We start from the raw sequence: 58,423 nt of genomic DNA on the forward strand, positions 1-58,423 counted from the left end.
CAGCTTTTCAAAAGGTCTTCTTACTTCCACTCTCCATTTTGGCAGAGAAATATGAAGACACTAATAGTAGAAGTAGACAGACAGCCTGGTTTTGAAACGGCAGGTTTATTAAAAATGTTCTCTATCACAAACATTGGAAACATACTCAGCAGATTTTATTGTAACTGAAAGATTCAGTAGATAGTGGAATGGGAGTACCTGTCAATGTAGATTAACCACTGAATTGTGAGAAATAACAGGCCAGTTTCCACAGCAAACTCCTCACAAAACCCCAATATTACACAGCATCATTGGGTTCCAGTTTGTGTTCAGTCTGCCCTTAGGACGAAGTGTATGGTTCAAGAGCTTGAGCTTTGGGTTTATACATATTTACAGTAGAACAGCCTACAGATTACAGGAGGAGACACATTAGCACCAGTGCTTATGGATTAGGGCTCACATCGCCTCTGCCACTGCATGTGCATGGTACTGACTCTACTAAAGAGTTAGGTTAAAAAAAGGTTAATAAATCTGGCACTTGGAAGGCAAACTGTGCTCTGCAGTGATCTAGGAATTCTTTGCATTATGTATCACACTTGAATGCCTGTCTCCGAAGGCTGCCCATCAGAATTGCCTTAATACACTTTGTTGCAAAAATGCATGCTTTGCTTCACCTTTGCTTGAAGTGTTATTTAGTAATATTTGTAACCCCTTGAGATCAGGAAATCAGTGTGATTTTCTTACTGCTGTTCTATAACTAAGCACAAACTCTATATTTAGCAAATATTAGACAAAATTAGTATATTTAGCAGTTTTGGTGAAACATTTTCACATAGCAAAAAATCTACATAAATACAGTGTTCAGAATTACTGAAATTCACAAAAAAAAAGGCTTTGGTTAGAAAATCAAAAAGGGTCAAATAAAAAAAACTTAAAAAAAAGAAGCCAAAGGAGTGTCAAATGCTATATTGGAGTCAGATGAGTGCAGAACGAAACAGTAGTTGTCCATTAGTTAATTTTTCAGTATTAAAATCTTCCACCTAAAGAAGTCCGTGTCTCTTGCAAGCTGTGTGCCTTTCCTGACGTTCACAGCTGGTCTCCTAGCTCCAGTACAAGCAGGGTGGCAATAATTCCACATTTTCCTGTTCAAGGCAAGGAGTCCCTCTTCCAGCTGTGAGGTAGAGATTGGGCATCAGGTCCCTGGGGTATGAGATACCACTGAGTGTAGCAGTTACACATTTGTTTCTAGTTCATTTATTTCAATAGTGCAGTGGTCTTTACTGTTGGATTTCTTAGTATGATTCTCCACTGGACTTTCTTCTTGCTCCACTTGTACAGGTATGTGGTGCTGAAACCCTTTTACTGTTTCTGGTCCACGAGATTCATTCATGGTCTTCACACAGCCATTTCTCTGGTAAGCCACAATCTGATGGATGTTAATAGGCTTAGTTTCACAGATCAGTGGCACCTATGTGAAAAGCATTAAGATTTGGAATACTGCCACTATTTGCTGTATACAACAGCAACAGGAACTTTTACTTTGAAAGCCTGTGGTCTGCTTGACATTCACCAGGATTATCTAGGGCCTACAAAGACTTCCAGGACCTCTTTCTCATATACGCTAAAGCATCTTTGCACCATCTGGATAAAGTGAAGGTGTCTCTAAGTATGTAAAACTACAAATTCTATCACAACTCTAATTTGACTTACACCCATGGTGCTAACGTCTTGCATCAGTAAAGCAATATTAGTAGGGTAAATAAAGACTAGAATTTCAGGGCTAAGTTTGAAAGATAGGGACTCTCAATAACCAGTATGCTTGAGCTTTGGGCAGTGCTTGTTCTTGAGGGCAATTACATAGCCCAGTAAGTATTTGTTTTCTTCTGCCTTTCATCTAACCCAATAAACTAACACCTGTCTTTTCAGTTTGCACTATTTCAAAAGAAATAGAGGATTTCATTAACTGATTCATAAGTTAAATATTGAAGTGTCCTTTAAATCAAACCAGAAGTTCTGATGGGGAAAATAAGACGTAAATACTGGCAGAGAAAAGAGGTGGGCTTGCAGCTGAGAAAATTTGGCCTTTGGGTATACATTACTAACACCACAAATTATGTAGCCAAAACGTGTGGCAGACTAATGATATATTTTAATACAATTATAGAGCACGATGCAAAGAAAAATCTCATCACAGATGACTAAGTAATCCCTTAGGAGGGATTTTATATTCTTGAAACATCTCTTCTTGAGTTCTGACCGAGTTCTAAATACAGCAATGAAATGTCAGGAGGCCTGTGTTATGCAGGAACTCAAGCTTCACTTCTGGCTTTTTAACGGATGACATACCTTACCATCAGGTTGTATGTTTAGGCTTTTGTAGCTAGCTATATGTGTAGCCCATATATTCAGGCCTAATCCTGTCATCAGTAATTACTGCAGGTGCTAAGTACCTCGAAGGATACGGCCTGTCTTTCTATATAAAACTTAAAAGAGCAGGAATTTTAAATGCATTTTGCAGGAAGGCATGAGAATGGGATTTACCAGAAAGACAAAAATGGGAGAAATAATAATAGAAATAAAACTTTGCTATTAATACCATTGCTCTTTGTAGAATACTATAAATGATGCACAGAAATGAAACACGCCCTCTGAAAATCAGTCCTGATAAAGAAACTTTTCTGCATAAACTATTCTGTCTTTGTGGAAGAAAGGTAGTGAGAGTCTGCCATGAGCTGAAATGGTTGGAGATTAGCACCTCCAAGAATGATAGACTCATGGAATTAGGAATCTCCTTTGTCAAGGATTTGAAGGAAGAGCGTGAGAAGTAGTTCCTGGTGTAAGGAAAGACTGAATGATGCATGACAAGGGGGAAAGAAAAAAAACATAGGAGTGGAGGGAGACAGGGGCAGAATACAGAGGTATGAGTGGTGTATGGAATAAGATATAGAGAGGGAAAAGCAAAGATGTAAGGAGGGACATATACTAAATATAGAAGGCATGAAGATGCCTGAGAATGAAGTCAAGAATAGAGCAATGTGCTTGTGATAGTCCAGAAAGGAAATTATTCCAACAGTGGCTTCAGACAGAAGCTTGAAACAGGGTAGTTTCTTTTGTTGTGGGCTTATTGATTATGCATATACACACTCATAGATACCTTTACCTCCCCCTACACACAAATACTCAAGGACATTTGTGACCCTGCTCTGTTGCTGGTCACATTTTTAGAAGAAGGATGACTTACTGGCCAGTCAGGACTTGGGTACCGAGTGCAAGACTCACAGTTCCAGCAACTCAAGCATTTGCAGGACAGTGCAGCTGCTTTTCCTGCTCCTATCCACAGTGTGTCAGACAGCTCGCTGGCAAGATTTGAATTTGAGTAGGTTTTTGCATGCCCTCATGGAAAAGGACTCCTCCACCCCATCTGGCTAAACAGCACATTGCCCAATTCTGTCCTCCCTCTGAAACACCTTTTATAAACAAGATGAAACAAATTTGGGAGGCTGAGAGCTCACGGATTCTTTGCCGTAATACGGCACACGCTGGCACACCCTGGGATATGGCATTGTTACCTCATCACCGTCCTTGATAAACTCCTTCCGGCAGATGTGGGCCATGATCCCAGCAGCCAGCGCGTCTCCCAGGACATTGATCATTGTTCTAAACCTGTCTCTGGAAAATGAAATAGTAATGGTAGGTTGTTGGCTCTTTGGGTACGTTCCTATGCCTTCATCACTACAGTAATTATAACTGAGGGTGAGGGTTGTTTTTTTTTTAGCTAACAAGTTTAGAAATGGTGGTAAGGAGTTTGACACAGGGCAGCCACTAGTTACTGAGCAGCTCAGTTGGGTTTTCCAGCCTTTTCTGAGCTTAGTGTGCTGTGCTGCCACATACTTTAATTTGTGACTGAGCTAACCAGAGCAGCTACCCTATACATGCAAGCTGATTCAGCACTAAAAAGGTTTAACACAGCAGATCAAGTCTGCATTTATGTCCGAGTTTTCATGTTAAGGTCCAGTATTATGGTCTTATTTGGGGTCTGGTGCTGCAAATGTCTTAATTCAATAAAAGTAAAGGGCAGCCAGTACAACCAATAACTTACATTAGTTATCAAGGTCCCAATCTCAGCAACCAACGTGCTATTTAACAAGATTATTGCATTGGTAGAATGTGCAGAATAAAATCAAAATTATTCAGAAGATTGCGAAATAACTACACTTACAGGCACTGACCATATTTAAATCATATTCATTTCTGAAAAAGCTGTGGTTGCTATGGCTACCAGTGGCTCTTAAAGATTCTTCCATTTCAGTTATCATCTTTTCCAGTTTAAAATTGTATGCTTGACAGTACTTTGTATATATACAGTTTCACTATTCTTCATTTATTAATTTATGGGATCGTTTATTCCCTGTTTATATCTTCTACCCACTGTCTGAAAAATAAATCTATTAAAATACACACTGTAAATACACAAAAGTAAGCAGTTGTCATAGACGAGTATTACACTTGAAACAGCTTGGAATCTATTAGTTAAAATTGATGAGATTTCAAATAGATGATATAGCTTTTAAGTCTGAAATATATCACGTCTTTTCCAAGAAAAACCTACACATCTGAAAACTGTATCATATTAGTAACTTAATTTATAAATTTGGGTTATAAAATGGAGGTTCAGGAATCTCCAGATGTTTGGCTTATTAAAGTCAGTGACGGTCCAATATCAACACTGCCCAGATTTCTGATCCTGTATCTTAATATAGAAAAGAATTGAAACTGTGTGCAGATTTTTTTTCAGATACTTAAGGCATGTACTCCGTGCATGCAAATGTTTATGTAGTTATTTGCCTAATTAACATGAAAGTTCCTGCCTGAAAGGTTACTTGCGTGCGCAATTACCCAAATTGTACATGCAATTGCAAGTAACTTCAGCAATAAAATTCCAAAGCCTGCACCTAGATGTGGTTGTTGACTCCAGGACCCAGTCCTAACACTTGTTTGCCGAATCCATTTTTAAAAATTCCTGCTGCTCTGATTTTGGGTTTTGCCTTAAGGAAAATTCCCACAAGAATATGTTAAGCAGGGAAAATGCTGTTACAGCACATACTGATAGATGTTCCCATTACACATGGAATTTTTTTTTTCTTGGTTGATCATCAAAGTTTGATTCTTGGAAAGATATTCTGGGCTATTAATTTTGGATTGTGCAAAGAGTCAGCTATGGTAGAGAAGAAGCTGTACTAGCAGAGCTCAAGAGTTTGTACTCCCTTTTGGGTTGTGATTAGCATCTCTTCTGAAGACAGGATTTTTCTGAGGAAACAGTGCACCACACTGAAACTCTTAAGAAAGCAGATTGCCTGGCACGTTGTTTGACCAGTTCTAGTCCACATTTCTGTGTGTGTGGAGTAGTTTGCACTACGCATGAGTAGAACCACACTGCACATCACTGACATTTCACCAGTAAGAGGCCGACCTGCTGCTAGTGGCATTTCTTTCAGTGCAAACACGTGCATCAGGTGTTGCAGTTGTATTTCAGCTTTAGATGATATTATTAAAGATGTAAAACTTTTACCTCGTGTTTAATAAATTAGCTGAGAAATGTTTTTATTTTCTTCTTTATGTCTCTAGGTACTAGCTAAAGGTATGAAGTTCACATACATGTTATGGCTACCTAAATGAGTTGTAATACCTGCAGTGCATTGTAATGGGTATTTCAGTCTCGTGAGATCATCTAACCAGCCTTCTTTAAGCATTCTTCATACTCCAGTGCTTCCAAAACTAATATTGAAAATATTCATCATGTCAACCATGTTGACACTTTGCATCTGCAGGCTCTTGAAACTACCAAGTGCCGAAATACAGAAATATACTTTTTGTGTTAAAAGTCCTCTGCAAAAGACAGAAAATTGGGTCTGTTCCTTGCTCACGTTTTAATACCACCTGGAATTATAGCCTGAAAAAGTTTTTTGCCTGTTGTTTTGAAAAGTTTTGTAAGACAAAAAGTAGCTTAATTCCCATATATGCTGGAAGACTTACTGGAAAAACAATGAAATGTTGATGTTGCAAGAACTGGGCAAAAACTGAGCAATATAGAGGGAAAAGGCTTTTGTGATACAACTTAAAATGCTTTGATTTTGTTGTGCTTCATTAACTACTGAGCTTCAGTGACTAGCCTTAGAAAGGCTGCTTTATCAAAATCTGAACTGCCATTCCCAAGTTTAGGTGCCCACAGCAGGTATTATTTATCCTTCTCAGAAGAATATTCCTGGTATTCCTAAAATAAAATATGTCTTAAAATATGCATACAACACAACACTCATGACTCCTATCATCACCAATAATAATAATAATAATCATCATCATCTATTACACTGAACAGGAAAGCAAATAATTTCTTCTCACAATTCTTTGTACAAAATAATATTAGTGGCTTAAAATTGAATAAAATAGGATATATAACAGAATGGACTTATACCACATTTTTACCCAGAACCTTGATGTAATGAAACTCCACTGTATTAATGGAGATATATTTTATATAGATTAAATAAAAATTAATTTGGACTCTTTCCTTGTGGTTGCATACATTACTTACGTAGTTAATTGAAATGCCAATGAGCTAGGGACCAGTATTTTACGATTCACCTTCCTAGACTATTCAAAATATTTTGATTGATTTATGGACATTTATGTAAAAGTTAAGAGTTTAAATAAACCACTTCTTATGAATTTTTAAAGTGGCTCTTCTCATGGGTGACACGAATCTCTTTTATTCTGAGCATGTTAAGTTTTAGCTTCTGCGTCTGCTGTTAAATCCTCAGTGATTAGTGATGCAGCAAAGAAACCTCTCTACAGAATGGCTGCGCTTGCAAAACCTCCATGTAGGAGGCTACAAATTGCTGCTTCCGATTTAACACTGAAATCGGAAACAGCAGAATTGTATCAGGATCTGTGATAAAAAGATAAAAAATTCATCCTAATGCAGTGCATTGCAAGTATTACATTCAGGTTGACTATGTCATGGTTTACACTGAAATCGGAAACAGCAGAATTGTATCAGGATCTGTGATAAAAAGATAAAAAATTCATCCTAATGCAGTGCATTGCAAGTATTACATTCAGGTTGACTATGTCATGGTTCTAGTTAGAGTAGTAGTAGTTATATACACCTGTGATCTGACTTCAGGTCGTTACTTAGGTCTATTTCTTCATCCTCGTTCCCTGTGACTGTGAAGAACAATTGATCATTGTCCTTTTCAGGACAATCTTCTCTGTACCAGAAACTGCTGTGGTAACCTCTTTCATCCTGCTCTGGTTTTAGACTAAATGAAGACTGCTTCTTCAGCCTTTCCATGTAGGTCATATTGTCCAATTCTCATCTATACTCTCCCATTTGTTTATGTCTTTTTTAAATATAATGCCTGCTTCGGCAGAGTATTTAATCAATAGCACCATTTAAAGCAAAATAATTACTTCCCATGCCTTTTATATATATTTGCATTACTTCACCCCTGGAGACCATTTGCCTTTTTAGCAATGTTGCCATACTGGAAACCTCAAAACTTAAAGTCACTTACAGTGCCCAGTCGACGGCAATTATCAATGTGATGTCATCTGTTGGGAGCCCAACCGAGGTCAGAACAATGACCATTGTCACCAAGCCAGCTTGCGGGATACCTGCAGCACCTATGCTTGCAGCTGTTGCTGTGATACTTTAACAAAGAAAGAAAGGAATAAGCTTTACCAGTGATGGGTTGCTCTGCAAGAAACCGTGTTTCTACAGGAGCTTTCCTAAACCATAATCCTTCTCACACACGCCTCACAGAAGTGTCAGTGTTTTGTGGACAGAAGCCAGGTCAGAGAACAAGAACAAGCCAAACTGTCTGCCCAGTGCTAAATTCTCACCCTCTACCTTTGCAGCCTTGGCGCTGGTGGGTCAGTTTGATGTTATCTCTTAAAATTACAAGTGCAGAGAAAGGGGGGCAGCCAGGCTGTGGGCTTCTCTGAGTTACGTCAGCTTCTCATGGGCCAGGGCACCACTCAGCACTGTGTGCCAGGAATCTGCCAGCACTCCTCATTGCTGCTTCACCCTTGGCAGCAGAGCCCCCAGCAGACATCTCTGAGTCATCATCGGCAGTTCCTGTGCCAGGCAAATCCATGGCTGGCTGCAACGAGGGCCTTTAATGTCAATCCATCACAAAGAAGCTAGGCCAAGGGTAAAGAGGCTGGGCCAAGGGTGAAGTCCTTGCATAGCACATAGCTTTGCATGCTTGGATCTAAATATGAAGCAAGCATGAATGGGACTGTACCTCTTCGGTTTCTGGAAAGTATTTTTACTTGACCTTCACACCAATTTTTCAGCCAGGCAAGCAGAAATGAATGTGAGACCAGGGCAGGAGTGGACCTGGCAGGCTTAACATTTTTTTCATAATGCTATTTTTAGAGGAGGGATTTAGTTCCTTTTTCCAGGAGCAAAAGTGACCGGATATGTTCATTTCCACCCATCTGGCCACTTCCAAGAGCCAGGCCATCCAGAAGAAAGACAAAAAACGAATGTAAAAGGATGACATAAAGCATATACACTGATAATCCACTGCATTCATCAATCTAGAATTTCAGAGCTTTTTGCAAGCAGTTAAGTCTCATCAACCTCCTATGATGGAAAATGAAGGTAACAGTATTCACCCATATGGAAATTGAGACACACAGATATCCCATATCTTTCTCACAGCTGTACAGTGTACCAGTAGAGCAGCATCAATATTCATAACTAGAGCCCTTTCCTGCAATAAAAAAATACATTTGCATGTGGGTGTGATGGGGAACAAGAAAGATTTAAAACTACGTTTTCAAAAGTTAGCTTTTATAGCATCCTAGTAGCATTCTAATAGGCAGAGTATAGATAGAAAGGAAAGGGCAGAAGCTCAGTAGTTGAATAAGAGATAAATATAATGAACATTAAAAGGTTCTCCAGTTAGTGCTCTAAACTGGCTTACTGATTGGGTCTGCTTCTGCCTCCTAAAACACTTCAGGCCACAAGGTTTCATAACTTAACTGGGAGCAAGTACAGGAATGTTTAACTAAGATTGTACAGGCAAGATCATCTGCTATTCCACTGATTTTTTACCTTAGTGTAGATGTTTCTTCCTGTAATATGCTCAGTTGATGGGAATTGGATCTTTACTCTCTTTTCTGCTACATCTAGGTTTCCATAATCACATTGACATAAACTGTCAAGCTGGATTTTACAGATTACGAGCAAAGTAGACTGATTATGTTTCTAACATTTTTTCCCATCTGGCAAAAATATCCTGGAACTTGGAAATATTTGAATTTCAGATCTCCAGATCCTAAAGTATAAAGATCTGGGGCAGTTTTATCCCATAGAATAGAGTTAGAATTCGGCTTCAGATATTCAAGGTACGGAATACACTGTGATTTCCTATTTATCCCCTTCTTTTGTAAATCAGTCTTCTTATTTCTTTTCCTTTATTGGATTTTTCCAATCTTCATTTGTATTTTCCTTCTACTGTCTTTGCTTCTGTCTGGCTCTTATGTACTAGCACTTAATATGGGGAGTGAAAATAAAGAGATAAAATAGGGTTCTGCTGAGAGAAAGTTAGAACTTACCTACTATCCATTTACCACTACCCTCTTTCTCCTTAATTTTTTCAAGTTACCATTCTCTACTTCAAGATGTATGTAATGTCTGCCCATGCTCTGGACCACATTCTAAAAACGCCCCAAATTCAAAATCACAAAAGACTAAATTTTAGCATAGGGTCATTCCAATAATTTTCAGAGAGAGAGAGCCTGAAGCATGAGCTTACAAGGGCACAATTTATTTCTTCTGCTTCCAGTCTAACCAGATCTTGCCAGAAGCCCATTAGCAAACCCCAGCTGTCATCTGCAGGTTAGTTTCAGGACTCTCCTCCTCTTGTCATGAAGGTTTTCAAGCCCAGCAGAAGATGGGCAAGGCCCAGCAGTGTAAATGGGACAGTGATGAGGTCACTGGGTGGGTAGGTAAGCAGACCTCAAATATATTGCACAAGGCTCTGACTATGAGGAATGTTTTTCTAATCATTTGTTCCCTGCTGGAAACCTGCAGGTTTCAGTCCCTGAGGCATACTTTGGCAGCCACTGGAGTAATTCTGGCAGCAATTGTTCAGCTGGCTTTTCTAGTCTTTTGGATCCATTACAGACCTTTCAAGGATGGAGTATGCAGCAAGAGCACTCTACCCACTGAGAGCATGGTTGTTTATGAAGTTTTCTGCTTTAATAAGCAGCAGAAAATATCTGAGTCATATGACACCTTGATGAAAACCTGCCCTGATAGTAGCATCTATCCTTCCCCATTCCCCTGCTCCTCCAAAGTCTGACAAAGAGCTTCCTAAAACACACACTATTCCCTGTTAACTGATATAGGACTTCTAGTTTTGCCTTTTTTTAACCATTTCCTCTCATGTAAAGATGCAAGACGGAGTTAAAGTTGAACACAATTATGACATTTAAAGTAGTCTTAAACACCAATAATAATAGTAAAATATTCCAATCCTAGTAAATGATCAATGGGTTGCCTAAAAGTAAAAATTAGACAGTTATTCTCAAACAGAAATATGTTTCCCGGTGTCCAGATGCTCCTATTGAATGGTACCAGTACAATTTCCCTTTGTACAGTCCCTGATCTCCACATTACTTAAAAATAACCATCCTATGAGGAATGAATCCTTTGATAATAGCAAAAATGACTTTTGTTTTGAACATTGCTACATACAAGAATGTTACGAGTGTCAGACTCAACAAGACAAACAAACTGCAGCATGTGGAATTTGAGGTTTATACCTTATAGTAATAATCTGCCCAAAGTCCAGCTCATAGTTGTTTACTTGCGCAATAAAGATGGCAGCCACTGCCTCATAGAGTGCTGTCCCATCCATGTTGATGGTGGCTCCCACAGGCAGCACAAACCTTGCAATCCTCCTGTCCACATGGTTATTCTCCAACAAGCACTTGAAAGTGATAGGCAGTGTGGCTGAGCTGCAAAACAGCAGACAGAAGCACACATTGAATTATTTTTATTTCCGGGGCATAGAAGGAATTGCAGCAAACCTCCTCCAGGCAGGATAAATTTTGCACTAACCATGTGAGCGCTGCTTCTCATTCCTTGGTCTGCATGTGTAACTCACTCCTTTGCTTGAGGGGGAATAAAGACAGTTACGTGTATAAATGGTAGAGTTAGTGCAAATTTTGCTTCCCCAAAATTAAAAATTACTTTCTCTCTTTCCCTCCTTCTTAAGTGAAGCATCAGAAATCCCGCAGAGGCAGTGTTGTACACTCAGATGCAAGACAGGGGAAACACCCTGTGCAGCAGAACACTGTTGTGCACTCATGGTTTCTAAAAAAGGTTCCTTCTAGGCCTTCTGAAACAGAAAGCCATTTTTAAACAGCAAGAGTAACCGTAAACCAAGGAAAGGTATAAAGTAAGAAGGGCTCTTAACTCACTGTAAGGAAATGCTATATGAATGCCCTTAGGGGGCAGTTCTCACTGCATATTGACAGCATTTAGACGACCAGCTTAGGTAATGAATTACAATGGTAGCGAGAGCTTACAAGAGATTGGAATGCTGCTTGGGTTAAACTCTAAAACATCCCAGTGGGCAACAGCTCTGACCAAGAAACTACTGCTCCTTTTGCCACAGAATCATTAATGCATACATAAGCAATTTCTTATTTCTGCAAGGGGTTAGGCAAAGATCTTATCAACAGCATGCCTGAAAAGAAAAGCTACAGACCAAGCTCCTGTACTCAGGAATATACAATCTCATTTTCTCTCTGGGACAGATCTGACCGCGTCCCTTGTGTAAACATATAACAATCACATAATTGCAGGTCATATAATAATGCGTACGTATGTAAATGAGATATAAACATGTATATGTGTGGAATGGTATGGAATAGAGTGGAATGGTATAAGACTATTTGACAGGTATTCATTTTAAAATTAGCTTGACCCCTTCCATACTTTAAACCTTGATTTCATACTCTCTAAAAAAAATCCCTGATTTTTTGTTTTCATTAACTGAGACAATTAATTAAATATTATCTGGTCATAAATGTCCTCATTTTCAATAAGATGCATGCATTTTTAAATAGCAAAACACCTAAACATGTTTTTCTTTATATTTTATCAGCCTGTTTGTAACATTCTGCATTTTACCATACAGTGTCATATTCACTAATATGTCACGAGTAATCAAACTTCATTCAAGTGAGTGAGGGGGTATTGTTTATGGCACATCAGTTTGTATGGAAAATAAGTAATACCGCTGAAGAAAATATACAAATGGCAAAATATTATCCTTGTTATGATACTCATTTTAATATACTGCTCAGTATCTGGGATTATTTAAATAGATGTAAAATAGCAAACTCCTTCAAAATTATTCCAAAGTCGCCTCTTTAAAGAGATAAGTAATTATAGGGGAAATATTGGTATCATGATACTACGGTCTTTAATGTTCTTTTCTATTGTGATCTACATGCCCTGAATCATGAAAATAGGCATCTTTCCACTAGTTTGGGCAGTTCAGATTGCTCAGTTGCTGTGTGTTGTGAGCCTCACATCAGCGATGTGGTTCTGATATCTAAATCTTATAATGACCATTATCTGTTCTTAATGGAAGATAACACATTTGATCCACAAATTCTTTTTCAGTCATTACATGTGACCTACAAAATCACAGAGAGATTTTGAAAGCTCTGAAATCATAACCCCAAGTTTGCAGGAATGCACTAGTAAAATGTTTCCATGAGTAGGAGTTGTCATTTTGTATTTGTACAAGCTGTTGTTTGAGGAAGTAACAGTGTTTGGAAAGGAAAAGCAGCTTCCTGCAATAGAAAAACAAAAGAAAAAAGACAAGTCTATGCTTTCATTATGACATCTCTATTTTCTATAACCTTATGAAGTCTGACTGGTGAATGATTTACTACAGTCTGGCAGTCACTGCCACGAAAATCTGGACAAAAGTAATTCTTTAAATATGCAAATAAAATGAAAGGTCAGGGAAGCAATGGAAATCTGAGTACCTCAAGTAACTGGGGTATATCCAACTTTTTCATTCTGTCAGTTCTAATATTTAATTAATATCTATTTTGAAAAACAAATATAGCAAAGCATAACCCCCCAAAATACACATCAGAAGTCATTTCACTCTTGGGCATGCCTATAATTTTTCACAAATTCATTTGTGAATGACTGAAATTGTCTATGTCTTGTTTACCATAAAGCATTCATAAAATAAAAAGGGGAGGCTGGGGCTCCCAGATTGGGAACTGAAACCCCTGGTGTAGCTGTAACTGGGAGCAGACCACCACAGGAACAATTCTAGATGTTCTTAATCATGGACACAGCCAGGAAGCAATTACTAAACTTACTATTCATTGTCTCCGTTCCCTGCAGCAACTTCTGTTGTGGAGGGTTACTTGTTTTTAAAGACAGTCTTTCTTTGGTCATTTGGCTTTTTTGTAACAAAACCCTGTCTAATTCCTTTGTGGGAAGAAGAGGAAAAAAAGGCAATCTTACAAGTCCTTTTACACCTTGCCCACATTTTGACATACCAGAATTTTAAACCTAAATGTCTTCCTGTTCTGAGGGCAGAGAGCTGAGATGTGAAATATACAAATTTTAACTGACTGACATCTTCTCATTTGGTTGAGTTGTGACAAAGATTGTGAAAAACAATCCCATAATACCAATGGTACAACCAGCAAAATATGTATCTATTTCCACTGTTGTAAACAGAATGTATGACACCGGTTTTGCAAGAATTCAACTTTTAAACTTGTGCCTTATCTCATAGAGACTCAGCTGCTTCTTTCATTTGAATTTCGTGCTGTTAGAAGTAAAATTTCTAGGGCACATAACTAGACATTGGGTTTGTTGCTTATTAAATATTATAATAAAAAAGAAAACGGGCAGAATATAAGTGCAATGATGATGAAAAACATTGTGCAAGATTTTGAAAGGAAGCAAATTTTCAGGTCAGAGTTTCTAGCACCTTCCTAGCACAGGTAACTACTACATACAGTCTCACTCAAATTTATGACACCACATCTTAGAGCTAGTAGACTATCTGTCCTAACTATTCCTATTGAAAGGCTTTCCAGAATTCACTTTTCAGATGAGAAATTTAATTTATGACCTAGATGTACTCTTTTCAATTTACATTAAATTTGCTTTCACGTGCTTTATGCATTTCTCCTTGCACAAATCAGTCCAACTGTTACAACACTTATTGTTAGAAATCAGTTTTGTCCCCTCTCAGCCAGGATTGACTCAGTTAGACTTTTAAAGTATTCTCTTACGAGATTGCTACGTTACATCCCTGATTACCCTTTCAGCACCTGTTTCAATCTGAATGAACTTTTCCTGAATACAGGTGACAAAAGTTATGTGGAGTATCCAAGGAGAGGTTGTCTTGTTCAATGATGGTTCATTTTTGCTCATAATGTATCATCTGGCACATATCAGAAAATATGTGTCTTTGGCTGTTGGTGTCTTACAAGTGGCAAAGTAAAAAAAAAATGTTCCTACTGTCATTTTTTAGTTATATTAATACATAATTTCAATGGCTGAAGAAAAAACATTCTCAAATAAATACTTTAATTTGTCTTTCCAGTTAAACTAGGTGAAGTTTGTTTTCTTGAAAGCTGCTTTATCTAACGTTAAACAGTGGAGCAGTAACACGAAAGCCTGACATGTAACATTTATTAGGAGGAAAGAATACTCTAAAGCACTGATCTTATCTGTTAAGTCTTTTAAAAACTGTCTGAAAGCTTTCAGCTAAGAGAAGAGGTATCTTCTCCCAGCACTAACTCTAACAATTAAAAATACAGTTTTAGAGTCTTATCTCAATTTTGGGATCAAACGCTGCAGCTGCAGAGAATGAGCATAAGCTAAGGCTGGATCAGGCCAAGCTCTTACTAGTGTGAGCCACAAAGACAGCTAGTCACCGTGGAAGAACAGCTGTTCAGCCTGCTCTGTTTATCTTATCATTTAAATGCATTTTGATATTTGCTCCAAAATATCAACAAACTGATCTCATCTCCTTTTTGCTAAATCTGCCTTTAATTTACACTGTGCAATAGCCAAGATCTTAGTGTTTCATAAGCAGCAAAAGCCTTGAAAAACTCATGTTTTATCGTTTGTCTTCAGAGAAGATGAAAATTGCTTCTTTTGATGGGATGTACCACTGAGAAGATGCTGCTTTAATTCACTAATGATATGGAAAGATGACCTAGAAAACTAAAATTCCCTCATGCTATTGGAATGAGGAAAGCTAAAATCAAGAAGAATTTTGCCTGTAGGCCAAATACTGCTTTTTCAATACAGTAAGAGGTGACAAGACCAGGGACGATGTGAGGGGAAGAAAGCTGCAAGTCAGAAATCCACCTTGCCTTGCTCTGAACACCACAGAGCAACGCAAGGTGGGCAGTGACTGCATGTACTGTACAATCCTTACTGATGTAGTAAAGAGGAGCTGTGTACGTCGCTATGGATGCCCGTTGCCAAAGCCAGACTGTACTGGGGCCAAGGGTTTGGCTTCAGGGTCTGGCTGGCCAGGTGACTGGTGCGGGGACTTGGTGCTAGTTGTAGGCATTGAGTTCATTGTATCCTAAATGGCGCACCAAAGGAATAAGAGATGTCCGTCTTCTCTGTCCCTCCCTCTCCAGTAATGTCTGTGCAAACCAAAATATTGCTGTGATTGGGATTTCTGGAGAAATGTAAGGGAATTGAGAACGGGTGCAGAACTTTTCACTAACAGGAAATGTGTTGAAATAACGTTCAGATTCAATAAAATCGTTGTAATGAAATGACTGTTTAGTGGCTTTCAGGTTCCCCTGTGTTACATTCTTGGGTTTTGTACATGGTATTGTTTTTGATTCTTGCAGTTTGACTTTTAGCTTAAAAAGATAGCTTTTCACAGGTGCAGACTAGCTGGAATGAACATCAGGACACTGATCTGTGGTTTTCTTTCTATCTTTAGATGTAAACATGAACTGACGCAGAAACATCTGCAAGAAACACATCAGCATGCTTAAAACCAACTCTTTGTTCTCCTCTAAGATGATCTGAAAATCCAATACCCACATTATGAGCGTTACATAATGCCCCTGTGGCAAGCATTATTTAACCAAATACAGATGTGTTGACTGTCAGGAGAAGCATCTCTCCTGTCCAGCCCCAATCATTTGTGCATGTTCTTTTGGCAACAGCTCAGTTATGTGCAATATCCATTCCTTTCAGTGTAACGAAGGTGAAAAGTTCAGCTATCTCTAGACAAGGCACTGCTATTTGAGCAGAAAAACATGAAAAACCATGTTGAGCCTGTGTTGGATTTGCAAAATATACACGCTGGTAAGAAGGGGCAAACAGAGCTAAATCCATCAAACATGTCCAAGCCCCAAATCCAGACGTTCAGAGACTTTTCTCAGGACTCACCTTAACTTTGGCGGCACATTAGCTTCTGACAATAAAGATACTCAGTCTCTTCTGGTAGCAAGTCCTGCTGGGGATTCTTGACAAGCTGTGCTGCCAGCTGGTGCCAGAGCTCTGTTGCCACACTACACCCTCTCTGGGCCTATAAATATGTAATTATTCCTTGCACAGTGGAAGGGGAGAGAGTGCTATCTTGAGGTACTCGATATGCCCAGGGAAAGGGGCTCTCTCCTGGGAGTTAGAGCCCAGAAGAGTCGAAGTCAGTGCAGGTTTAAGGGAAAGCGGAATTGCCTGTGTATTCTCTCACATCAACTTGGGGTAAGGAAAAGGGGCTGGAGAAAACCTCAAGCGAGTATTGGTTTACCTTGAAGAGACTCAGCAGAGAGACACCTCTCTCTCATCAGTTCTGTAGGTTGAGATTTTTGCTTTATAGCTATGCCTGATGCCTGCCTAGGTCTCCTTACCACGCTGGATTTTGAGGCTTTTTCCGAGAAGCCCAACTCTCCCCATGATGAGTTGAGTTCCTAGATGAACCATGGGCATACTACGTGGTTGAAAGTTGCCAAAAAGCTTTGCAATGATGAGCAATGTGATATGCAGGTCTTCTAAAAGAGCTAGCTCACATTTGCTAGAGAGCATGCATCTTCTTCCCTTATGCTTCTACAAGTAATTTAAAGAAAAAAACCAACAGATCTAAAAATTCTCAAACCAACCAATGTTGGACTTTCTACACCTAGTAATATAACTTAGGCACTCATGTAGAACAGGGGAATCAAACCCCTGCATCCCTTTGTAGATCTAGTTGTGTGTTTTGGTGACTACATATCATGTCTTAATTTTGCTTTATTACTGTGATTGATGAGATTGGCATCAGAACATTTCTAACCTCAAAATATAACACAAGCAGCCTGGACCTGAATATATTATGAACTGCAAAGAGGGCACTTTGTGATTGTAAAGTGGCTTGATATTGTCAGAGCTAGAGACAGAGTAAGGAGATGAGATCCAATGAAGAAACAATGAACTCCCTTGATAGGAATGGGAGATCACTATTTAAAAAAGCACAAGCCCTGAAAGTTTCCAGGCCAGTAAAGGGCTAGTAAATTGGTTAGAAAAATCAAAATGAAATGCTGATGTAAAGTAAGGAAAATTAAGAAAGGTAATGTGTTTTTGAAAATGGTGGAATACGTGCTGATCTTTTAAGTCTTGATTAAACTGCCTTTGATAAAGGGATCTATACTGGTGAAAAAAAATTGTTATTTTTGTTGCATATTAACAGAAAAGAAGAGAAAAGGACAAACTCTTCTGTAGATGTTACAGATAAAATGAGGGACAAAATTTTGTCTTTTTTTTTTCTTAAAAAGAAAAAAATTCAGATGAGATTTTTAAGAAAAATTCTCTTTTTCTAGAAAAAGAAAATTAATGGAATGGAACAGATTAAAAAACCTGAGTTGTCATCAATACAGTTCTTCAGAGACACAATCTTTAGAGGAGCAGTGCAGATAGTCAAGTGTGTCAAATGTGAACCTGACAAGTCTTTTCCAACACTAACATCTTTGAGTGCAACATTAGCATCTTACTTGAATCTGGGGATGTGACGACATCTCAAGCTACAAAATTTTATGTTCTCATAAAAAAGCTTGCCTTAATTATTTAAGTCTCGTTAGAGTTCAAAACACCACCCAGCACGTAATTTTTTCTTTACTTTGTATTTCACAGTATGTTGCTCTTTGTAGGTCATTTTGGAGCAAACTGTTATATATGAAAACACCTTGTAAAATGAAACATAGTGGAAAGCCAATACCTTCAAACTGTATGGAAATAATCAGTCCCTCCCCTCCTTTCTTTCAATTCCTATACATTCCTTCTTCTCTGCACACTCCTGCCCTAACCACTGTACATATATTCATGAGAGACAGACACCTGCATCTGACCTTCCTGCCCCAAATTACCTTGTCAGACCTCACTAGAAGTATAATGAGCCTAATCAGGCCAATGGGCTGGGCATAAAAGTTTTAGCCTTCTTTTAGACTTTCTTTTAGACTTCTCTTTTTTATTGCCCCTTCAGTAAAACAGAGATTATTTCTCTTTTAGCATTGACGTTAATTACCACATTGCAAAGTAATGTTTTGTAACAAAAAAAAAGTTTTGCAGAAGATTATAGCAAAAATGAATGACATCAACTAATCTGAGTTCAGGGAAGTTATGTTGTTACTTCTCCATGTATTTATTTACTTAGATAATTCACAGAAGAGTTCCAGATTTCTGCAAGACTCACACAATTATTTATCCGTGATGATGCCCTATGGAAAGCCACATGCGCTGATTACATAATGGCCCTTATTAGACTATTAAAAAGAAGTTATTTAAATCAATATTTATTTGACTGCTTTCCCAGAACTTTTTATCTGTATGTCATTCCCGCCTTTTCCTTCTGTAATCCTACCAATTAAAAATGAACTTAATTTCTAAGTGGGTCACTCCATTGTAGGAGAGATTACATGAATTATTCCTCAAGGAGTTTGGGAAATTGTGGAGAAAAGTAAGATTAGAGGCAAAAGGTATAAGAAGCTGGTACAATACTATTGCCTGAAATGATACATTAGTAATCAGAGCTCAATTTATTATAGAAATTATTATAAAATGGAAGAAAGAATCAGTATTTAAGTATAACTAGATGAAGTACTCCTCAGTCATTATTGTTAATTAGAATAAATACTTTGGGGTTAACAAAACCTTTTCATTTTTCATTATTATATAAACAGACATTCCCAATTTATCATTGATTTTTATAGAATCTTAGAATGGTTTAGGTTGGAAAGGGCCTTGAAGATCATCGAGTTCCAACCCCCCTGCCATAGGCAGGGACACCTCCCACTAGACCAGGTTGCCCAAGGCCACGTCCAGCCTGGCCTTGAACACCTCCAGGGATGGGGCCTCAACAACCTCTCTGGGCAACCTGTTCCAGTGAATTTTCTACTAATTACTAATTTTAAGTCTCAATTAGGTAGATGAAGGTAGCTGTCACTAGCTGTTGTAATTTCAAAATCTGGATAAGAATTTAGTATTTTTCAGTCTCTCTGTAAAGTAACAGTAATAACTTTAAAAAGCAAAAAGCAAAAATGAGATAAAATTAAGGTATCTTTTCCTTTCTTTAGCCCTCTTCCTACCTGCTCTCTTTACTTCCGAGTAACAAGCCTCCAGCCACAGCTGCCATGAAACTGTGTTTTCATTATATTGGCTACAGGGAAATTTTATTTTAGTTGTCTTTCTTGTCTACACTCCATGCAAGTAAATTTCAGCCCTCTCAAGCACTTCTCATGCACCAGTTTAGCCATGTTGGGAGTCATTTTCATAACCAGTTCACGAGCTGTTTCCCATTTTCACTGTACCTTTGTTCAGCTATGGTTAAACTCATTGTACTTCCTCCCTAAAAGGATGCAAAACATATTATTCCTTGAGCAGAACAGCTAAATAATTTCCCAGTGCTGGACAATAGCTTGCAACCACAGCCTCTTTGTAATGTACCAAGAAATAAAGACTAAGATGAGTAGAAAGCGTAAAATGTTTCCATATGACTGAACTAGGAGGTTCTCCACTAATACCAAAAATGAAGTCTGGACAAAGTGTGTGCCCCTTATATATATTAACTTTGTAGAAGCACAATGTTTGTTTTTATGGAAAAATACCCTTATTTCCTTTCTAGTCCTCTAAGAAAAAACATTTTTGTCCAATATTTCTTAAACTGAGGAAAAACTATGTGACAAACATTATTGTAAAAAGGCTCCCACACATAACTTCCAAATGTTGAGAGACACATCTTTTACAAATATACCAGTGAATTTGACTCAGGCCATTGTTCAGATACAAATATATCTGCTCCGGTACCGTGCTGTTCCCAAGAGAAAGCTGTAGTAAGGATCTAGCAAGTATTTTGTTCCGTCTAGAAACTGCGTAATACCTGGAGGACGTGGCCAGAGCAATGAGCAAGGCTTGAAGAATCCCTCTGATGAAGACAATGGGATTCTTCTTGGTGATAAAGAAGTACATCATTGGCAGAATAAACAGCCCATGCACCACCAGGCCGCAAACCACCGTAATGGCATAGAAACCCAGTTTCTTCCCAATGGCTGAAGGGTCATCCATTTCTAAGATTTTACCAGCAATTAGGAACACGATTCCAAATGGAAAATACCTGAACAAAAAGAAAGACAGTCATTGTTAGGAGACAGCTCACTTCCACCAAGCAGTATGAGATGGGAAATCCTTGTACTTCCAGTAGCAGTGCAGTAACAGCAGCCTGTCTGGAAGCGGCACAGCTGGGTTCAGATGTTTTATCAGATTAAGCCCCTCTCTCTCTCACTGGGAATGTGCCCCAAGCGGTGGGTTAAACAATCTTTTGTGTGGGGTACTCCCGAGGACAGCTGAAATTATGGTGCTGGTCAGGAATGACTTTAAAATGTTTTGGCTCAGAAGGCAGTTCTGACTTTTTAGGTCAAGTCAGGTCATTTACTGGGGAGAGGGAGAGTGAATCCTAAGCTCTGCTCATGTGCTTATGCTTGTGTAACTCTTCATGGATTTTATTTGGAAGCTGTTCAGTAAATGTTTATTTTGCCTTTGGAAGACATAAGAGAAATACCAATATGCATTAGACATGCTCTTGGACTGCCTGGGAGTTTGATTCGGGGTAGATAGGAGGAAGAATGCATAGTTTCTGGACCCTCTCTGGACTGGATGTAGGATAGGTTCTTTATCAAAACTGTTGTGCTTCTGTGCATGGCTAGATACAAAGCCATAGGTGCCGAAAGATTAAATAAATACCTAAAAGTAGATCTGGGGGACATCCAGCAATCTTCCACTTGCAGCTGTGCCACACAATAATAGAATCATTTAGGTTGGGAAAAACCTTTAAGATCATCGAGTTCAACCGTTCACCTAGCGCTGCCAAGTTGACCACTAAACCACGTCCCTCAGCACCACATCTACCCATCTTTTAAATACCTCCAGGGATGGTGTCTCCACCAATTCCATGGGCAGCCTGTTCCAATGCTCAATAACCCTTTCGCGGAAGAAATTTTTCCTAATATCCAATCTAACCTCCCCTCCCTCTGGTGCAACTTGAGGCCATTTCCTCTTGTCCTATCACTTGTCACTTGGGAGAAGAGACCAATACACCAACATTGCTACAATCTCCTTTCAGGTAGTTGTAGAGAGTGATAAAGTCTCCCCTCAGCCTCCTTTACTCGAGGCTAAACAACCCCAGTTCCCTCAGCCGCTCCTCATAAGACTTGTTCTCTAGACCCTTCACCAGCTTCATTGCTGTTCTTGAGGCTCCAGCACTTCAATGTCTTTCTTGTAGTGAGGGTCCCAAAACTGAACACAGTATTTGAGATGCGGCCTTACCAGTACTAAGTACAGGGGAACAATCACTTCCCTAGTCCTGCTGGCCATGCTGTTTCTGATACAAGCCATTTTCAGAGACTTACCACTTCCCTCTCATCCTTCCAGAAATTACTACCCCCTTGGACCCATCCAACCAAGTGATTATTCCCTGACCCAGCTCACTCAGACTAGACCATGTAGATGAAAACAAAGGCTGAGTGCTAGTAGCGGAATACCCCCACATTGGGCCGAGCCATGCTTGGGGACCTTCTGAAGGGTGGGGAAGATGCTAAGCTGATGTTTTTTCTTGTTGGCAGCCACCTACTATTCCTCTGATCTTTGGGGCAGGTGGGTTGGCAGGTGTAGGTGACTCTCAGTGTAATTTAGGATTGCTCTGAAGGTGTTCCTAAGTAACATAGCCTAGGATGGTTCATTGAGGGCCATTCTGCTGACTGGAGACATCCTGAGTGCCAAGCACCCTGGATATATCATCTCCACTGTGCTGTTCAATGCAGGGAGAGCCAAGCTAGCAGCAACCACGTTAACGACAGTAGTCACACCAGCACAAGAGCCCAGCCCTTCTCCTGAGCAAGCTGAAGCCAGGCTAGTATTTCTAGCAGAACAGCGCTGTCGGGGATTGAAGTACCAGCTCGAGGATCTCATCATGCTCCTTCCTTGTGTGGGCTGGAAGTATTATAATCCCTCTTGGCAAGACCAAAGATTGGCAGTACCCCTACTGCATACAGCACACAACCACCCAGCTATACCATGTTTTGTTATTTAGGAGTAATATATAGGGTGCCTCGGTCAAAGTGACAGTAGAAGCCAGGGACAGGATGTGTGCTTATGTATCTTCCTTCAAATGCTGAGGCCCCGCAAAGCTAAGGATCATTCACTCTCATTTATTTCCCCGGAAATAAGTATATGACATTTCTGTGCATCCTCTTCCGTTGAAATTTTCTTACTCTTTTTAAAAAATATTTATGTTCTTACTAAATCAGTTACTTACCAAACAGCAACTGCCACTATCTTCATGACAGATTCATTTAAACACTGGCAAAAGCTGACCAAAGGAACGCCACTGTTCCCCATTCTTCCCAACATTATACCTGCAAAAAAGGCATTCAGGTTCAATTTCTCAGGTGCCTTCATGCAAAGCCCCAGCACTTTCTCTCCCTGCTGTAATTCAAAGAGAACTAAGCGGGAGATGAGTGGAAGAACATAGATCTTTGTGCTGTATAAACAGGTGTGGTATCTGAAAATCTCACCTTACAGACACAAACACAACGAGAGTGTGGGGGAGCCAGGCCACAGCCCTGTGCTTTGACTCCATACAGGGCACTCTCCCCTAACTGGGTGTTTTTCCATTTGCAGTTCCCTGAAAGTTTTCCAGTGGTGGTATAGACTTTTATGTTGTATATTCACCTCCCCTAGGAGCAAGCCGGTTTCCTTAACTATCTTTTATAAAGCCCTGAGATGGATTTACCTGCTCTGAGGGATCCATGGAAGACAAACCAAAAAACATTTTCCTTATGAAAGAAGTTGCCTCTGCCTGCAGTCTGCCTTATCGCTGTGCTCTGCGTACAACTGGGCAGCATCCATGAGATGCTCCTGGGGCAAAGTCAGTATTGAGGTTTGTTCTGGTAGCAGGGAGTTAATATGGGGGATCTCCATCATATTTTTAGTAGATATCTGTCTACATAATAGCAACCAACCTTCGTAATCAGTCAGGCTTTGCAAACTTGGGGGAGATAAGGAAATGCAAGTTCCTGTGAAGAAAAGCCAAATTGCTACACAGACTAACTAGCAAAGAAGGAAGCGAAGAAAACCCATTTATGTGCACCCAGCGCTCAGAAAGGAAAAGAATAAACCTCTGGGATGTGTCATCTAACCATGTATTCTCCAGACAGTGTTCATTTCCAATAATACTTATAAATAGACATAATCTTCCTATTTTATTAGCTTTCTGCAATCACTCCCTGAAAGGATTATAAGTGATCGTGTTAATTGCTCAAGGAAGCACTTCAAAAGATAGCTGCACCAAGTGAGACTGCCTTTGTAGGGAGTTTCATGAGGAAGCAGGGAGCTATGAGTGGGGTATGTGCTGCCAGTTGCTCTGGATATGCAGTGTCCTTGCTTTGAGCGGGAGCCTGCGCTCTGTCCCTTGGAGCCCACATCTGGGCCTGCAAGCCAGGTCTCAGGCAGCACCACTTCCAGGGAAATCCCCTCCTGAGGCAGGGAGAGAGGCTCTCAGCTGTTTTATCCAGGGATTTCACAATGACAGTGCCTTCAAGATGTGGGTTTGTAAGCCTGTTGATATTCATCTAAGCTATAACTTTTAGGTCAGAAAACAACACTCTTCTATTAAGCATGTTGCTCATCATTAAACATAGTTCAGCTCTTCTAGCCTGGTCAGTGCCAGTTTTACAGCAGTCTTGGCTTCTAATTCTGGATAATGCCAAAAAGAAGAAATCTTGGGGTTTGGGTTGGTTTGGTTTTTGGTTGTTTTTTTTTTTTTTCTTTTCATTTTTCAGGCATAACTGAACTTTCCCTTTAAAACACTGTCCTACCTAGGCATGTGCATGTGGCTCTTGGTGGGGACAGACAGGGCAGTGGGCAGGACTAGGACCTTCTGTCTGCAGCCCTGGTGTATCAAGTTCCATTTCACTGCAAACATTTTCCTTGTAGAGAATAAATAATGCATGCTCCACCAAGTAAAAAAGATCACATGTCTCAACGCTTAGCCACTTGTGATAATCTCTAACAGAAATTTCTGCACACTGTGTGAGAAGAGATAATACAGCTAGTCACAGCTGAGCCCAGCATCAAGGCTTTTCACATGTCTTGACCTCACACTCTGCCTGTCAGATGTTGCCCATTTTAATGCATGCCTGGCAAAGAATAGTCATTCATGCATAGGATTTATTCCTGGAGTGAGGTTACTAAGCAATTCAGCTCCCACTTCAGGAAAAGGAAAAGACAGTTAGCTCAACTCTAAATTCTTGTCTCTTTATGCTATTCTGATGCTGTTCAAGGATCTTAAAGAAGCTGTAATAAGAACTTATACCCACCCTAGTGCTCTTTTTCTATGCCAAAGTGGTGTAAAAAGATGCTTCTGCAAATAAGACTCAGTCAAAGGGAGCAAAACTGTTACAAAGCACCAAGGCCCATATACCTTTTTTTGCAATAAATGAAAACTTTGGAAGGATGCTCTTCTTTCACAGAGATTCAAGCCACATGTCTTCTGTTTCATTGCTTCCATTTTGGGGGGGGTGCAGAAAGCTGAAGACAGTGATAAATGCTTGGCTGCAACCTTTGTTCAAAATGACAGTCTGAAATAGTCACCGGTAGATGACAAGTTTTGAGGGTTTAGTGTCTCAGGTTTGTTCACAGCGAATGCAGTCACAGCTGACCCAGCAGCTGGGGCTATGCGGTACATGGCAGTACTGGCAGTACATTTTCTGTACATTAGCCAGGAAGAAACCAGCTCCCATCTTCCATTTCTTGAGCCCCAGGCCAGCAGACTTAGGGGCATGGTAAAAGTAATACATTCAGTTCTGGGGAAACAATGAATGATCTTCTGTACTCAGAAGTACAAAATTGCCCTTGATCCTAATAAGCACATGTAATTGATTCATTCATATCCAATACTTTTTGGCTGGAATAGTGTTTTCTGTGACATTGTACTTTGGGAATTTACTATAAAATACTACAAACTGGGGCAAAGTCAATTTCCAGCAGTGTTGCATGTGGAATACCACCCTCTGGAGAAACTAGAAGAGAGAGACAAATCTGCTAATTCCAGACTTGATATTTGACCCCTTGTTCTGGTATGAACTGTAATATACTCAATACTGTCAAAGATGTTTTATGGAAATACCTCTACTCATCAGATTAACTTCCAAGAATAAATTTAGATAAGGAAAATTTAATCAACATTTTCTCATAAAAATAATCATAACTTTATGATTAACTAGGGTATGTTTGTTGAAATTCCCCCTTCCAAATCCACAAACATAATATAACACACATGGCACCAATGAGTTCCTCCAGCAAGTGAACCTGAATAAGTTAGCCAGACAAAAGCTCTTAGTGATAAGGTACTAAATGTTATATTGCTTATCAGCATTACAAGACAGCAAAAATAAAATCAAGAAGTTTCAATCAAAGAGAAGATCTACGGATTTAAAACTGATAAAACAATATATCTTTGTAGCTCACTTATTTGAGAAGGACATGGACCTGCCGGAGCGTGTCCAGAGGAGAGCCACAGGGATGATCTGAGGGCTAGAGCACCTCCCCTATGAGGAGAGGCTGAAAGATCTCCACTTGAAAGTTGGGGCTGTTCAGCCCAGAGAAGAGAAGGCTCCGGGAAGATCTTATTGCGGCCTTCCAGTACCTAAAGGGGGCTTACAGGAGAGCTGGGGAAGGACTTTTTACTAGGGTGTGTAGCGATAGGACAAGGGGGAATGGCTTTAAACAGGAGAAGGGCAGGTTCAGATTGAACATTAGGAAGAAGTTTTTCACTTTGAGAGTGGTAAGGCACTGGAACAGGTTGCCCAGAGAGGTTGTTGAGGTCCCATCCCTGGAGGTGTTCAAGGCCAGGCTGGATGTGGCCTTGGGCAACCTGGTCTAGTGGGAGGTGTCCCTGCCTATGGCAGGGGGGTTGGAACTCGATGATCTTCAAGGCCCTTTCCAACCTAAACCATTCTATGATTCTATGATCGCTGAGGCTCATTATCTGAATTGTGTTCTTACATAGATAAGTGACAGTTATATTCTACACTAATAATGTGGTAATATGTGACTAAGATTGGGCAAGAACAACAGACTGAGCAGATTCCAGGGCTAAAGTAATTTTCTGCTAAGAGGGGGTAACTTTAGCCAAGGAATTGGTCTGAGAGCAGGTTTTTCTTGGACTGCCGCCTGCAGGGGTGAAACATCCAGCCACAGGAGTGGGGGGTGTCTCAGCCTGATGCCCCCCGAACCAAGAGCTGTGTGGGAAGTTCTGTGTTCCTGTAACACAACACCTAGAGCTCTGGGCATTAGAATCATACTAACTTCTTGGGATTTGGAAAAAAATTCTGCTACAGATTTGTTTATTTCAGAATTTCTTGAAACATTCTCTGGGATTTCTGCTACGGGCCAGAGAGTGAAACAGATTATTGGCAGGGTCTGACCTGGTATAGTAATTCCTACCTCCTCTGAGCACACTGTATTAGTGTTCCTTACGATCAGGAAAAAATGGTTCATAAGTAAAAGCTCAAAATAATCCAGAAAAAAATAAATCAAAAAGAATGTAAGTGCATGCACAGAAAACAGAATTGCATGAAACAAAAGTCATCAAGGATTTTGAAGATTTATCTTCCAAATGTTGGAAGAACACCTCTGTAACAGTCTTGCCTTTTCCCCACAAGGTTTAGACCGAAGCAGTTAAAAAAGGTAAATCAAGAAACCAAACAATCCAGCCTCTGTCTTTTTCTTTTAAATGAATACTTATTACAAACCAAACATGTATGATACCTACCCATTGTGGCAGAGAATATTACAATCCCTAGCACATTCATGCCATCACTAGTGCCTGGTTCTGACTTGTAAATCACTTCAGGAGGAGGAGTGATATCCAAGGCAAAATTCTGGACATTGGATCCATTCTCATCCTGGACTCCATATATTATAATGCGACGAGTGGTGCTTTCAGATGATGCTTTGTTAGATTTAATGATGGGAATACTCTTGGTGCGATACTGAAAGAAAACAAAATAGTTTTTATTATAATATCCCAGTAGGAATTAATAGTTTAATGAGACCTCCTAGGTGCTCTGTTTCAACAAGGCTGCATGTTAAAGGGACAAGCATGAAAAGAAGAACGACAGCTCCTGTCCCTATGCTGCTAAAATCTGTAAAAACAGTTGAATTTTTGGAAAAGCATAACAAAATCAGAGTTTCCTATAATCAGCCCCTTGTGCAGCAAACACACCATCTCCTGATAGAGCTATTTTCCTGTAAGACATAATCAGGAATGACTGCCTAGAGGTTCTGAGTGCCTTTCTCTTTACCTCACCAGAGGTAAGATTCCCATGAAATATTCTCCCAGGTGAAATAAATATAGTGAGGTCTCTTACTCAGAACTTTTAGATGAGTTTTTCTGGCCAAATTCAAATCTGAGTAATTAGATTCTTCCCAAATACATTATTTTGTTGCTTTAATTGGACATGGTATTCTGTTCTTCCTTTGTGTGGTGTTACTGTGTGCTCTGAAAGAGATCCCACCTACTCTGTGACTGCAGTCCCATGGTAAGAGAAACCATGCTCTAGGCATACTGGCATAAATTGTTCTGCTTCCCTATAGCACCCTTCTCAAGGTCCTCAAAGATCTGGCCTCAGGTGGAGGTGGAGCTGACATATGTGTGCATGTCTACTCTCAAGTCACACTGTGCATTTTATGCTTGTTAGTTTTGCCTTCAGATAGGAAGGCTGCTGAGGCTAATGGAAAGAGACTCATCAATTCCTAAATGCTGAAGGTACTAACAACATCTGAAATAATATGCAATGTCTGTATCTGGATTCTGTTTTACGAAGATACATATTTTATATGATGCTGGTTCATTTCTTTCATCAGTGGTAAAAGGAATATAGCCACTTACCTGCTTGAATGTGGCCTCAACAAGATTGGCTGGAAACATGTTCCTAAAAATGAACAAATAAAAGAATAATTTCTGTGGAACTGAAGACAACTTCTGTTTACTGTGTCTTGGGTCTCCCACGATAAATCAGTTACCCTCCTAGAGAGCAAGGGCTGGAAAGGTGCAGAAGACTGACACTTTCCCACTCGTGCCATACAGCTGTACCTGACTGAGTAAGGCTCAAGAGACAGTTCCTCAGAATTAAAGTTTTGGGACTTGCTTCTAAATACCTGGAGTGAGAAACAGGAGCTCTACTTTTCAGTTTCTGGCTCTGCCACATTCTCCATGTTGTTACTGGGGCAATATAATTGCTATCATTCCCTTCCCCATGTTCTAAGTGGGGACAAGAATATTCCTTTATTCCATATTTTGTCTTTCCTACTTAGATAATGAGCTGTTCAAGACAAAGTCAGTGTTCAGGGACATATTCCTGAGATTCCTGCGTGCTGTAATCTGCTTCAGGGTTTCGAAGTCATTAGATGACTCATAAGATGTAGTACCTCCTGTTACATTTTCATCACTAAAATTGTAAGTGATGGAGACTTTGCAGTGTTTTCGTCAAGAACCACTTTCTTTTCAAAAAAAGGATCCAATTCCTGATTAAAATAATTGAGATTAGAGCTGCACAGTCTTTGCTAAATTTTATTTTAAGAGGGTTCCCGAGGCTGCAGAATAAGTCTGAAGTGAGGCCAACAGCTTCATCTTTGCTCACAAGTGAGTTACAGAGGAAGGCAATGACCATACGCTGTGAGATCTGCAGTGAGACCAATAGAATTTTAATTCCAAAAGGGACTCTTGTTGTCATCTTTTCTGACTTTCTGCTAATTTGTAACTTCTGTTTGAGCTAGATTACTACATTGCAGAAAAACATTCAATCCTAATTTGAAATGGAGAGCACACCCTCTACAGGCTTCAAAGAGGAATCATAGTATAATTGGGCAAAAAAGCTAAAAGTTCATCTATTTCCATGCAGCATTTGGGAATCAAGACTTTTGTGATGATTCTTATAGGATCATTTTCAGAACTGATTTATTTTCAGCTCAAAGTTCTGAACCTGTGGGCAGAAGACAGTGACAGCCTATGACCCAGTTTGATGCTTTCATATACATAAATTTATGCAAGGAGAAACTCCTGAATTCTCTAACAAAAAGACTTTTTATTCAAAGTCCAGCTCAAGCTGTGAGACAGGACAGCACCTAGGCATATGTGAAAAGCCCATTCTTATTCCAAAGAGAATTGCTAGAGAGAGAGAGATATATATATACACAGTTAAGTGCATGCTGAAGTTAGATGTTTTCCCGAGCTGCTTTCCTCTTTGCAGCGGCAGCATATGCCTGCTCCTAATGGAGTTGCAGCAAGAGCATGCTGTGCAGCACTGGCTTAGAGAAAACAATTTTCTTGCTCTTTTAAGTGTTCATAACGTGACATTATGGTCACACTTAAGGTTATGACGTAGAATGTGTTTCAGTAGCATCAGGGACTGAAAGTGATTGCTGCAAAGAGATAATTAATTATCCTTTCAGGGTAAAGCAGAGGGAGAAGAATTTTAATTAAAGGGTAGTAGTACTGTCTAATGATTGGAACAGAAGATTGAAAAGGAGGGGGTTTTGTTGGCCTGCTGTGTGAGAGCAGACAAGCCATATAAAGGCATCATTGGTGATTTTGGATTGGCTGTTGCTTTAGGGAAAACTAGTGTTATGCAGACATGTTACTACCAGGCAAGATACAAGGTTGGTGTGCAGCACTCTTGTTAACTTTCTTTAACTGTCCTGGCCTTTCCTCACCTTGGTGCAGGTGAGCCAGTTCAGATTACCTACCCCTTGCAGCCTGATCTGCTACCTGGCATTCCTGTGGGATAACAGTGTACGCTAGCTGTGCTGTACACTGCAACACCTCCTTCCATTTTACCAATCCTGCTTAAGAGCCCCAGGTGTGATGATGGCTGTGCACTACAGGGATGTGATAGCAGAGGAGAGCAGCTTTGGCCATATAAGGCAATTATCATGTCAGCAAGGTTTAGTTAAATTAATGCATTCTCTTTGTACACCCTTTCATTTAATTGGAGTGATTTAGCTTAAGACACTTAAGACACTGTGTAGCGGTGTTCTTAGCAATGAACAACACTCACTACACCATTGTAAGCAGCGAGGTACAGCTGAGTGCTGTGCTGCCATCAACAGAGCTTTCACCCCAGCAACAACAGCACAAAGCAGCGTGTTATCTCTGCAAATCGTCCATAAAGCTGATGATTCTCTGGTTCAAATGTCGAATCTGTAGCCAAAGCGAGACACAGACAACAGCTGGCTGTGCATCACTTTCCTATCAGATGCAGACACAACTGCTTGAGCCCTGGAGACTTGGCTGACGTGGGGAACTGACTGAAGAACAGCTGGATAGAGCTGGACCTAGGAAAAATGGAGCGGATCTTTATAGGATGGGGAAGCACTGGAGAGAAAAGATGGTTACTGCCTTATTATGCCTCACAAGGGAATTCTGCTTCCATATTGTTAAAGACTTCATTAATATTAAGTTGTCTTTGTTTTGTGGCTTGAGATGATCAGTTGAAAGGTGCTACAGGAGTGAGTGCACAGTGTCACTGTGATGATTGTGCTCTGAGCTGCTGAGCGAATGTGAACTATTCTGGAAGCACAGATCCACACTGAGGATTCCTGCACAGCTCTGAATATGCATGTCATGCGTGAGCCGTAGCTTTACAAAAAAATGTGAATTTAATTGCTAATGATTTCCAATTTCTCCCTTAATTTTGTAGTTCTAATTAGTAGAATTAAGAAAAAATTAAGACAGCTCAAGAAAGGAAACATCATGTGGTTAGTAGCTAGATTAAATGTTAGACAAATTTGTGGAGGATTAAAGCATTTTGTTTCTTTATCGTTCTTTATCCTGCAGGAATTACAACTACCCACTTAATACTGGATGCTGGAATTCTCCCAATATTTTTTAATGTATTATGCACTGTGATCCAGTCTTTGAGACTAGCCTTACCAAAGTTACACAATTTATCTAGTGAAGGGCTGACCTGAATGTGTTTGCCAGAGCTTCGGCTTATTTTTTATTTTAAGCTGGTTTACTTGGATTGAAAAAATCCAGTATTAGCCAAAATTTTGATTTGTTAATTAAAAACATTCAAGAGAGCAACTCGTGGATAAGAACTCCAATGGAGTAAAAACAAATAATGAGAAAAAAGTACCAAACTGTTACCTCAAGCTGGGGGATGATTTGGAGTGTTTGTTGGTTCAGTCGGGCCTCTTCAGAAACACTTGATGAATTCTCCCTTTAGGGGTATGTTTTTGTGCATGTTGATATTTCCAGCCATGAGCTGGATGTTTGGCAGGGATCTCCTGGGAATGTTTCAGAACAAGAGACTGAAGCGAGACTGGTAGTGGGGGATCTGATGTTTTACCATGGAATTGTGATGAGGAGGGCTGGTGGGATCCACACCACTGCTAGCCAGCCTGGCTGCCTCAGGGCCACCCTCCTGTGGGTCTCTGTCCCACCAAACCTGAGCATTAGGGAATGCTAGCTGGGGTCGGAGCTTCAGTCTAGCACAAAATCCAGACACTTGCATTTGCCCAAATATATTACCAAATTAATGGCAGGGTGTTGCAGCCTGTCAATCTCTCCTTGTGCTGCCCACCTATCTTCCAGGCATCCAGCCTGCAATCAGATTGGCCCCTGCAGATCTCTACTACCTTTACTGCAATTCTGGACAAGATAAAGATCTACCCACATGGCTCTGGTATCAGGATCATATAGTGAGGCTGTTTTTGTCTTCTCAGAACAGCCACTGTGTTATCACTGACATATATTGAATTAAAGACACCGTCAGTACTTATGAAGTAATAATTCAAGCTGAGCTACTCATTGCTGTCACCACCTATAAATGCTGTTGTATTTATTCAATTAAGAGAGCTAAGCAGATAAAATACTTCTAAATTTCCAGCATTATTTTAGATTGCTTAGAAGATACAGGACACAAAATAACAGTGCGGGAAACAAAGTGATCTGGGATTAATTGCTCTAGTACAAGCAATATTGTCTCTAACCTCAGTGGCACAATTCAGCATTCCTGCCAAAAATAATTTCACATAATAATAGGGAATTAAATACAGTGAATAACATTGATTGAGGCTGGTGTGGAACACAGATAAATTTAGGACTAAGACAAAGACATGATTGTAAAACAGAAACTGAGACATATGGTTTCTGGTTACATAAAAAATTAAGAGCTAAATGCTGTCTGCCCTGAGGAAGAACATTTCCCAGAGCATCTCCTGCTTCAGGAATTCTGCCAGACAGAGCAGGAGTGTTCAATACAGGCTAAAAGAGTGAATGTGCGTGAAACTTCAATATCAGCTCAGTGAACCTTCTACAGCCCATAAGCTATTGAGCCACAGCTGGCACAGCATGCCTGGCCTGCATTTGCTGTGACAGCAGCAGATACGCACAGGTGACCTACTAAACACCTTCTTTGACTACATCTGGCTGGCTCATTCTACTAGCAAATTCTGAAGTCCTTCCCTAATTCTGTATGGGATAAGAGGTTTCAGATGCAAGGAGGTATCGAGTTAGAAATGTGTATGTATGACTACGGCAACATGTGTTCTGCACTTTGGTAGCCATGGAATTTGAAGAAAATCCTGAAGACCTGTATCAAGTATAGGCAGCACCTGGTCTACAAAGCAGCTCTGAGGATGCAGCTTCCCTTTACATGTAGGACTACTGAGCACCTTACCACTGCCAGAAGTAGAAGGTCCTCTTTCCTTTTCCATTGTCTCCCAGACATAAACCTACCAATTAATACTATTTGTCCATTTTTGCTCCCCCAGTATTCTGCTGCTTCAGGAACTGAACTGTGTTAGGAAACCATTTCTCAGCTCAGGCCGTGCCTTGGCACGGCCCCCAGGACATGGGAGCCCTTTTGCTCTCTTCAGAAGGTTGTTGACTCTGAGAACTACAGTAGTCATACAAATATCAGCACTGTTAAACTGTTTTATTGCTCATGCTGAATTAGCTGAATTGTCCCCAGAACATTAGCCTACAGTTTGATGGCTGCTGGATAACTTCTATTAGACACAATAGGCCAAATTCTGGTTGCAGTTTTACTACTGAACATCTGAGATACTCGGAATGAGTCCTGAGTACAACATCTGCTGATTCAAAGCATTCAGCTTTTGCAGATCTTTTTAATGAGAAATTAGGTCAGCTGCTCTAGTGTAAGAGCAGCCACAGGTACGACAGATGTCGTTTCCCCGACTCAGAACACCCATTCCCTCTGGTGCACTCTGTGCTCTGCAGCAGCAATCTGGTTTTGCTCTCAGACTTTGATGTTATCAGTACCTAATCCCTGCCACACCAGACAGCCTTTGGCTGCAATCTCCCACGCTGTGGAATTAAAGCCACCAGACTGGTTTTTGCTACACACACATCCTCGTAATATTTTATTGGCCTATATTTGCACTGGGCATAAAACAGCTTTGGACACTTTGCTCTCAAATTTGAACTAGCATAGCTGAATTTGCAAGAACATTGTTTTAAGACTGGGTAGTTGACAGTATTCTAATACTTGAGTGTTTGAGATCTTACCCTGTCACTCTATACAGCAAGGGTACAGAGAGAGTAAAATTCAAGTCTGAGTAGCTTGACATGACAACTGTAAAGTTTCCAGGTTGTATGGCTGTATACAAGAATGAACACCACTGTGGTTCCAATTTGCTATAGGCTGATGTCCGTCTCAATGACATTATCTTAATCATATAAATTCGTTTGCTTTTGCTGTCCTCTGCGTGATTTCATCATCAGCTGTGTAGACTCCTGACTACTGTTACTGTACCACAGTACTGTACCACAGAGCCACAAATCCTGTCCTTAGTCGTATGGGGACACATCTGAAATACCTTCCTGTGGTGTCAGTGGGGTCCTGCAGGGGTTTGTACTCCTGAAAGTACGGGCAAAATTTAATTCAGCAAGACTGAACAGAAGACCTATCTCAGGGCCCACGGGAGGATGCATCTTGCACATCAGTAGTCACCTCCAGTGCCTCATCCCATCTCATCTCATTTCTTAGTATCAATCTTACTACCTCCTGCTAAAGGTATCAAAGAAGACTTTTGCAGAATTAATGAGGCATTTAAATCCTCATTATTGTGACAAAAGATGCAATAGAATGCAAAAATCACTAATCGGGTCTAAGCCATTTTGTCTTGCTTGTCTTTTTTGCAAATCAGAGCAGAACTCATATTGTGGAATCATCATGCCAAACACGTGGACTTTTTATCTGTCCTGAGGGTGACACTTTGCATGACCTTTCAGTTCCAGTAAGGGATCTGGAGGGTGAAATTCCTTACCCTGCTTCTTCTGAAAGAAAATGTCCCGACACAGCCCCAACAGGGCTGTGGCTTTCTTAGAAAATCATTCTTTGGAGTGCAAGTACAAGTACCTCACATCTTTAGGAATCTTGAAAAGGATGGGTCATATCAAAGGTAACATGACAGGCACAATGCATTTCCACAATGGTTCCAGGTTCCAGCAAGGCAAAGTCATTTCATAAAAAGTGTACGTTTACATTGGAACATGTCCAGGCCAACTGTCAGGAGGACAGACAACTTATTCCTCTTTAGGGTTGAGGCTTTCCTAATGCAGTTTTAACCCCTGGCCCCCATGCACCTCCCTCTCTGTGACTAAGGCCTCCTGACCAGAGAGCAGAAACTGCTTCGTAGTCCATCTCTCCGCTGTTTGTTTCATCATGGAATTATCTTTCTTCCATGTTGGTTTCCTTTTATGCCGAACAGGAATCATACATTTAGAGGCTTCAGAGTCCTTTGTAAGTACTTGAGGTTCAGGCTTCTGTGCAGCTTGAACTGCTTAAAAATTAACCAGAAGTGAACATCTGGTCACATACAGTGCAGAACGGTGCTGGCACCAGGCTGGTTTTGTGAGATAAAAGAAAACAGGCAATGTGAAATAAGTGAAAAATGGTAGTTTGCCATAGGGGACAGATAAATATTTCTATCATAGTACACAGTGACTTTTGACAAGGAATATGAATGTAGGGCAAAGTTATTAAAAAAAGTTCTTTCATAGTTTAAACGCTGTGCCATTTAATGCACTATTAAATATGTTATTGCATGTATATACAATTCAGTCTTCAGCTGTAAACTTTTTAAAGCATGATTTCTGGTTTTGCATAGCCTGGACTTTTTCCAAATTACAGCAGATACTGGGTTTCTCCTGCCGTATTTTCAAGAAACACAATTTTTATAAAATAGAATATAGCCCTTAGCTTGAAAAGAAGGAAGGGAAATGATTTTAAAGAGTGCTCAGGATTCCCATGAAAACATAAATCCTCTCCAGTGTTTATATCCTCTTCTAACTATTAATGGTATAAAACCCCCCTCTCTCTCAGTTAAGCCAGATTGAGTTTCCCGGCACCTGCTATTAAATTGCATGCAATCCTGAATATTCAGTAGTAAAATGCTCTGACTTAGCCTTCCAGTAAACTTCAGAAATGTACAAATTTGTGTGTTATGGTTTAAGGCTGTATTCACTGAATTGTTTTATCTGGAGCTTTTGAACTGAGTAAGCTTGCGATGTCATGCTGTCTGGCTAGACTTGAGAAAGAGTAAAAATGTATGTAAACCCTGCACTTGCTGATGCCCAGATTTGCACACACAGTCAGCCTTATATAAAACAGGAGGGTGAACCCCCAGTTTGGCTGAGATTTGTTTCCTCTTGTGAACGTTTATGGTGTTTGCTTGTTTGTTCTTATCAGCCAAATTTTGTTTCCCTTGGTGACAAATGCAAGTAGCATGATTTAACTTGCGATAAGATTTACCCTTCCAAATCAAAGGTATTTTGATAATGGCAACAGAATGTAGTGGAAATATAACTGCTAATGTAAACAGTGTGGTCCTGAGTCATATATCTTGTTTCACAACTGTTCGTCCCCAAATTATAGACATTTTCTATTCTGCTTGTCAGGTGAATATACATTGTAGAATTAAACAAACCTATTATTTAAATAGAATATGTCCCTTTTTGTCCTTTTGAATAAAACACTCAAAGTCTGAATTATGTTAAAAGAATTGATATCTTGCCTTTCTTCATTTCTTAACTCACAAAAGTCTACTAAAAATTAACTCTTTTATTTTTTGGGACATAGTACAGGGTTAATTTCAATAATTGACACAGGAAAAAGAAGGTAAAGATGTATGTTGATTCATTGCTATTATTTCCATTGAGGTGCCCCAAAAGCCACATTCCTAGAACAAGACTCCCACTAGGTCTTGTATAAACTGGGATTATTTCTTCTGGCGCCACAGATTTTTCTGAACAATCCTCAGCGAGGTCATTTTTTTTCCATATATCTTGGTTCTCTAGCTGTAAGAAGGGAAAATGGTCCTTGCCTACCTCACAGAAGTATTGTACATCATAAGAATAAACCATTAAAATTCATAAAATATCAGATGCTTTGGTGCATTAAAGAGAACAAGATGATCCTTAGCCTGAGGATTTATAGTTTTAAATATGGAAGAAAATACACTTTCATGAGTCTTGCAGTGCTTAGACCAGAAACCTTGAATATAATTAAGGCAGATTTGTACATCTATCTCAATGTAGTAATAAAGTGGCAGCTAAAGAGAAAAGCATCTTTAGAACAGCAGCTACTGCACAGCATCAGACTCACAGCTGCCTTCTGAATTACTTGTCCTTAGCCCAGATCCCGGCACACTGCTGATAGAGAGGGGCAAGTTATGCAAGGGGAGAGTCCTGCACAGGTACAAAGGTGAACTACCTAGTTAAATGGGTATCTATCTTCCACAGACAGCAGAAGATTTGTTTGATTTAAAGCTGGATCAGATTAAAGCAAAAATTCAGACATTTAAGGCCAGAGCAGCACTAAAGATTTCAGGTATTTGAATGTTGAAAACACTTCTATTATGCTGCATTCAGTGGCCTCTCTGTCCAGACTGCATCTAGGAGGAAATCAGCAGGGACAGATTCACATTCTTGTCCCCAGTCTCTTTGGGTTCCCTTCAGAAAGGAAGTCTTTCGAGTATTTTTGTTTCATGTGGCAAAAAATGGTTGACTCGTGGATACAGTTTTTGAGGCATGAGATTCAGTAGGTTAATAAGATTATGTATGTCCTGCTTGATGTGAGGTTTAGAGCCATTTCAGAATTATGCAGTACAGTGTCACTGTTATGTCCTAATCAAATCATATACACTGGAGGTTTTCTTGCTGTTTTTTTTTTACATAACAGACAAAGATAGATGGGAAGCACCGTCTGCAAAATAATGCAGAATAATAATGCGATTACTGATTAATGTTGCAGGTGTTTAGGATGACCATGAGGCTCTGCAGTAGTTCTTGGCTTCATTTATTGCTAAGTCAGGACATTCTTTAACTTCTGATTAAAACCACTTCTAAAAGCAAAATCTTCACCCAAAAATTCCAGATATTCAATTTCTAGCAACTTCCTCCCTGCCAAAAATTCCAGACCTGACAATGTCATATATAACATCACAAGAAATAATATTGTATTTCATCATTTCAAAGTGGCTTCAAATCTGAAATCAGTGAGGGTGAATATGTGTATCACTATGCCAAGATTCATGCTTTTAAAATAAACCCCACAATTATGTCACATATATCATCTCTCCACTTGTACATTTAGCATTCTTTGTTTGCAGAATGCCAGATGTTTCCTGTGTAAACTTCTGTGTACATATGCAATTGATAAATTGAGAGGAAATTAATGAATTGAGAAGATAAGCCAATCTGGGCCTAAAAAGATGGTCTCCAGCTGTGAATGGAAGTGATTTATCATTGAGCTAAAGGATCAGCTTTTCTAGCTCAAACCAGCAGATACATCATTACATTTAATCCAGACTTCCACATAGATATTTAGGAGTTTTGCAATTGACTTCAGCAGAGCCAGGATTTCACCCATAGTGTTTGCCTAGGCTGAAAGCCCATTCCCCACATTTGTGTTATTCTTTTTTATTTATTTAGTAAATGTGGTTATTTCTGTAGTGGAGGAATAAAAACCATTGGTTTGTGCACTCAGGGTAGAAAGATTGCAGCTGTGACTGCTGCTTAGCACAGCAAAAGGAGAGACCTTAATTCTCTCTTTTTAAGCTTCAGTAACGGGAGTGGCTTGTTGGCCTGTCATTGTTGGCACCAGCCCAAACTGGTGAAGACTCTAAGGTTTCGCAGCCTAAAAGCACGTGCCTGGTTAGAAACATGAATGCCTGAAATATGCATGCAAAGTATTATAATTTGCTCAGGTAAATGTTTGTGGGAAGTGAAATTATAGATGATATTTGCAAATGTTTAGATCAGGACGTAGCATTTTACCTGCAATGAGGCTCAGCAGAATAAAGCGTTCCCAAACCTCACCACTAAACCTGTGGTGTACAGGGATTAGCCAGACAGAGATGAAGAGATGAGACCGTAACTCAGATCTCAGGTTCCAGTCATACAGACATTTGGTTGTTTTATGCAAACATAATACTATAGAACTGAATTTAAATTTTGCATGCCCAAATTACTTTTCATCTGACTCATCTCCATGAACTAGTTTACGCTGGGTCTCAAAAAGCAACTGGGCTGGTGTGAGGAAGGGGATGAGAACCTATGGTCAGGGAGACCCTTTACAGAGACAGCTGTAAGGTCAGTTTGGATGTAACGTTGCACCCTATGTCTCATTATGCCTTTGCTTGTCTAAGAACGAGGCCTTAGAAACAGCTCAGCACACCAGAAAGGGCTTCCAAACACTGCCACTATGAAGATAATCATTGATTACTGTTTTCTGAAATTCTCTTTTACTTCTCACGTTACTTTGTCATACTAAGGGGTTCAAAGGTCCAGTAACTTGCTCAGTTCCTTCCTCTTGGTGTAGGAACTATAGTCCTTTATGCAGCAGAAATAAAATAATATGACTTAACATGATGTCACAAACACACATGCGTGAATTCCACTGCACATGTATCATGGCAAAGTCACTGGGAAGATACAGATGCCATGAAGTGGGCATCTTCCCACTGCAGATGAAGATGGTGATCTTCTGAAAGCTACAAAAGAGAGTGCACTCAGCTGCTGCTCTGTGGCTAATATAATTTGGCTCATTCTCAGTAAGACATTGATTGATACAACAGAAGAACACAAGGGTTTCAGATGGCCTGGCTAAGTGCAACTGGAGGAGAAAAAAGAGATTTTTATAAGCTTTACATCCCAGTTCCTTCTGATTTGAGGTCTCAGTAACTCTCATTGAAATACTCTGTGTGCTGATGCCCTCTCAGGGTCAGGAATTTTGGTGTTTGAAAGAAAAACTGTGCAACATTTTTAATTTTAACAAGTCAAACTCCAAAGAAAACTCTGTGTTTTAGATACACACTGGGCCTAGGCGCCCCTGCTCAACATAGTGTGAGATCACTGGCTTGAGAACCAACCGAAGGCAAAACTTGGTCTTTCTGCATGAGCAAAATAAATCTGAGGCACATACTATGTTCAGTCAGGAAACTAGTTCCACTAGCACCTGAAACATTGAGACAAAGAGGGATATTCAGGCAAGGCCGTGAAAATACCATTGGCGCTCTAATGCTGGTCTAAAAAACCAACCCTCCCTTCTGCAAAACAAAATAAAATGAACAAGAGAAAGTCACAAAGCAGAACAAATAACGTGATAAAAATAAGGAATAAAAAGATCACAATAGTGGTCTTTCTAATTGTATCCTTCATCTGAGAGTTGCTATGAGCAGTTCTAACAGCACTTTATTATTTCCTGAAATAATGGATTTCAGCTCTTATATTTAAGGTTTTGCCTATTACAACTGGCTGCCCTTATTTAAATTAACATTCCATTTTAATACTGCCTTGGCCTTAATACATTTCATGATGATCTCAACAGGCTACATGTGATTCTGTGGGGGTAAAAAAACACCCTACCCCAGTGTTGTTAGTACTTCTGATAGATTTGTTGGCCATTCATTTAAATTGTACTAGAAAAAGCCAGTATAAACATCTGATAACTTGAAAATCATCTCCTAAAATTTTCTTGATTCTTTTTCTTGATTTAAACAAAACCTTCATCCTTAGGTTCAGAACTTATCCTCAGGCCACACTTTCTCATGCAGTTATGCACAAAATATCACTTCCAGAAAGCAGAAAGACTGAATGTAGTTACCGGATTAAGTCAAGCAGTGCATCTGCGGAGCTCATGATGGGCTTTCCGCCCTCTTCAGTGGCCTCCTTCTGTGCTGCTCCACCAGGATGGATAATGGAGACCATAATTATTCCCACAATCACAGCCACAAATGTTGTCCACAGGTAGTAAGTGACGGTTATGATACCTAATCGACTGGAAGTCTTGGCATCCAGAGCTGCTAGCCCAGACATTAAGCTGTGGAAAGAAAATACAACGTATATAGTATCTTTTGCATAACGTTAATGCAGCTGAAAACCTAATTTCCTAATTATTCCAGTTTACCTGCCTCTCTTAGGATTGGCTACATATCAGTGTTTTTAGAAGCTTGTCAGTAACACTAAAGCTATATCCTCTGTGTCTAAAGGGATGTTTCCCAATTGCCGTGTGAGATACTGGTTACTTGAAGGAACTGGGAAGCTCAGGCTGCACACAATGGGACTGAATCCTATCGACTGTTCCATGAAGCTGGAGGGACAGTTTTACATAACCTACATGTGTGACGGCTCAGTTCACAGGAGCAATGGCAATAATCAGTCATACAAACTTGGGTATGAAACTCTACACGTAATTTTACAGAATCATAGAATAATTCAGGTCCGAAGGGACCTCTGTAGGAAACCTGGTGAAACCCCTTGCCCCTTCCCGTGTGAAGCCAGATCACAACTTCAAAATGAAAAACACTAAGGGGAAATTTTGTCATACAGTCCATTTTTTACCCAAAAGAATAACTTTTTTTCTTTCTGAAGCAATACAGAGCACAATATATTTTTGCTTTACCAGGGGGCACATTGGGGAGCGAACTGTGATTCAGTGTGCCTCCAGTCGAAGTGGAGGCAATGTATGGTGTGCAGAGGAAACTCATTCACGGGCAGGTGTCGCTGCACAGTGGGGAGCAAAGAAAATGCTATGGTCACTTCAGCCTTTCTTTCCTCTTCAGCTCCCTGCCCACCACTGCCAGAGGATGACCAGTGTCCATCCTCTTGCTTGTATAGCTTGCCTCTGCCAAGCTATGCGACTCTCCACCAAGTGCTTTAGCTCTCACTGACCCTCTTCATAGGCAAATTAGACAGGGCACTGTTTGGTCCCTGAACTTGCTTCAGGCTGCTCTGACACTGTTTCCAAGATTTGAGTTTCCAGTGACACCAGTGTTGCTTGGGGCTTTATACTGAGATTTAGCTTTGAATAATTCTCTGTAAACTCATCAAAGCATGCATCTCAGGAAAACTGCAGGTGAAATAAAATACCACATTTACTATGTGGTGTGCCCCGCTGTCAAGCTTTCTCGTCAAAACAGAACCGTTTATCAGGCCTTTCCTCATAAATAGTCATTATTAAGCTGTACCTCCTTGAATGAGATCTCCTTGACCTCACTCTGCTGAGTGAGGTTGTCTAGAGCCAATGCTAAAGTGCAGCTTAACCTTTATAGTAGATTTAATGAAATCAAATGGGTGGGATTTAGTGCTCAGGTTCCTGCTATCCACTAGATTAATTAAGAAAATGTATTACTTTTCTGCATTGCCAGTCTCTCATCTAGTGTGGGTTTTGTTAACACTATAGGCGCAAGGGGAAACGTTGGTTGCACTGTAATATGGATCATTTAGAAAATGAAAAAAGTGAAATGAAAATTAAAATTAAAATCTTGAAAACTCTCACTCTTGTGACTATTGTTCTTCCCTCTCTTTTATCATTGTATTTTATAAAAATTCCACCTCTCTGCATGTCTGTAAAGCACTGTGTACAAACACAGCACTACATATTAAAAAAACAGTAGCAGCAATAATACTTAGTTCCTTGGCATTTCCCTTGGATGGGTCCATACAGAAGAGTAAATATTCTAAACCATTTTTTGATAAAACAGTTGAGGTAAATACATTTCTCTCAAATTAAGGTGTTATTTTTTTGTCAAACAACCTCTATGTTGTTATTAGATTCCTAGGACTAAACTCTTCTTGCAGGCTGAGGTTTCACAAGCCATTGAGCCACTTCAACAGCTCATTGATGCCTAAAGGAGATACCTATGTTGTACTGAACTTCAGCACTGTTCCACTCCCCACCCTAACCTTCCTAGAAAAAGAAAAGGAAAAATGAAAATCAGGTTGATTTTGAACTAGCTGGATGTTTTTCATGGTAACCATTTTCAGTGTTCTATATGGATATATTATGCGGGGAAACTGACACCAGTAGTATGAAGGCCTGACAGTTGACCAGCAGAGCTTGTATCTTGTAGGTAGGACACCATGCAGAGTAATGACTTGGAGAGGGCACTACTGAGGAGACAGACAGTACACTTCTCTTCCTGGTACAGCCCTGAAGCCACTGTCGATGTGGTAAAGCCACACTATTTCTATTGTTCTTGATGACGCGTTGTGTTTGTTCTACAGAACAACAGAGAGATGAACCTTGCACATAGCACTTGAACTGTCTTGATTGTTCACCTCAGAAGTATGTCCAGAAGTACTTAGGGACAAAAGTCCTAATTAAATATATCCAGTGGTTCATGTGCCTTTGGGAATGCTACCTCAGCCTCAAGATGTTGGTCCGCTAGGATCTGGGAAGATGTTGTGCATCTAGAATCTAATCATACATTGGCTCTTAGGTGACAAATCCTGAGGGGGCTAATAATGAGATTGCTCTGTCTTGGGGATATTCATTAACAAGATCATCATCTGTAATGAGATTATCCTGTCACCAGATAAAGTCATGCTCAGTTCATGCTGTGATGAGAAAGTTCTCAAAAGTAATTAACTATGAAGGTGCAACAGGGGTAACTGTGGTGTGACAGAAGCACAAAAAAAGGTCTGGGTTCAGACAAAGCTCTGTGTTTTTCATGGCCTGTGATGCTCCATTTTAAGAAGGGCCCAGTGGAAGCAATTCTCCAAAGACTGTGGAGTAACACTGGTCATGTCCCTATAAGCAATTGCTCAGAATCATTTTCAGAAAGAAATTCCTGTAACTAGTATGAGACAGTAATCACTCATTAACTGTTTGTCATTTGACTTCATATGTTTGATATCAGAGGGAACAGGACAGAAGACATAAAGATTAAGAGATATATTGATTATCACAGTTATTGTATGAAGTATGCAATACACAGTTGTATCGCAGGTGCTCCTCACCATTGATCTCTAGAGCTCCAACATTCACATAATGTAGCCAAAGAATGACAAGAAAAAGTACTTTTCTTATTTCCCAGGCAATAGGGAAGTCAGGAAGAATAAGCTTCCTGATGGTTTAACTTAAGATCACTGTATCATGTTCAGGTTTTCCCTTTAAATCTAATTTTCTCAGACACTCTTGGCTACATAAAAACTTCCCCAACAGTTTCCCAAGCTACTTCTAAACTGAACAAAGATGCTCCCATGTCGTCCACTACTAGATCTCATAAAACACAATGGAATGAAACCCAGTGTACTTTTAATTCTTGTCAAGCCTCAGAATCTGGTTAGGCTTGAAATAACAGGACAGATATTTGATTCATAGATTAAAATTTTTTTACTTGCTATGTAGCTAAATAGCTTCCACATGCATGTTTCATGCGTAGCTTCTATAACATGTTTTAATGATTGCCAAATGGATAAAACAGGATTAAGACAATGAAAAACAATCTGCAGCTTTTCTGAATAATTACAGTACATCTCACTCATTTAATCAGTCTGGCAAAAAAAAAAAAAATCCACAAAAGTGTACTCTCATGTTCAGAGACCATTTCTTAATTTGTATAGAAAAAAACAATGTCAAGCCTAAGGTTTCAAAAAAATGCGTCAATGAGTTTTGCCTGAGATATTAAGTCTTCTAGTGCAGGATTTAGGTGAAACCTCCCGTTACTATGATTTAAGAGGTTTCTTGCACCTTGCTTTGAAACATCTGGTGCTGGATATAATAACAGATACCATAATAAACTAAGTAGCCCCATGACCCCTTTATCTCCTGCATTGATTGTTCAAATTACATGCAAAAATGATCTTCCTGTGGTTTTTATTTCTGCTGTCGAGAATAGTCTGCTGCTTTTTTTTATTCTATCTTGTTCAGCTAACAAATCTTGGATGAAACTGTGTATTCTCAGAGACTACACATGATTCGAAGAATAGTCTCCAAAATTGTTGTATCTGCTGCATATCTGTATATGTATTTTCATGTTTACAATCTTTCTAAGGTTTGTATTTTTATTCTTAACAGGTAAAAAATATCTGGCTTTTTTACTGGGACTTAGGTAATTCTAAATCTACTCTGCTTTGTTTTCTGGGAAATAAGTTGTTCTGATGCAGCCAAATCTCTCTTGTCTCTTATCTGAACTATATAGACATATTTTTATTGGAGAAAGAAAGTCAGAAAAGCAGTAAAACAAACAGCTGCATTTTGTTCAAAAGCTCAATATGGCAAATAATTAAAAAAAAATTATTTACTAGTGGCATTTCAGTGGGACATATTCAAGACAATTATTCCACTAAGACTTTAATTGTTTTATTACTGATTGTTATTAAAAAAAAATCGTACCTAAATTGTTTTATCTAGGATGGCTTTATTAAAGTTTGTTTACTTTTTTTTTTGACAGTATCCATGTGATTTATGTAAGGTTACAAAAAATTATTTCTTTATGGGGTCCTTGTTGAGGGAGGAAGGTGAAGAGTGAAGCCAGGATCAGTGGAAGATCTAATGAAACCTAGATTAAGCTTTTAAAGAGAAACTAGAAGAGTAAGACCTCAGTAACTCCAGGAATTATTATAAGTGACTCGCTAAAAATGTAAAGTCAGTTACTAGGTTGTTTAAAATATTGGTAATAGTACAAACAAACGAAACTCTTAAGTGGTAATTTTCATGTCTGCTTTGAGAGGAATCTGCGTAAAACCCCCAAAAGTACTATAGCAATTTTGATGTAACAAGGAAGGGAATTTTTTCAGTATCTCAGAAATCTAATTAGTCCCATGCAAACAAGTATTGAAATCTTCGTGAGCACCTCTAGGCTTGTTCTGGCTGTCACTGATATGCATCAGAGTACTTATGAAGCATTTTATTTACAAATGAAAACAGAACTTTCTATCTTCTCTGCAATTCTCTAGTTTTTTCTGCTGCTGTCTGGTAAAAGTACATTTTTTGACCTGTCTCAAGATCAAAACCTATATCCCCAGAAAGGGAAAATACAAGAAGCTGCTGTTAAGACCCCATTCTGCATGTTTATTTTGTCTTCCTCTCCACCAGAAGCCATCTGGATGTTGCTTTGAAATAGATGGATTATGGATAAAGTTATCAGAAGGGATTAGTGTGATTAGAAAGACATTAATCCTGTCAAGAAGTAATGGTCAAGTATTAACCACCAACAGTTGTTCCTAGAATCATGTTTGTTTTCATTCATCCTGTACCCTCCCTCACATTCTCATTTTGTAATTGCATGCCGTAGAAAAGACCTTCCTAAGCAAGTTCTCCCAGTGAGGCTGGGAAGCTCCTCTAACAGCTACATTAGAGATGATTATATTACAGTTGAGCATCATGAAAGTGAAGTGCTGGCTTCACTAATGCTGCTTGATCGTGCAGGCAGGCTGTCGCTTACCTTTTTGTCAAGGTCAGTGCCTTCAAGTTTCAACATGGTAATAATCTCCATTTCCACAGCACAAGCCATTTAATCATCTTAAAATGCTTTACTAACATAACCTAATATCATACAGGAAGGCCTTATCTCCATTTTACAGGCAAGGAAACAGAGAAATTAAGGCACTTTATTTAAATACAAACAATTTACAGTGAAAAAAGATATTCCTGAAGTGGTCTCTATATTGCAGTGGACCATCAGACTTTTCCTCATCTGTGCCCAGCTATCTGTGCTTTCATGACAGACTGATTCACTTCCATGGAGGTACCATTTATGGAGGAACAGTTTGCAACAAAGAAAATAAAACTCTCTTCAGTAATGAGAGAGACATAAAAAACTTACTCTGGCCCTTTCTATATAGTTTGATGCTTGATTTTGCTCTTAATCTCTAGTGTAGTTAAAATTATTTCAACAGTGAGAAAGAGGGATCAGAATGGCTCTTTCTTTCCAGGATATTCTTTTGCTTTCTTCTAACAATACGGAATACCTACAGAGCAGGACACTGCCACGGCTGCAATAGAAAAGGCTGCTGCTCTCATCACATGGCAGAGTGACGGTGGTACTGGTGAGAGGACCATAGCCTGTCCCTATCTCTGCTTCACCCTTTGTCGTCTGCCCTTACTTAGAGTGATATGTTATAGTTTGTTTTTTTCATTTCCAGATGTTGTAACTCACTGCACAGGAAAAAATGCCTCCTGCCCAGACGTGCAAACAGATAGTTAGCACATCTGGTGGTCTGTACCCGTATACATATTTCAGACAACCAAGTGGCACCTTGGTTGGAAGCTGGTGCCATCCCACACCTCCAGGCCCATCCACCCACTTTTGAGTGGGGCCAGGACCTCTCATGTGTCATGACACCATTTGTCTAAGTACAGAGGAAGATAAAATCCTGCAATAATCCATGTTCACACCCCGAACTAAGCTGGATCAGGTATGTGTTGTGCACTTGTTGAAGGACAGCCCATTTTTACAGATGAACACTCTGTCTGTGTATGTTTCTGTACAGTCCAGACAGGCAATAAAATGACACCTAGGCTCTCTGTGAATTTTACTTGGGCTCAATAGTTTTTCAGACTACCAGTGTACTTACAGGCTTCCACTGATCTGAGAACAACTAAGGAACTATCATGATCACTTGTAGTCAGTGGAATGATCCCCAATATCAAGTATTATTAAAAGTTTCATAGTATTACAGCATGATTTTCAAAGGGGGTGAGAAGTGTAGAATCCTTCTGAAGGCCCAGGGGGTTACCGAGGTTTGTCTCCTCTGAAAATCGAGTAATAGGAAACAGCATTTTTAAAGTTTAGATATCTTGATATAAATGAAAATAGTGTTTGTGCTCAAAAAAACAAATAGAAAGTGGAAGCTGTTTTACAAATAGGATCGTTGCAGCAGTTTCTGTATGGTTAGATTGTTAGCCATAGATAGCACTTGAAATGTGAATTAACTTTTCAGAGCGCCTCAGTATATAGACATTTTACTAAACACGGTGGAAGCTCAAAGATGTCGGGCATGATGGAAAGTCTGGCTCTTGATCTTCAAACAAAAGCAAATGAACAATATGTTAGAAGATCTCGCTGTCTGCAATACACTATTTGCAGTGATTGTGTTTAATTTTACAGCTAAGCTGCTGGAAAAGAAACAGAAATCTACAAAAGAAACCAAGTCTACATTTCTAGCTCATCATAACATGCAGCTTTTTGAGATTCTTTTTTTAAATAATACTTTATAAAATAGTAGGAGTTTTATTTTTCACCGAAAACGTTGAGGTCTCCTTTTCCTTATTATCTAACACTTGTAACTCTTACTGATAAACTGACATACATAGCAAAAATCCTTCCAGGAATTCACATAATGCATTGTATTTTCTTAGTGTGTAATTGGAAATCTGTTTTTATGGACTAATGTTAACAAGGCAGGACTTTGTACAGCACACAGTGAAGATCAACATCCAACAGCTTTTCCGTCGCTGCTTCCTCCCAAATAGCCCAATATGCAAGGCCACATCGCATAGATGCGATACATCTATGAATGCTGGAAGGGACAAGCAGCAACCTTTGATCACCGACTGATAAAGGAGATCTGAGACACTGTAATATAGGTCATGCAGAACTCAGGCTGGCTTGTCATTTAGCTGTTCTGATAAAAAAAAAAAAAAAGTATTTCCTAAATTCAAAGGTCAGGATGCAAATGACACCAAATTAACATCTGTGGAAAGAGCTAAGGATCTTAGTAATACTTGATTTTGTGTTCTGTCAGTTCTTTCAAGGGTTTTTAGATTAAGAAAAGGGCAAAAGGATTTGAAACAAAAATTTGGATTATAAACAAACGTCACATTTATTCAACTGTTTATAGTTCATATATGTTTCTATCCTAAGGAAACAGGGAATCCAGACAGCCTCTCAAGCTTCACATGCCATTGCCCTTTCTTTTGCAAGACACTAAGTATTTTAGAGCTCTTAGAGGATTACAGAAAAATTCTGTCAGGTCACAAACTGCTCATACCTCATTTGTAATAACTTCAGTGCTTTCCACACCCATTCACTTCATGACCACAGATGTCTATTGGACATCACTAGATCCCTGGTGACACTGCCTAAATAATTTGTACTGTTGGACCAATTTTGTCATTACAGCATTCATAACTCTGCAATATGTAGTTTTTCACTGAAACAGTTTGGACCCGTAGGTTGCATAAGCAAAAGGAAACAGTAGAAGATAGTATGGGATCTGACCATTAGACTCTGTATTCCTGACCACAGCTAAGAACATCAATAGTTACAGGTTATAATGCAGTGAAACTTCTGAAGATGTCTGAGACATGGAGGAGGGATTCTTAATAAGGTTTCCTAAGAAGATAGAATGGAATTTTCTTCTACAAGCTCGGGCGATCTCAAAACATCCTTTGGAGAACTTTCAGAGTAATCTGACATCAGTTCTGCAATATAATAGCGATATGGATTATTTAAAGTAGTATAATGATGTTGAGTGAGATTACTCTCTGACCAGTTCTTCTTACCCTTGGGCAATCCTTCCCTTTTAGTTTCACCCAAGTACAGTTTTGCTTTTCACTCTGAAAGTAAATATATTTATCCCCTCTTGTCATCTCCTTAAAACTCACATCTCTAGACTGACTTTCTCCACCATGAAGACTGTAGACGGCATATCCTAAGAAAGGGCTAACAGTTTGCTCTCACTGGGGTGAAATGTATTTTTTATTATTATTTACATTACAGTGATACAAATGACAGGTAGTTCAGAAATGGGACATTATACACACTTTACATTGTCATTCAGGTACCACACAGATTTTCCCATACTAACCCAGCAGAAGGTTTACCCTCCTCTGTTGGGGAAGACCTGATCCCTAGTGCCAATATTTACTATTGCAAGGTAACACAGGTGAAATAATAGAGGGAAAAATCCAGAGTCTACTAATGTGAAGAAAAGGCCCTGTGTTTCCAGGAGCAATTTAATTCTATGGGAAAATACAGCTGCCTTGGTACATTATAAATCATTGTTCTCAGCAGACTCCTCAGAGAGCCATAGGCAGCATTTTGCAGCTGCTCCTCAACACCTCACTAGATAATACAGTACATAAATTTGGTTGCACCCGATTATGCCCCAGTTTGGCAGCTGCACAAGCATAAGAACAGAACGACTGGTATTTATGAAAGAATGACTGGAGGGAATAGTTTAACTAGAGAAGACTGAGTGAAAACTGACCAGGAACTTACATTATCCATCCTTTCCTATTCAGTCTTCAGTAAAATTATGTGAATTTGTCAAGACAACATAAAAAGTATCTCTCAGTACCAGGAATGGATGAGAAGAAGTAGTACCGCACATACTGTCATTCACATAAAACCAGTATTATTGAGTGAATGAATTTTGGCTGTCCTCTTAGCTAAAATTTAATGATAAATAGGAAAAAAGACAGATTTCATAGCCTTTTAGAGATCTGTATTTTCCTTCTGAAGGGACATTATATTGACCGTATCAGGCACTGATTTATAATCATGGTAGAAGATTTAGACTGCAAATTTCATTACTGGCCTCTGAATGTTTGGGTCAAATTTTTCATCCCTAACTAAGTGTAAGCTTAAGCAGTAAAACAGACGAATAATCTCCAGTCTATGGTCTATCAACAGTTTCATCTACAGCTGACAGCAAGCAAAACAGTGCACCACACAATTTACTCAAGCTAATGGTCTGTCTCACAGCATGTTTTTAACCAAACCCTGAACTCCCAAAGAATATACTGTTGCTGTGAAGTTATTTAGGGTATGCCTGCACAGACAACTGCAGACAGACATGAACTCGCCCTGCCTTTGCTCTGAGCTGCCAAGGCTGGTCCGGAAGCCATATAGCCACATTAGCCCTTCGCATAGGAGCTTGGGCGCAAAGCCACGCTAATGCGGCTATACGGCTTCCGGCAGGGATCTGGCACTGGTCCCCCCAGTTTGGCTCACGGGCTAAGTGAGCTCACATCTGCTTGCACCCAGAGCATCTCCACATCCTCTTGCACAGTTTATACAATTGTCAACTCTTGAAATGTAACTAATGAGTCCTGAGAGGCAACATTTGGTATGGCACAGTACAGCTGAACGACAACAGAATTGCATTAGAACAGAATGAGCAATATTTTTCATTAGTGGGATGTTAAAATGGCAACGCATTCGCCAAATCAGAGGGCTGTGAAAAAATGATACGGGGAGAAGGGTACTATAAAGGAGTAGTTTCTAATGAAATACTAGGCTTTAACAGCATGAGTAAGAATGACCCACTCAGGAATCTGAGCAGAAGGATAGGGGATTACCAGAACTGATGGCATTATGGACAGGAATCCCCTTAAAGAAAGACAGTTCTATATTTAGCATATCATATTTAATTCAGCAACAAAGCCCCAGTAGTAACAAATATTTATTACTACCCCCAAATGAGCCTTGAAATAAATACAAAATTTTATTGGCATACACTTGCTTGTGTCAGGCACAATATACTCAGAGGAATGAGCTTTATAATTTAAAATTTAAAAAAGAATATAAGTCAAATCAGTTATTTAGATTTGACTATAAAGGGAACAATCTTTCTTTAACAGATTCTGCACATGGAAAAGGATCAAATCTCTGCTACTCATTATTTCTTGAACATCTAGCAAATGGCCAGTGGTAAACAAAACAAACTGCTTTTTCTAAAAGGAATATTCACTGCACTAACAAGCCTGTTAGACAGCTAAACAGTTCAATTCCGCCCTGACAATTCCTTCCCGCAAGTAGTCTCACTGCTTACTGCTAATCATAGTTTTAGAAAACCGAGCCCTATATCTATTACCAGATAAAAGCTGTAATCATATAAAAAAGGAGGGTGTTGAAATAAAGGATGCAACATTCTATTACACATACAGGTATACGTATATGTATACGTATTGAGAGAACTCAGTAGTTTCAGCTCGTGTAAACCTGTGTAACTGGCTTTAGCCTGCTTTTCTGATGAAGCAAGGCTTATGCAGCCAAACTCTGTGTGTGTGAGAGCCCTTAGCAATAACATTTTAATTCATTTTTCTCTCAAATGAGGGGATGGAAGGCTCCAAAAGAGAGAATTAGGTTCCTATAAGGTCTGTGAAACTATATGGCTGAATACAGAAAAGAAAGAATCTGTGCACTTCTAGTATTACCTTGAAACAAGAACCAGGGGCTGCAAGCCCTGCCTCTTCTCCAACCTGCCTTACAGATCTGCAGCACACACATTTTGCAGTTAGTCTCTGAAGACGCAGGAGGTCTGGTGCACGTGGCGGTTCGGCAGTGCCAGGAGCCAGACCTCCCCCTCCCCTGTGGGCTCACTGCACCTCTGCCTTTCCGACAGCAAGGGAGAGCTGAACTTCCTCTCTGGGTAAATGCCGCAGTGTAAGCTCTCTGCCTACTGGAAGGAATCCATGCCAAAAAAAAAAAAGCATTACAAAATGCCTCAGCAGTGGTAAATTTTTCAGTCAGAGTTTGCAGCTTCTTCAAAACCTCAGTCACAAGATGCATAATTGTAACAGATGAGGTTTCAGTAACAACCTCCCCCAAAACCATTAGTTGATGCAATTACGCTTACTGAAAATCAAGTTTCTGGCCCACTGGAAGTTGATCTGTACAAAACTGGTAACCTGAGATGAAGATGAAGGGGCAGGGAACGGGCACAAGGACAAAGACGCTCCGAAGGGAGGTGACAGCTTGTGAGTTATGGCACAGTCCCTGCCAGCGTGACTGCCTGCGCTCAAACCAGCACCTGTGCCTGACACTACTGGCACAGATTTGGTCAGAGGGTTTATATTATCTTTAGCAAATGTGAGAAGATATTAATGGGAAAAATGAGTGTTTATTCCTCTCCCAGTTTTTTGCTTCATGCAGAGCATGAAGGCATTGACATTAGATTTGATTATTTCAAGCACTTAATAAGTTGAGAAGCTGAAGTGATGGCTGCACAGGCATCTCTGCCAATCAACGTGTCCTGAAAGTGCTACCTGCAGGTGAAGAATACACTTGTGTGTGAGCTTATAATTAAGCATAGTGAAAGAGAGTAGAGATTTTATTATTGTCTGGGTAGGCAGGACTATTAGAAACCACCTCGGACGAAGGGCCTCCCAGATGCACAGGTCCTCCCTGCGCTGACCTGACTGAGCAGCCTCAACAACTCGTGGTTCCTCAGTCTTCCAGACAGAGCCACCTCCTGGCTGCAGGGTGTAATACAGACTGAGCCTCCACACACGCCTGGAAACGCGTTAGATGGAACGAAAGATGGTTTAACCAACTCGAGCACCTTGGGCCAGCTGATTAGCAGATGTCTGTCTGAAGACTTGGACCCATGTGTTTTTAAACATATCAGAGGACTCGGGGCAGGATGCACTGAGATTCACCTCTGTCACTGTCACATATGTGTGTGCCTGTTTGAAAAAAAATATTTGCTGAAATCTTTTGCATGTAAGGGAGAAAATATATTATTTGCATTGCAGTTGTCAAATGAGGATTAAGGTCTCTGTCCCAGAGAATCAGGGAATCATATCTCCTGCAGTCAATCTTTCAGGCTTCTTGAGGACACCCCCTTGTCCAACTGCAGTAAGAGATCAGGCAAAGTGTAGCTATGAATTCAGATTTGGCTCCTGTTCTCTCTGAGCTCTCTTAATATTCCCATTGCCAGGTTTAAAAGTAGTATCCTATGTTTATACATATAAGTACTGTACATCTGGTAACTGCAGGGTCTAAAGTTTGATCTTGTAACATTCCCTTCCTGAGTATTCCTAGGGCAGATACAAAATGTCAGACTAGTTGCTATAATTTCTTTCTTTATGTCGCTAATAGAAGCAGCATCCTTTGTTATGTGAGTACTTGTTCTCATCGCTGAGAAGAGCAAACTCTATACACAAGACACTTAGTGGATACTAATAGGGCTAAACCTCAGGCAGAGGATGGGGTAAATCAACAAATACTTCTTTTAGAGTCATTGTATGATGCTATGCAGCTTGTTTATGTAACCAGATAACTGAAACAATATCAACCCCCATCCTTAATGAAGGCCCACGTCACAACAAAAACAGAAGCTCATGAAGGGCTCAAACTGGAAGGCTAGTTTTACTGGTGGTTGCTTTTTCAAGATTTTTTTATCTGTGGGAAAACAAAAAGTGAGACTACAGGTGAAAGGAGATATCAGAGGTACAGGAGCTCTGGGAAAAGGCACTTCCAAGTGCTGGGGCAGAATTGGGTAAGACAAGGAACTGTATATTGAAGAAAGAGTCGCCTGTTGTTTGACTGATTTCTTTTGCATTTGGGAACTTTTAAAATAAACACACTTCAATCAGAGATACCTGACTATATTATCAGCTTCTCCTTCCTAATGGATACAATCTGCAAAGTTCCTGTTTTAATTCTCTAACCAGCAGGTCAAAAGGATAGTACAAATTTTCAGCCACTTCTGTTTAAGGTTGGATTTGTGCTGGTGACCTATAAGTGCAAGATTTTCTAGTCTATTGTCGGTCTTCTGCGCCACACACTTGCTGCGTTTTACTTCTGCCACAACCCTTCAAGATAAACTCTTGACTTGGAGACAGCGTATTTTGCACTGAGGGCCTCTTTCAATCCTCCTTTCTCACCTTCCCTTTTCTTTACAAGTATTTGTTTTTACTCATTAGTTCAAGAAAAAATACAGGGTAATTCAGAAGATAATTTAAATGTCATTGCTCCCACAGGACAGTCAGAATATTCGAAATCCACAAAGAAATTTAGTTTAAATGTGTATGCAGACCACTGGTTTACTCATTTTATGAAAAATGTATGTGGGAAATACTGTGCTTGTGGAAAAAAAAGGACTGTACAAGAATGTAATTATACCTATTTTTTGTTTGCAAAAACCTGAAATTTCAGTATGCAATAGCAAGCGATGGTTAGACTGTTATACAGGGAGACAGACTCATGCTATCTTACAATAAGAGCTAATCCCTTTGAAGATCTGTAAAGTTTCTTCTCTTTCTTCCACAGAGGATAGAGTCCGTCAGTTCTAACAGTGCGGCTCAGAGATTCACTCCTGACACATCTGTAGGTAACCTAGACCTATCACAGGCTGTGTCAGAGCAGCTCTTCCCCACTGTGTTGCTTCTCCATCCAGCATCTCTAAAAACCAAGGGAATTTAAAGAATTACACATTTTAGGGAAGGGGTCACATGACCCTGCTCCTACCCTTTTCTGTCCTTACTACGTCACTTCCTCATGTGAGATTCTTGTTGTCCTTGGAAAACTCTCACCTCTCAAAAAAGATTTAACATATTTTGTCTTGATGTTCTCTAGCTGTGTGGGACAGAACCTCGTATGAGTCTATGGTCATACTGTGTCCAGTTCTCGGCATGCAAGCACCATGAATCAGTTTCATTCTGTGAAAAACCATGAGAAGGTAGATGCAAAGGTAGATGATTTAAAAATAAAATTAGAGCTGGGTTGTGTTTATTTTCAGCACCTCTCAGCAATCTGAAACCTAGAAACTTATCTTTTTCTTAAAATGGAAAATGAGGTTTTGGCCTTTGTATTTGGTCCTAGAAGCTGAGGCTTCAAGGAAAGGCAACAGAGAGTGCAAGATTTTTTTCTCAGATCTGGTTAGGTAAAGGTAGCTTTGTTACTCTCCATCTCTCCTTATCTCTTCTCTCAGCATTGGGCTGAGAGCTTTGGGCCATCCAACTGGTATTTGTGATCGTAGTCAGTTGGAAGACAAGACAAATTTAGAGGAGAGAAAAAGCTATCCTAAATTATGCGAAGGCAGCTACCATGCACCATCCCTCAGCACCAGGATCTAGATCATTAATCCTGCCACCAATAAAGTGGCACCACTAAAGGTTCTGTCTTTAATGCACTAAGAAATCACTTTCACTTCCAGCTGAAGACAGGTTCATATTATTTGTTCACTGCTGGTGTTTTTTCAATATTCATCATACTGCAGCACCTCTCTCAAAATACTGCAGAAGACTATAAATTAATGATGCTTTTTCATCGTATTTGAATGGTGTATTATTTTAATTGTTTAGATTTAAGGCAGGCTTTTGGATAAGGTGCATCATTTATTCCATATATTTAGCTTCTGGTTAGCTTGAAGGAAAAAGTCCTCCCATTACAAGGAAAGAAGAAAACATCAATTAACCCTCCCCACGAGTTTTTAAGAAAATAATACCTATCTGAGGTATTGCACAAATGTTCCTATCGATTAAAATATATGTTCATAGCTCCACTATAAATATGAAGATACAGCAGTCAGTAATGGTCCTGGCACTTGACACTAATTCAGTTAAACAGGAAATAGCGGTGATGCCATGTCTCATTTAGGAAACTTCAAAAGTTGATCGAACAATCATTGTCCTCACTTACCTTGAGACAACCAGTGGGAGAATCAACATTTTCAGCATCCTCATCAGTAACTCACCAGGAAACTGGAAATAACTAATTTCCTAGAAATACACGGAGAGATGCTTATTGTTTTGACAGAAAGACTATCTGTCTTCATGAGTCCTGCTCAAGCTGTGGATCAGGTAACATTGGTAAAATCTGCAGCTTTGGTATATCAGGTGGCAAAGATAGTAGGTTTTAAAAGATCATTTTAAAATTAATCAGATTACATATTGGGTTGTAATTCAACAAAAACACACTACGTTGTTTGTTCCTTTACAAAGGAAGACAAAAATGAAATGTGCTGTCTCTTGGGGACTACTGTTAATAGGTTGCTCTGAATAATCTCTTCATTCTGCATTTTGAGTGTCTTGTTAGATGTGTATGAAGCTACTGCTTGGATGTAAAACATATCCAGACTGCAGTTAGTGGTAGCAGAACGAAGAATTGTTTTAGTTTAGTCACAGTTACTAAGTGCCATGTTTTTTGAAATTTATATTTTGTGTTCAAACAATGCATTCAGCAATGCATGTTGCCCTCTCAGTTCTGTCTGACTAATACAGCAGAAAGAAATGAGTACCTGCAAAGAGCTTAGTTGAAGTGTGCTGGAGGAGAAATCCCCAAGTGAATTTAATAACATGGTCTAACAATGATGGGAAAGCTCAAATTAATTAATACAAAATACCATTGGTGTAATATAAGCATCTGTATGCCTGTACATTCTTTAGATGTACATGTTCCAAATAATACAAAATCCAATTAATATATTGCACTACCAGTTTTTAACAGGTCCATATTAGATGCTACATTTTTTCTAGCTTAAACACCCACTATTATTATCCATACTTGCAACATTATAATATGCTTATGCTAGACTTACTAGGTATCTTAAAGACCAGAACTCTTTGCAAACGTATTGTTTGAGAAAGCGTGAAAAGACCCAAAGAACAGTGTATATTGACAAACAAATGAAATCAAACAAATTGAACAAACACACATACATGCTTTTTATCTTCAACAGTCCATCCTGAAGTTCCACAAGTTGCTATGTCTTTTGTTACATAAGTACGGTATTTTCCGTGCAGTGATACACTGCCATGCCACACATACCTGCTGGGAGAGCCGCCTCGTCCTCAGGAAGAATCCGAGAAGACAGCCAATGGTGACCGACAGCACCGAGAGAATGAGCAAACCATTTCTTTTACAAACATCCTTGACCCGAGCGAGGACTGCATCAAAAGCCACTGCCATACTGTCCTCCGTGCTCTTTGGAGAAGAATCAGCATCCCATGGAGAGAGAATTCACTTGCTCCTCTTGTTGGGGTGGACAGATCTAGCTCTGTATAGATCAGATCAAAGCACTTCCAGTTCTGCTTAGCTGACCTGCAAGGTCACCCCTCTGCCAATAGCCACCAAGCAAGCAGCTGGCATTATTGTTCCAAATTAATACCAACAATCCTATTATCGACTACATCATTAAGACCCTGGAAGAAGATTAGGGGGCTCTGGAAAATTAGAACAGAATGCAGTAGTATTTCTAAAACAAGACTGGTTCAAAACAAAGTGACACTCCTGGGAGAAAGACGGCGTTTGAGTGCATTCCTCAGTCTCCCCAGGCTGGGATCTGGACATCCAAACCTAGACAGGGAACAGTGCGAGTCATGCGTTCAAATCGGTAAAAGTAATGTTACTGCAGTTTTTCTAAAGGGCAGAGTAGGTAATATTTTGAACTGGACTATCACAACAGGGCAAGCTAGGTGGAACTGAACTTCATTAACCAAAGCAGGCTTGGGGTTTTTGTTTTCATGGCGAAAAAAGGCTGAATGAGTATTATAAGAGATACGCATCGAACAGAAAATAGCTGTATACTGAAGCACGCAAGGACACCTTCTGGCATTTGTTATTTGTTATCTTGGAAGTGAAATGATTTCACTTTTTCTCCAATCACTATGTTGATTAGAGTAGGGCCAATTTACTTTCAGAGGATTATCGGACTAAGCCACAGGGATTGCTTTCCTTTCCTTTGCTGTGTCCGCATTCAATCCCAATGCTGATTTTTATGCTACTGAATATCTGATAAAAATACATGATCGTAACTGTTCACCGTGCCATGCTTTCTTACCAAAACATTTCTGTATTTTCTGGGTTATTCTAAGATTATTC

At 39.7% G+C, this 58,423-nt stretch overlaps 1 protein-coding gene across 1 annotated transcript; it reads right to left on the bottom strand.

Moving 5' to 3' along the window:
* Nucleotides 1-1,210: 1,210 nt before the first annotated feature.
* SLC1A7 (solute carrier family 1 member 7) lies at nt 1,211-57,643 on the bottom strand (the record flags this gene model as incomplete). Its single annotated transcript, XM_082484415.1, has 11 exons — nt 57,371-57,643; nt 56,243-56,322; nt 40,747-40,962; nt 28,503-28,545; nt 27,384-27,603; nt 22,866-22,965; nt 20,436-20,669; nt 10,819-11,013; nt 7,554-7,688; nt 3,549-3,648; nt 1,211-1,447 (listed from the first exon to the last, which is right to left on the bottom strand). Exons 1-11 carry the CDS (start codon nt 57,509-57,511, stop codon nt 1,211-1,213), a joined length of 1,701 nt encoding a protein of 566 aa, XP_082340541.1. The 5' UTR covers nt 57,512-57,643.
* Nucleotides 57,644-58,423: the final 780 nt, after the last annotated feature.

This window comes from Vanellus vanellus (genome assembly GCF_965231255.1).
Source record: "Vanellus vanellus genome assembly, chromosome: 5".
NCBI lineage: Eukaryota > Metazoa > Chordata > Aves > Charadriiformes > Charadriidae > Vanellus > Vanellus vanellus.